Source organism: Salmo salar, unplaced genomic scaffold, assembly GCF_905237065.1.
Source record: "Salmo salar unplaced genomic scaffold, Ssal_v3.1, whole genome shotgun sequence".
Lineage (NCBI taxonomy): Eukaryota > Metazoa > Chordata > Actinopteri > Salmoniformes > Salmonidae > Salmo > Salmo salar.
Genome location: NW_025548330.1, coordinates 432,826 through 504,914, shown reverse-complemented (window position 1 = coordinate 504,914; position 72,089 = coordinate 432,826). Strand labels below are relative to the sequence as shown.

Genomic DNA, 72,089 nt, shown 5'->3' with positions numbered 1-72,089 from the left:
CGTCCGGTGAACAGGTCAGGGTTCCATAGCCGCAGGCAGAACAGTTGAAACTGGAGCAGCAGCATGGCCAGGTGGACTGGGGACAGCAAGGAGTCATCATGCCAGGTAGTCCTGAGGCATGGTCCTAGGGCTCAGGTCCTCCGAGAGAAAGAAAGAAAGAGAGAAAGAGAGAATTAGAGAGAGCATATTTAAATTCACACAGGACACCGGATAAGACAAGAGAATACTCCAGATGTAACAGACTGACCCTAGCCCCCCGACACATAAACTACTGCAGCATAAATACTGGAGGCTGAGACAGGAGGGATCAGAAGACACTGTGGCCCCATCCGATGATACCCCCGGACAGGGCAAAACAGGCAGGATATAACCCCACCCACTTTGCCAAAGCACAGCCCCCACACCACTAGAGGGATTTCTACAACCACCAACTTACCGTCCGAAGACAAGGCCGAGTATAGCCCACAAAAATCTCCGCCATGGCACAACCCAAGGGGGGGGCGCCAACCCAGACAGGAAGATCACGTCAGTGACTCAACCCACTCAATTGACGCACCCCTCCCATGGACGGCATGGAAGAACACAAGTAAGTCAGTGACTCAGCCCCTGTAATAGGGTTAGAGGCAGAGAATCCCAGTGGAAAGAGGGGAACCGGCAAGGCAGAGACAGCAAGGGCGGTTCGTTGCTCCAACCTTTCCGTTCACCTTCACACTCCTGGGCCAGACTATACTTAATCATAAGACCCACTGAAGAGATAAGTCTTCAGTAAAGACTTAAAGGTTGAGACTGAGTCTGCGTCTCTCACATGGGTAGGCAGACCATTCCATAAAAATGGAGCACTATAGGAGAAAGCCCTACCTCCAGCCGTTTGCTTAGAAATTCTAGGGACAATTAGGAGGCCTGCGTCTTGTGACCATAGCGTACGTGTAGGTATGTACGGCAGGACCAAATCAGAAAGATAGGTAGGAGCAAGCCCATGTAATGCTTTGTAGGTTAGCAGTAAAACCTTGAAATCAGCCCTTGCCTTAACAGGAAGCCAGTGTAGGGAGGCTAGCACTGGAGTAATATGATCACATTTTTTGGTTCTAGTCAGGATTCTAGCAGCCGTATTTAGCACTAACTGAAATTTGTTTAGTGCTTTACCCGGGTAGCCGGAAAGTAGAGCATTGCAGTAGTCCAGCCTAGAAGTAACAAAAGCATGGATTCATTTTTCTGCGTCATTTTTGGACAGAAAGTTTCTGATTTTTGCAATGTTACGTAGATGGAAAAAATCTGTCCTTGAAACAGTCTTGATATGTTCTTCAAAAGAGAGATCAGTGTTCAGAGTAACGCCGAGGTCCTTCACAGTTTTATTTGAGACGACTGTACAACCATCCAGATTAATTGTCAGATTGAACAGAATATCTCTTTGTTTCTTGGGACCTAGAACAAGCATCTCTGTTTTGTCCGAGTTTAAAAGTAGAAAGTTTGCAGCCATCCACTTCCTTATGTCTGAAACACAGGCTTCTAGCGAGGGCAATTTTGGGGCTTCACCATGTTTCATTGAAATGTACAGCTGTGTGTCATCCGCATAGCAGTGAAATTTAACATTATGTTTTCGAATGACATCCCCAAGAGGTAAAATATATAGTGAAAACAATAGTGGTCCTAAAACGGAACCTTGAGGAACACCGAAATTTACAATTGATTTGTCAGAGGACAAACCATTCACAGAGACAAACTGATATCTTTCCGACAGATAAGATCTAAACCAGGCCAGAACTTGTCCATGTAGACCAATTTGGGTTTCCAATCTCTCCAAAAGAATGTGGTGATCGATGGTATCAAAAGCGACACTAAGATCTAGGAGCACGAGGACAGATGCAGAGCCTCGGTCTGACGTCATTAAAAGGTCATTTACCACCTTCACAAGTGCAGTCTCAGTGCTATGATGGGGTCTAAAACCAGACTGAAGCGTTTCGTATACATTGTTTGTCTTCAGGAAGGCAGTGAGTTGCTGTGCAACAGCTTTTTCTAAAATTTTTGAGAGGAATGGAAGATTCGATATAGGCCGATAGTTTTTTTTATAATTTCTGGGTCAAGATTCGGCTTTTTCAAGAGAGGCTTTATTACTGCGACTTTTAGTGAGCTTGGTACACATCCGGTGGATAGAGCCGTTTATTATGTTCAACATAGGAGGGCCAAGTACAGGAAGCAGCTCTTTCAGTAGTTTAGTTGGAATAGGATCCAGTATGCAGCTTGAGGGTTTGGAGGCCATGATTATTTTCATCATTGTGTCAAGAGATATAGTACTAAAACACTTTAGTATCTCCCTTGATCCTAGGTCCTGGCAGAGTTGTGTAGACTCAGGACAATGGAGCTTTGGAGGAATACCCAGATTTAAAGAGGAGTCCGTAATTTGCCTTCTAATGATCATGATCTTTTCCTCAAAGAAGTTCATACATTTATTACTGCTGAAGTGAAGGCCATCCTCCATTTGCGAATGCTGCTTTTTAGTTAGCTTTGCGACAGTATCAAAAAGAAATTTCGGATTGTTCTTATTTTCCTCAATTAAGTTGGAAAAATAGGATGATCGAGCAGCAGTGAGGGCTCTTCGATACTGCACGGTACTGTCTTTCCAAGCTAGTCGGAAGACTTCCCGTTTGGTGTGGCGCCATTTCCGTTCCAATTTTCTGGAAGCTTGCTTCAGAACTCGTGTATTTTCTGTATACCAGGGAGCTAGTTTCTTATGACAGATGTTTTAAATTTTTAGGGGTGCAACTGCATCTAGGGTATTGCGCAAGGTTAAATTGAGTTCCTCGGTTAGGTGGTTAACTGATTTTTGTCCTCTGACGTCCTTGGGTAGGCAGAGACGAGTCTGGAAGGGCATCAAGGAATCTTTGGGTTGTCTGGGAATTTATAGCACGACTTTTAATGCTCCTTGGTTGGGGTCTGAGCAGATTATTTGTTGCAATTGTAAACGCAATAAAATGTTTTACAATTGCCGGCTGCCTGTATTTCTTGTGGACCGATGGAGCTCCCCGGTTGTTTTTTCCACCTGTTAAATCCTGTGTAGGGCTTCTCCGTCTCTCGTTGACGGATGCTGGATACCTCTGTCAGGGTCTCCTCTGTTTACTAGATGGACAGTAACTTTAGTATTTAACCCCTCTATGTCCAAGGACCGAACTTTTGAATATTATTTTTGTGGTGCCTCAAGTAGGCTGGACACATTCCATTTTTAACAATGTTTTTTTTTCTGATAAAAACGACTTAATTTCATCCGCCATGGAGCCCAGTTTCATAACACTAACTTATGTCTCTAGTTGTGAAGTAATCGCGAAACAACATGCCATATTTTAGGTCATTTTTCACCCTGCCATCTCCTATTAGTTCTATTGAGCATCGTGGCACCAACTCACCTTCTGAACGTTCTATTCCCAGCCCATTGTTCTGCATCACAATGGCAGCATCGCTATTGGTATCAATGAGTCCTGCCTGCATTCACATTGTAGATTTACCTCAGGTAACTTATTATTAACAGGGTTACGGCTACTTTGTGAGAATGCTCACTGTTCTCCTCAGTACATGTTTTTATGACCTACAGTGCTAGGGATGGCTGGCACATAGCCATCAAACATTAAACATTTTCTGGTCATGGTTAACCATATTTGTTTTCAGAAAAAGGTATACAACCTAAACAAAACCCATGCCCCTGTCCTCTTTTTCAAGATGTGGCCGTTTTAAACAGCCAAGAATACCTTTTTTTATTAAGAAATAACACTTTGTTTGACAACTTGTTGTTTCTAAATGGCTGCTGGGTGATTTGATATCCATCAAAATCTTTGTTCGTAGACAGCGAATTGAGTGAATGCTGAAAAAAAAATGAAAAACTGTTCACAATTAATAAAATGTTCTAGTTCATTTTACCACTTACAACCATAAAATAACAATTTATTGCATAACAAACAATGAAACTGACATAAATCAAAAACATCATACATTTAGTTAATTATATAAAAAAATAGATATTTAGATGGGTGACATTATCTGCCAAAGTAACAGCCCTGTAGACAAATAAGAGCTCTCCAGTAGGTACCAATTATTCAAAGGCCATTTTCTCAAAAGTGAGGTTACAAGTTCATCAACGTTTATTAAAGCAGAATTACTTGCCCATTGATCCTCAACTGTAATGTATGCTACACGATTTCTAGCCCTGAGTCTCTGCATATATCCAAAGTGAAAACACCATTTAGAATTTTGCTACATAAGACCGAATCGAGCCGGTCGATCACATTTGACTGTATAAAACCTAGCAGTACTACTGATTTCTCTGAGAGTGAGGCAGATATATATTATTACTGTATAAAACATAGCAGTACTACTGATTTCTCTGAGAGTAAGGCAGATATATAGCATTTAGCAAGAAAACATGATTATTTGTCTCTCTGATGTGAAACCATCAAGTGATAGATTTTAAACAAATACATGTCTGTCATTGAACAACCCCATGCCATGATTAGATAGTGAAAAAACACCAATCTCTTTCAAAATGTCTTTAAGAAATAAAAGCTTATTAACAAACATTTCTGAAAAGTGATATATAGCGTTTTGGAATGAAACTCTTGTTTCCCCATCTGAGCTCAGAGTAGATGAGAGATGTAATGTTTGTCTCTGTTGTGTTAAAGTCTAATCAAGCGGAAGAGACCAGCCTCCCCTGTACCCAGCTGTGTGTCCATGAAGAGTGACTGCTCTATGGAACCCCCTATATTCTTTAGAGAGGGAGACTTTTCTACTGAACAAAGGTAAGAAGAACTCATGGGTCATGGTCAGTGAGTTAAACAACACTGTCTCTAGTCATTTCTCCTCTCCCATTTTCCCATTTCTTTTGGTTGTTTTCATAATCCATAGGCTAATCCTTTTTCCCATTTTCATAGTCCTAAAACAATGTTAAAGAAACACAACATTTCCTCCCTGTGTGTGTGTGTGTGTGTGTGTGTGTGTGTGTGTGTGTGTGTGTGTGTGTGTGTGTGTGTGTGTGTGTGTGTGTGTGTGTGTGTGTGTGTGTGTGTGTGTGTGTGTGTGTGTGTGTGTGTGTGTGTGTGTGTGTGTGTGTGTGTGTGTGTTTTGTCCACAGAAACCAACAGGAGAGATCCGAGTCAGATATTGTCAGTGGTCAGTCTCCCCCGAGTCATCACGCAGACCTGGCCTCCATATTCAGTGTATGTGGTCGTTACGTACATTTGTTTTTGTTTACCTCAAGTTGATCTGTCAATCATTCATTAATGTGTTAATGAGAAATCAAATCAAATGTATTTATATAGCCCTTCTTACATCAGCTGATATCTCAAAGTGCTGTACAGAAACCCAATCTAAAACCCCAAACAGCAAGCAATGCATGTGAAAGAAGCACGGTGGCTAGGAAAAACTCCCTAGGAAAAACTCCCTAGAAAGGCCAAAACCTAGGAAGAAACCTAGAGAGGAACCAGGCTATGAGGGGTGGCAAGTCCTCTTCTGGCTGTGCCAGGTGGAGAGTATAACAGAACATGGCCAAGATGTTCAAATGTTCATAAATGACCAGCATGGTCAAATAATAATAATCATAGTAGTTGTCGAGGGTGCAACAAGTCAGCAACTCAAGAGTAAGTGTCAGTTGGCTTTTTCATAGCCGATCTTTGAGAGTATCTCTACCGCTCCTGCTGTCTCTAGAGAGTTGAAAACAGCAGATCTGGGACAGGTAGCATGTCCGGTGAACAGGTCAGGGTTCCATAGCCACAGGCAGAACAGTTGAAACTGGAGCAGCAGCACGGCCAGGTGGACTGGGGACAGCAAGGAGTCATCATGCCAGGTAGTCCTGAGGCATGGTCCTAGGGCTCAGGTCCTCCGAGAGAGAGAAAGAAAGAAAGAAAGAAAGAAAGAAAGAAAGAAAGAAAGAAAGAAAGAGAGAAAGAGAGAATTAGAGAGAGCATATTTAAATTCACACAGGACACTGGATAAGACAGGAGAAATACTCCAGATATAACAGACTGACCCTAGGCCCCCGACACATAAACTACTGCAGCATAAATACTGGAGGCTGAGACAGGAGGAGTCAGGAGACACTTTAGCCCCATCCGATGATACCCCTGGATAGGGCCAAACAGGCAGGATGTAACCCCACCCACTTTGCCAAAGCACAGCCCCCACACCACTAGAGGGATATCTCCAACCACCAACTTACCATCCTGAGACAAGGCCGAGTATAGCCCACAAAGATCTCCGCCACGGCACAACCCAGACAGGAAGACCACGTCAGTGACTCAACCCACTCAAGTGACGCACCCCTCCTAGGGACGGCATGGATGAACACCAGTAAGCCAGTGACTCAGCCCCTGTAATAGGGTTAGAGGCAGAGAATCCCAGTGGAGAGAGGGGAACTGGCCAGGCAGAGACAGCAAGGGCGGTTCGTTGCTCCAGTGCCTTTCCGTTCACCTTCACACTCCTGGGCCAGACTATACTCAATCATAGGACCTACTGAAAAGATGAGTCTTCAGTAAAGACTTAAAGGTTGAGACTGAGTCTGCGTCTCTCACATGGGTAGGCAGACCATTCCATAAAAATGGAGCTCTATAGGAGAAAGCCCTGCCTCCAGCTGTTTGCTTAGAAATTCTAGGGACAATTAGGAGGCCTGCGTTTTGTGACCATAGCGTACGTGTAGGTATGTACGTCAGGACAAAATCGGAAAGATAGGTAGGAGCAAGCCCATTTAATGCTTTGTAGGTTAGCAGTAAAACCTTGAAATCAGCCCTTGCCTTAACAGGAAGCCAGTGTAGGGAGGCTAGCACTGGAGTAATATGATCGCATCTTTTGGTTCTAGTCAGGATTCTAGCAGCCGTATTTAGCACTAACTGAAGTTTATTTAGTGCTTTATCTGGGTAGCCGGAAAGTAGAGCATTGCAGTAGTCCAACCTAGAAGTAACAAAAGCATGGATACATTTTTCAGCATCATTTTTGGACAGAAAGTTTCTGATTTTTGTAATGTTACGGAGATGGAAAAATCTGTCCTTGAAACAGTCTTGATATGTTCTTCAAAAGAGAGATCAGGGTCCAGAGTAACGCCGAGGTCCTTCACAGTTTTATTTGAGACGACTGTACAACCATCCAGATTAATTGTCAGATTCAACAGAAGATCTCTTTGTTTCTTGGGACCTAGAACAAGCATTTCTGTTTGGTCCGAGTTTAAAAGTAGAAAGTTTGCAGCCATCCACTTCCTTATGTCTGAAACAAAGGCTTCTAGCAAGGGCAATTTTGGGGCTTTACCAAGTTTCATTGAAATGTACAGCTGTGTGTCATCCGCATAGCAGTGAAATTTAACATTATGTTTTCGAATGACATCCCCAAGAGGTAAACTATATAGTGAAAACAATAGTGGTCCTAAAACGGAACCTTGAGGAACACCGAAATGTACAGTTGATTTGTCAGAGGACAAACCATTCACAGAGACAAACTGATATCTTTCCGACAGATAAGATCTAAACCAGGCCAGAATTTGTCCATGTAGACCAATTTGGGTTTCCAATCTCTCCAAAAGAATGTGGTGATCGATGGTATCAAATGCAGCACTAAGATCTAGGAGCACGAGGACAGATGCAGAGCCTCGGTCTGACGTCATTAACCTCTTACATCTAGATGTTCCGCTAGCGGAACACCTGCTCCAATATCCAATGATGGGCGTGGCCTCGAAATACAAACTCCTCTAAAACATTTTTGTGAACGTTTATCGTGAGTAATTTAGTAAAATGTTAGCGAATTCCCCGGAAGTTTGCGGGGGTATGCTAGTTCTGAACGTCACATGCTAATGTAAAAAGCTGGTTTTTGATATAAATATGAACTTGATTGAACAAAACATGCATGTATTGTATAACATAATGTCCTAGGATTGTCATCTGATGAAGATCATCAAAGGTGAGTGCTGCATTTAGCTGTCTTCTGGGTTTTGGTGACATTATATGCTGGCTTGAAAAATGGGTGTCTGATTATTTCTGGCTTGGTACTCTGCTGACATAATCTAATGTTTTGCTTTCGTTGTAAAGCCTTTTTGAAATCGGACAGTGTGGTTAGATTAACGAGAGTCGTGTCTTTAAATGGCTGTAAAATAGTCATATGTTTGAGAAATTGAAGTAATAGGATTTTTAAGGTTTTGAAAATCGCGCCACAGGCAAGCGTCCCACCTAGCCCATAGAGGCTAATGATCATGATCTTTTCCTCAAAGAAGTTCATGAATTTATTACTGCTGAAGTGAAAGCCATCCTCTCTTGGGGAATGCTGCTTTTTAGTTAGCTTTGCGACAGTATCAAAAAGAAATTTCGGATTGTTCTTATTTTCCTCAATTAAGTTGGAAAAATAGGATGATCGAGCAGCAGTGAGGGCTCTTCGATACTGCACGGTACTGTCTTTCCAAGCTAGTCGGAAGACTTTCAGTCTAGTGTAGCACCATTTCTGTTCCAATTTTCTGGAAGCTTGCTTCAGAACTCGTGTATTTTCTGTATACCAGGGAGCTAGTTTCTTATGACAGATGTGTTTAGTTTTTAGGGGTGCAACTGCATCTAGGGTATTGCGCAAGGTTAAATTGAGTTCCTCAGTTAGGTGGTTAACTGATTTTTGTCCTCTGACGTCCTTGGGCAGGCAGAGGGAGTCTGGAAGGGCATCAAGGAATCTTTGGGTTGTCTGAGAATTTATAGCATGACTTTTAATGCTCCTTGGTTGGGGTCAGAGCAGATTATTTGTTGCGATTGCAAACGTAATAAAATGGTGGTCCGATAGTCCAGGATTATGAGGAAAAACATTAAGATCCACAACATTTATTCCATGGGACAAAACTAGGTCCAGAGTATGACTGTGGCAGTGAGTAGGTCCAGAGACATGTTGGACAAAACCCACTGAGTCGATGATGGCTCCGAAAGCCTTTTGGAGTGGGTCTGTGGACTTTTCCAGGTGAATATTAAAGTCACCAAAAATTACAATATTATCTGCTATGACTACAAGGTCCGATAGGAATTCAGGGAACTCAGTGAGGAACGCTGCATATGGCCCAGGAGGCCTGTAAACAGTAGCTATAAAAAGTGATTGAGTAGGCTGCATAGATTTCATGACTAGAAGCTCAAAAGACGAAAACGTCGTTGTTTTTTTGTTGTAAATTGACATTTGCTATCGTAAATGTTAGCAACACATCCGCCTTTGCGGGATGCGCGGGGGATATGGTCACTAGTGTAACCAGGGGGTGAGGCCTCATTTAACACAGTAAATTCATCAGGCTTAAGCCATGTTTCAGTCAGGCCAATCACATCAAGATTATGATCAGTGATTAGTTCATTGACTATAACTGCCTTGGAAGTGAGGGATCTAACATTAAGTAGTCCTATTTTGAGATGTGAGGTATCACAATCTCTTTCAGTAATGGCAGGGATGGAGGAGGTCTTTATACTAGTGAGATTGCCAAGGCGAACACCGCCATCTTTAATTTTGCCCAACCTGGGTCGAGGCACAGACACGATCTCAATGGGGATAGCTGAGCTGACTTCACTGACTGTGCTAGTGGCAGACTCCACTAAGCTGGCAGGCTGGCTAACAGCCTGCTGCCTGGCCTGCACCCTATTTCATTTTGGAGCTAGAGGAGTTAGAGCCCTGTCTATGTTCGTAGATAAGATGAGAGCACCCCTCCAGCTAGGATGGAGTCTGTCACTCCTCAACAGGCCAGGCTTGGTCCTGTTTGTGGGTGGGTCCCAGAAAGAGGGCCAATTATCTACAAATTCTATCTTTTGGGAGGGGCAGAAAACAGTTTTCAACCAGCGATTGAGTTGTGAGACTCTGCTGTAGAGCTCATCACTCCCCCTAAACTGGGAGGGGGCCAGAGACAATTACTCAATGCCGACACATCTTTCTAGCTGATTTACACGCTGAAGCTATGTTGCGCTTGGTGACCTCTGACTGTTTCATCCTAACATCGTTGGTGCCGACGTGGATAAAAATATCTCTATACTCTCTACACTCGGCAGTTTTAGCTTTAGCCAGCACCGTCTTTAGATTAGCCTTAACCGCTTACATCTAGATGTTCCGCTAGCGGAACACCTGCTCCAATATCCAATGATGGGCGTGGCGCGAAATACAAATTCCTCTAAAATCCGAAAACTTCCATTTTTCAAACATATGACTATTTTATAGCATTTTAAAGACAAGACTCTCGTTAATCTAACCACACTGTCCGATTTCAAAAAGGCTTTACAACGAAAGCAAAACATTAGATTATGTCAGCAGAGTACCCAGCCAGAAATTATCAGACACCCATTTTTCAAGCTAGCATATAATGTCACAAAAACCCAGAAGACAGCTAAATGCAGCACTAACCTTTGATGATCTTCATCAGATGACACACCTAGGACATTATGTTATACAATACATGCATGTTTTGTTCAATCAAGTTCATATTTATATCAAAAAACAGCTTTTTACATTCGCATGTGACGTTCAGAACTAGCATACCCCCCGCAAACTTCCGGGGAATTTACTAACAATTTACTAAATTACTCACGATAAACGTTCACAAAAAGCATAACAATTATTTTAAGAATTATAGATACAGAACTCTGTGCACTCGGTATGTCCGATTTTAAAATAGCTTTTTGGTGAAAGCACATTTTGCAAAATTCTAAGTACATAGCCCAGCCATCACGGGCTAGCTATTTAGACACCCGGCAAGTTTAGCCTTCACCAAAATCAGATTTACTATAAGAAAAATGGTCTTACCTTTCCTGTTCTTCGTCAGAATGCACTCCCAGGACTTCTACTTCAATAACAAATGTTGGTTTGGTCCCAAATAATCCATCGTTATATCCAAACAGCGGCGTTTTGTTCGTGCGTTCTAGACACTATCCGAAATGGTAAATCAGGGTCGTGCGCATGGCGCATTTCGTGACAAAAAAATTCTAAATATTCCATTACCGTACTTCGAAGCATGTCAACCGCTGTTTAAAATCTATTTTTATGCAATTTATCTCGTAAAAAAGCGATAATATTCCGACCGGGAATCTGCGTGTCTGTAAATAGAGGGGAAAACAGAAAGGCGGGGGCGGCCAGTGCTCGCGCCTAAGCCCTTTGTCCTCTGATAGACCACTTAGCAAAAGCGCTCGTGTGTTTCAGCCAGGGCTTTGAATTACGTCATTCAGGTTTTTCCCGGGCTCTGAGAGCCCATTGGAGCCGTAGGAAGTGTCACGTAACAGCAGAGATCCTTTGTAATGAATAGAGATGACAAAGAAGGGGAAGAAATGGTCAGACAGGGTACTTCCTGTACAGAATCTTCTCACGTTTTGGCCTGCCAAATGAGTTCTGTTATACTCACAGACACCATTCAAACAGTTTTAGAAACTTTGGCGTGTTTTCTATCCAAAGCTAATAATTATATGCATATTCTAGTTTCTGGGCAGGACTAATAATCAGATTAAATCGGGTACATTTTTTATCCAGCCGTGAAAATACTGCCCCCTAGCCATAAGAGGTTAACGTCGGTAGCCCTGCCCCCTGGTAAACAGTGTATGATCGCTGGATGATTTGTTTTAAGTCTAATACTGCGAGTAATGGAGTCGCCAATGACTAGGGTTTTCAATTTGTCAGAACTAATGGTGGGAGAACCGATTGAAAGTTTCTGTTGGCTGAATGAGCGACACCGGTTGAGCATTCCTACAGCGTTTCCCTCCAGAAGCCATGAGAAAGTTGTCCGGCTGCGGGGACCGTGCGAGGGGGTTTATACTAACGTTACTATCTGTACTTACTGGTGGCACAGACGCTGTTTCATCCTTTCCTACGCTGAAATTACCCTTGCCTAACGATTGCGTCTGAAGCTGGGCTTGCAGCACAGCTATCCTCGCCGTAAGGTGACCGTTCTCCTGTATATTATGAGTACAGCGACTGCAATTAGAAGGCATCATGTTAACCTCTATGGGCTAGGTGGGACGCTTGCGTCCCACCTACGTAACAGCCACTGCCAGCCTGTGGCGCGATTTTCAAAACCTTAAAAATCCTATTACTTCAATTTCTCAAACATATGACTATTTTACAGCCATTTAAAGACAAGACTCTCGTTAATCTAACCACACTGTCCGATTTCAAAAAGGCTTTACAACGAAAGCAAAACATTAGATTATGTCAGCAGAGTACCAAGCCAGAAATAATCAGACACCCATTTTTCAACCCAGCATATAATGTCACCAAAACCCAGAAGACAGCTAAATGCAGCACTCACCTTTGATGATCTTCATCAGATGACAACCCTAGGACATTATGTTATACAATACATGCATGTTTTGTTCAATCAAGTTCATATTTATATCAAAAACCAGCTTTTTACATTAGCATGTGACGTTCAGAACTAGCATACCCCCGCAAACTTCCGGGGAATTCGCTAACATTTTACTAAATTACTCACGATAAACGTTCACAAAAAGCATAACAATTATTTTAAGAATTATAGATACAGACCTCCTCTATGCACTCGATATGTCCGATTTTAAAATAGCTTTTTGGTGAAAGCACATTTTGCAATATTCTAAGTACATAGCCCAGGCATCACGGGCTCGCTATTTAGACACCCGGCAAGTTTAGCACTCACCATAATCATATTTACTATTATAAAAGTTTGATTACCTTTTGTTGTCTTCGTCAGAATGCACACCCAGGACTGCTACTTCAATAACAAATGTTGGTTTGGTCCAAAATAATCCATCGTTATATCCGAATAGCGGCGTTTTGTTCGTATGCGTTCCAGACACTATCCGAAATAGTAAAGAAGTGTCACGCGCATGGCGCAATTCGTGACAATAAAATTCTAAATATTCCATTACCGTACTTCGAAGCATGTCAACCGCTGTTTAAAATCAATTTTTACGACATTTTTCTCGTAGAAAAGCGATAATATTCCGACAGGGAATCTCCTTTTCAGCAAACAGAGGAAAAAATCCCAAAGGCGGGGGCGGTCGGGGTCAAGCGCATAAGCCCAGTGTCCCTTGATCGGCCACTTGAGAAAGGCGATAATGTGTTTCAGCCTGGGGCTGGAATGACGACATTCTGTTTTTTCCCGGGCTCTGAGCGCCTATGGACGACGTGGGAAGTGTCACGTTAGAGCAGAGATCCTTAGTAAATGATAGAGATGGAAAAGAAGTTCAAGAAATGGTCAGACAGGCCACTTCCTGTAAAGGAATCTCTCAGGTTTTGACCTGCCATTTGAGTTCTGTTATACTCACAGACACCATTCAAACAGTTTTAGAAAATGTTGGGTGTTTTCTATCCATATGTAATAAGTATATGCATATTCTAGTTACTGGGTAGGAGTGGTAACCAGATTAAATCGGGTATGTTTTTTATCCAGCCGTGTCAATACTGCCCCCTAGCCCTAACAGGTTAATGTTACTACTTAGCTTCGGCTGTTGGAACTCCTGACGAACCATGTCCAGATAAATCCTCTGGAGTGAAAAAGTTGAATGAAAAAAGTTGAGTGAGGGAAAAACTAAAAATATAAACGGTAATCAAAAAGTAAAAACTGTAAAGTTGTCAGGTAGCAAAGTAGATTGGCAACAAAACGCACAGCAGCACATAAACAAGTCTGCAAGTTGTGACCGGAAACAGGAAATTAGAAAGCATTTCTTCTCTTGCTTATCTTATTTACTTGATTTTTTTCAGTTGCTTGAAGAGAATATTATGACATTTGTGAAGAACGAGCTGAAGATGTTCAAGAGGATTCTTAGTCCTGAACTCCCAGAAGGCTTTGAGAGTCAGAAGCAGGATAAGGAAGTAGTAGATGCTGAAGATGAGAAGCAGGAGAGCAGTGCCAGAGAGGGGGCTCTGAAGATCACACTGCACGTCCTGAGGAAAATGAACCAGAAGGAGCTTGCTGACACACTGGAGAAAAGTAAGAGCTTTCTGCCTCATGTTGAATGCTGTTTTATAAAATGTAAAAGCTGTAGCTAAAGTACAGCTAAAGTAGCTGTGTAACTCAATGATATTGTAGCAGCCTTAACACAACACCTAGTGACCTCATCAAGTAGTAGCAGCGATGTGTTGTGGTGATACATTTTTTGAGACAGAGAGAGAGGGAGAGGGAGAGAGAGGCAACATTAATAATACCATCAGTAATACCAATAATAATATAATCAGTCACACCAGTCTGGAATGCTTTATGAAAACATTTACACATTTATACAGTCAGTTAATAGAATAAATTATTATAATTTAAACTTCATAACAGTCCTACAATACTGTAGACATTAAAACAGACCTAATATTATTAATATCCTCTGTGTTATTTCTAGAGTCAGATGATCCTGCTGTGATTTGCCAACGTGAACTCAAATCTAATCTAAAGAAGAAGTTTCAATGTGCATTTGAGGGGATCGCTAAACAAGGAAACCCAACACTTCTCAATCAGATCTACACAGAGCTCTACATCACAGAGGGTGGAACAGGAGAGGTCAATAATGAACATGAGCTGAGACAGATTGAGACAACAACCAGGAAACAAGCAAGACCAGAGACTGCAATCAAATGTAACGACATCTTCAAACCCTTAACTGGACAAGACAAGCATATCAGAACTGTGCTGACAAAGGGAGTCGCTGGCATTGGAAAAACAGTCTCTGTGCAGAAGTTCATTCTGGACTGGGCTGAAGGAAAAGCAAATCAGGATGTCCAATTTGTATTTTCATTCCCTTTCCGGGAGCTGAATTTGATGAAAGGGGAACAACATACTTTGATTAATCTTCTCAATCACTTCTCAATGGAAACAAAACAATCAAGAATCTCCAACTATGACAAGTACAAAGTTGTGTTCATCTTTGATGGTCTGGATGAGTGCCGACTGCCCCTAGACTTCCAGAAGAACAAGATCTGTTGGGACGTCTCAGAATCAACCTCAGTGGATGTTCTGCTGACAAATCTCATCAAGGGAAATCTGCTTCCCTCTGCTCTCATCTGGATAACTACCCGACCTGCAGCAGCCAATAAGATCCCTTCATGGTGTGTTGACCAGGAAACAGAGGTACGAGGATTCAATGACCCACAGAAGGAGGAGTACTTCAGGAAGAGATTCAGTGATGAGGATCTGGCCAGCAGAATCATCTCACACATAAAGACATCAAGGAGCCTCCACATCATGTGCCACATTCCAGTCTTCTGTTGGATTTCTGCAACAGTCCTCGAACACATGCTGAAACATAAGAGAGAAGAGATGCCCAAGACTCTGACTGAGATGTACACACACCTTGTGGTGTTTCATACCAAACAGAAGAATGAAAAGTATCTTGGGAAAGAAGAGACAGGTCCACACTGGAATAAAGAGAGCATTCTGTCAATGGGAAAACTGGCTTTTCAACAGCTTGTCAAGGGCAATCTGATTTTCTATGAAGAAGACCTTAGTGAAGCTGGCATTGATGTCAATGAAGCCTCAGTGTACTCAGGATTGTGCACACAGCTCTTTAAAGAGGAATGTGGGCTGTACCAGGTCAAGGTGTATTGCTTCGTGCATCTGAGCATTCAGGAGTTTCTGGCTGCTGTATATGTGTTCCTCTCATTCATCAACAACAATGAGAATCTAATGGCCGAACCGCAATCAACATCCAGGAACCTATCTGTGATGTTCAGAGACAAATCTGAAGTTTCTTTCTACAAGAGTGCTGTGGATAAAGCCTTACACAGTGAGATGGGAAACCTGGACCTGTTCCTCCGCTTCCTTCTGGGCCTCTCTCTGGAGTCCAATCAGAAGCACTTACGAGGTCTACTGACAAAGACAAGAAGCAGCTCAAAGACCCATGAAAAAACAGTCAAGTACATCAAGGAGAAGATCAGGGAGAATCCCTCTCCAGAGAGGAGCATCAATCTGTTCCACTGTCTGAATGAACTGAATGACCATTCTCTAGTGGAGGAGATCCAAAGCTACCTGAGCTCAGGAAGTCTCTCAAAACCCAACCTGTCACCTGCACAGTGGTCAGCTCTGGTCTTTGTGTTGCTGACTTCAGAAAAGGAGCTGGATGTGTTTGACCTGAAGAAATACTCCAGATCAGAGGAAGGTCTTCTGAGGCTGCTGCCAGTGGTCAAAGCCTCCAGAGCTGTTCTGTGAGTAAATAAAATGCCATATAAGAAGTAATCATCAGGAAGAAATATTATATGTATTACAATATGTATATAATATTATATTGCATAACATATTGAATCAGATATTCAATCTAGTATTACAATATGACCATACAATTCCAGGAGACGGAAGGTAAATCTATATGTTGTTTGAGAATATGAACCAAATGCATCTACCGTTGTCCTTCTACTCTACTGGTGTTAAATAAACAGTGTGTTTGTGAAGTCATGATGATCTCTTTGCAGGCTGTCAGGCTGTCTAGTCACAGAGGAAGGCTGTGCTCCTCTGGTCTCAGCTCTGAAGTCAAACCCCTCACACCTGAGAGAGCTGGACCTGAATAACAATGACCTGAAGGATTCAGGAGTGGAGCTGCTCTCTGCTGGACTGGGGAATCCCCACTGCAGACTGGAGACTCTGAGGTCAGTATTCCTGTAGTTGGTCAACAAGTGATAACTGTTCACCAGATCCACATGTGTTCACCAGGCACACAGTATAGTCCACACCATATGTGTTTGGACAGTGAATGTTTCTGAACACCTCTACATTCATGTGGATGCTACTATTAATATGAATAATCAGGAATGAATTGTGAATAATGAGGAATGAGCCTCTGTTATTAGTAATGGTGAGAGGTTAGCATGTTTTGTTGTAGCCTCTGTTATTGGTAATGGTGAGAGGTTAGCATGTTTTGTTGTAGCCTCTGTTATTGGTAATGGTGAGAGGTTAGCATGTTTTGTTGTAGCCTCTGTTATTGGTAATGGTGAGAGGTTAGCATGTTTTGTTGTAGCCTCTGTTATTGGTAATGGTGAGAGGGTAGCATGTTTTGTTGTAGCCTCTGTTATTGGTAATGGTGAGAGGTTAGCATGTTTTGTTGTAGCCTCTGTTATTGGTAATGGTGAGAGGTTAGCATGTTTTGTTGTAGCCTCTGTTATTGGTAATGGTGAGAAGTTAGCATGAGGTTAGCATGTTTTGTTGTAGCCTCTGTTATTGGTAATGGTGAGAGGTTAGCATGTTTTGTTGCATCATCTGTTATTGGTAATGGTGAGAGGTTAGCATGTTTTGTTGTATCCTCTGTTATTGGTAATGGTGAGAGGTTAGCATGTTTTGTTGTAGCCTCTGTTATTGGTAATGGTGAGAGGTTAGCATGTTTTGTTGTAGCCTCTGTTATTGGTAATGGTGAGAGGTTAGCATGTTTTGTTTTAGCCTCTGTTATTGGTAATGGTGAGAGGTTAGCATGTTTTGTTGTATCCTCTGTCATTGGTAATGGTGAGAGGTTAGCATGTTTTGTTGTAGCTTCTGTTATTGGTAATGGTGAGAGGTTAGCATGTTTTGTTGTATCCTCTGTTATTGGTAATGGTGAGAGGTTAGCATGTTTTGTTGTATCCTCTGTTATTGGTAATGGTGAGAGGTTAGCATGTTTTGTTGTAGCCTCTGTTATTGGTAATGGTGAGAGGTTAGCATGTTTTGTTTTAGCCTCTGTTATTGGTAATGGTGAGAGGTTAGCATGTTTTGTTGTATCCTCTGTCATTGGTAATGGTGAGAGGTTAGCATGTTTTGTTGTAGCTTCTGTTATTGGTAATGGTGAGAGGTTAGCATGTTTTGTTGTATCCTCTGTTATTGGTAATGGTGAGAGGTTAGCATGTTTTGTTGTATCCTCTGTTATTGGTAATGGTGAGAGGTTAGCATGTTTTGTTGTAGCCTCTGTTATTAGTAATGGTGAGAGGTTAGCATGTTTTGTTGTAGCCTCTGTAACTTTCTCACTCATTATTATTCATGATTCATTCATGATTTGTATTAATCATGTTATCATCAGGATTCATTTAGTAGTGTTTAGAAACATGTTATCTACTCACTTAGACAGAAGATTAATCCAGTCATCATCCACCATTTTATTATTGGGCAAAACACAACCAAAACAAACTGCAAATGCAACCAAGTAGTTTACAACCAAACACTAATCTATTGACTACTTTAATACACTATAAATGAATTGGTCAGAATACTTATGACTTCTTCAAATAGGGGGACTAGATACATAAAGTGCTTTCATTTTTCTAAATGGTGAAACAGATATGTATGAAAATATCCTCAAATAAAAGTTGACATTATATACTGTCACCTCATATGAAACATTTGATCTGAAATCCAAAATGTTGTAGTTTAGAGCCACATTTAAAATGTTATCTTCACTGTCAAAATAGATATGGTGTGGACTGTATACTCAATACAATTTAAATCTGATACCTCACTGTCTGTCTTTTGACTGATACTGCTTTTAAACTGGTCTGGTCAGTCTACTCAAATATTTGTATCATACATGTTTCTATCTGCAGGCAAAACTTTGATAATTTGTCATTTATAATATGATACATTAATTTCTGAATAGATATGGCAGGTTTCATGACTGATATATCTGAATATGTTGAAAAAATATACTGCCGCTATTTTCACCACCAAAGAATAGCAGTGTGGTTTTAATATGATTTGACTCTTTGCAGGCTGTCAGGCTGTCTAGTCACAGAGGAAGGCTGTGCTTCTCTGGTCTCAGCTCTGGAGTCAAACCCCTCACACCTGAGAGAGCTGGATCTGAGTAACAATGACCTGAAGCATTCAGGAGTGAAGCTGCTCTCTGCTGGACTGGAGGATCCCCACTGTAAACTGGAGACTCTGAGGTCAGTATTCTTGTAGTTGGTCAACAAGTGATAACTGTTCACTAGATCCACATGTGTTTACCAGGCACACATAGTCCACACCATATGTGTTTGGAGAGTGAAGCTTACAGTTTTAAATGTGGTGCTGTGCTCCAGCATGTATCTTCTCACTTAGAAAACATCCACCATTTTAATATTGTGCAAAACACAACCAAAACAAACTGCAAATGCAACCAACGAGTTTGAGTCACAGGCTTGATGTAGTCGTTGCTTTCATGGAATATCGGATCAAATACAAAACTTTTGACTATTTTAATACACTATGATTTAATTGGTCAGAATACTTATGACTTCTTTAAATAGGGGGACTAGATACATAAAGTGCTTTCATTTTTCTATATGGTGAAACAGATATGTATGAAAATATCCTCAAATAAAAGGTGACATTATATACTGTTACCTCATGAAACATTTGATCTGAAATCCAAAATGTTGGAGTTTAGAGCCACATTTAAAATGTTATCTTCACTGTCAAAATAGATATGGTGTGGACTGTATACTCAATACAATCTAAATCTGATACCTCACTGTCTGTCTTTTGACTGATACTGCTTTTAAACTGGTCTGGTCAGTCTACTCAAATATTTGTAGTATACATGTTTCTATCTGCAGGCAAAACTTTGATCATTTGTAATTTATCATATGATACATTAATTTATGAATAGATATGGAAGGTTTCAAGACACTGATATATCTAAATATGTTGAAAAAATATACTGCCACTATTTTCACCACCAAAGAATAGCAGTGTGATTTTAATATGATTTGACTCTTTGCAGGCTGTCAGGCTGTCTAGTCACAGAGGAAGGCTGTGCTTCTCTGGTCTCAGCTCTGAGGTCAAACCCCTCACACCTGAGAGAGCTGGACCTGAGCTACAATCACCCAGGAGACTCAGGAGTCAGACTGCTCTCTGCTGGACTGGAGGATCCACACTGCAGACTGGAGAAACTCAAGTATGTAGAGGGTTTATGTCAATGTTCATATCAGACATGTTTGACTTTTCAGGCTAGTTAAGACAAACATTCTGACCACCACTTGGACAAAGTTGTGTGTGTGTGTGTGTGTGTGTGTGTGTGTGTGTGTGTGTGTGTGTGTGTGTGTGTGTGTGTGTGTGTGTGTGTGTGTGTGTGTGTGTGTGTGTGTGTGTGTGTGTGTGTGTGTGTGTGTGTGTGTGTGTGTGTGTGTGTGTGTGTGTGTGTGTGTGTTCAGGTGTGTCCCTCAATGACTGTCTGTTCTTCTGCTTACCGCTACAGTGTGGAACATGGTGGAGAGAACAGAATGAAACCTGGACTTAGAAAATGTGAGTGTTGACTGCTGCTAAGAATAAGTCTTAAGTTAAGTCAAAGACCACCATCATTACTTACTTGGTCATATTAAATATCATCTGTAGTTCTACAGAAGCAGAAATCAGGGACACCAAAGTTTACAAAGAGTTGATTTGACAATGTGTGTGTGTGTGTGTGTGGCGAGTTTGTGTTACATAAGAAATGTGTGTGTGTGTGTAATTATTGGTAATAAGTGTGTATTATATTACCATACAGTATAACATATGATCATTCAACAAGTCTAAAGTTACCTTAACTACTCCTTTTGATACCTAGAAACATCTACATTAAATGAATTAGTGAAAAGTGAGTTAACATTCTAATGTGAATGATGATGATTTCTAATATTGTGTCTGGTTTCATCCATCAGATGTCTGTGATCTCACACTGGACCCAAACACAGTATTCAGACTCCTCTCTCTGTCTGAGGAGAACAGAAAGGTGACATGTAGGAGAGAGGAGCAGCCGTATCCTGATCACCCAGAGAGATTTGAGCACTGTGGAGAGGTGCTGTGTAGAGAGGGTCTGACTGGGCGCTGTTACTGGGAGGCAGAGTGGAATGGGGGAGAGGTTGATATAGGAGTGGCATATAAAGGAATCAGCAGGAGAGAAGGGGGTGAGGACTGTTGGCTTGGATTCAATGACAAGTCCTGGAGTGTGGTCTGCTCTGAAAACAGTTACAGAGCCAGGCACAATAAGAAGTCCACCTTCATAGACGTCCCCTCCTCCAGCTCCCACAGAGTAGGAGTGTATCTGGACTGGTCAGCCGGCACTCTGTCCTTCTATAGAGCCTCCTCTGACACACTGACCCACCTGATCACATTCACCTCCACATTCACTGAGCCCCTCTATCCAGGGTTTCATCTTTGGGGTTGTGGTGCCTCAGCGTCCCTGTGTCAGGTGGTCCCTGTGTCAAACACAACATGATGTTTCACTCTAATCATGGTCATGTTCAGTAAGACACACTGGAGCAGCAATGTAGAATATCTCTCTAGTCATGTTCAGTAAGACACACTGGAGCAACAATGTAGAATATCTCTCTAATCATGTTCAGTAAGACACTGGAGCAACAATGTAGAATATCTCTCTAGTCATGTTCAATAAGACACACTGGAGTAACAATGTAGAATATCTCTCTAGTCATGAGATATAATATTATTATTATATCTAAATATTCATGACAATACACCACCTAAGTTAATAGTCATTAATATAATGAATCACCACACTGTGTTGTTAAAACTGGTTTCATTTACACATCATTGATATGGTTGTTATTTGGCTTCTTGGGCGACCCTGCTGATGTGAGTAACTACAGGTCCATTAGTACACTACCTGTAGTGTCGAAGGTTGTTGAAAAGTGTGTAGCAGAACAACTGATTTCCCACCTCAACAACAGCCCCTTCACATTACACTCCATGCAGTTTGGCTTCAGAGCGAAACACTCCACAGAAACGGCCAACTTCTTTCTTCTGGAAAATGTGAAGTCCAAGATGGACAAAGGGGGCGTTGTTGGGGCTGTGTTTCTGGACCTAAGGAAGGCTTTCGATACTGTTAACCATGAGATTCTCATCACAAAATTGTCCAAGTTCTACTTTTCCCCCGATGCCTTGAGATGGATGAAATCATACCTTGAAGGCAGAACTCAGTGTGTCAGAGTGAGCAATGAGCTGTCGCCCACTCTTAGCTATGATGTGGGCGTGCCCCAAGGGTCAATACTGGGGCCCCTCCTGTTCAGCCTGTACATTAATGATCTGCCTTCCGTCTGCACTGGGTCTGAAGTTCAAATGTATGCAGATGATACAGTGATATATGTGCATGCAAAGAGCAAACAACAAGCTGCACAAGAACTCACTACTGTAATGGTCCAGGTTACAAAGTGGCTCAGTGACTCGTGTTTGCATCTCAATGTGAAAAAAGCAGTTTGCATGTTCTTCACAAAGAGGGCAACAGATGCTACTGAGCCAGATGTCTATGTGTCAGGGGAGAAGCTCCAGGTGGTATCTGATTTTAAGTACCTTGGAATCATACTTGATTCCAACCTCTCTTTTAAAAAGCATGTGAAAAAGGTCATTCAAATAACCAAATTCAACCTAGCTAATTTCCGATTTATACGAAATTGTTTGACCACAGAGGTAGCAAAACTGTATTTCAAATCAATGATACTCCCCCACTTAACATACTGCTTGACTAGTTGGACCCAAGCTTGCTATACAACATTACAACCTATTCAGTCTGTCTACAAACAGGCTCTCAAAGTGCTCGATAGAAAGCCCAATAGCCATCATCACTGTTACATCCTCAGAAAGCATGAGCTCCTGAGTTGGGAAAATCTTGTGCAATACAACGACGCATGTCTTGTATTCAAGATCCTAAATGGCCTGGCTCCCCCTCCACTCAGTATTTTTGTAAAACAGAAAACCCAAACATATGGCAGCAGATCCACAAGGTCTGCCATGAGAGGTGACTGTATAGTTCCCTTAAGGAAAAGCACCTTTAGTAAATCCGCTTTCTCTGTGAGAGCGTCCCATGTCTGGAATACACTGCCATCAGACACACTTAACTGCACCACATATCACACTTTCACAAATTGCATGAAGACATGGCTAAAGGTCAATCAGACTTGTGAACATAATCCCTAGCTGTGTATTACCACTTTCCATGTTGTCTGGTGTCTGGAGCTTGTGAGGTGTGGAAACACTGTTGTTTTTATGGATTTTGTCTTGTTGCTTTTTGTCCTATGTTGCTCTGTCTGTATGCTACATCTTGCTTGTCCTATGTTGCTCTGTCTGTATGCTACATCTATGTTGCTCTGTCTGTATGCTACATCTATGTTGCTCTGTCTGTATGCTACATCTTGCTTGTCCTATGTTGCTCTGTCTGTATGCTATGTCTTGCTTGTTCTATGTTGCTCTGCGTGTGCTCACTGCTCAATGATTGTCTATATTGTAATTGTTTTTAATAACCTGCCCAGGGACTGCGGTTGAAAATTAGCCGGCTGGCTAAAACCGTCACTTTTACTGAAACGTTGATTAATGTGCACTGTCCCTGTAAAAATAAAATAAACTCAAACTCTTGGTGTTTGTAAATATTGTAGAATGTTTATTTGTCAAATTCTTGACACAACAATCTGGTTTGTGTATAAACTCAATTCAACTGAATGAAATGATGTGCCAGATGTGACTAATAAAGGATCATCAACCAGATGGAAGAAGAGAGGTGGACATTTTTTAATATTGATCACAATATGACAGTACAAATCAATCAAATCAAATTGTATTGGTCACATTCACATGGGTAGCAGATGTTAATGGTGTGATTGTTGTCTAATCGGGTGCACAGATCCTATCAATAGGCTTTTCTCCTTCCTTCCATTTACCATAGGGGTCAGGTGACCTGCACTGACCACTCCTGGGATTTTCTGACTAAGGTACTCGTCAACTATATCCAACAAGACTCCAGCGATAACTTCTTTGGCAGGCGCCCTGCTCCGATGATCAATACATGTTGCTTCTGACGTGGACAATTTAGCCAGATCCAGTGCTTCTTCTGTTCATCATCAACACAATTAAGTTATACAATACATGCATGTTTTGTTCAATCAAGTTCATATTTATATCAAAAAACAGCTTTTTACATTAGCATGTGACGTTCAGAACTAGCATACCCCCGCAAACTTCCGGGGAATTTGCTAACAATTTACTAAATTACTCACGATAAACGTTCACAAAAAGCATAACAATTATTTTAAGAATTATAGATACAGAACTCCTCTATGCACTCGATATGTCCGATTTTAAAATAGCTTTTTGGTGAAAGCACATTTTGCAATATTCTAAGTACATAGCCCAGGCATCACGGGCTAGCTATTTAGACACCCGGCAAGTTTAGCACTCACCAATATCAGATTTACTATTATAAAAGTTTGATTATCTTTTGTTGTCTTCGTCAGAATGCACTCCCAGGACTGCTACTTCAATAACAAATGTTGGTTTGGTCCAAAATAATCCATCGTTATATCCGAATAGCGGCGTTTTGTTCGTGCGTCCCAGACACTATCCGAATGGTAAAGAAGGGTCACGCGCATGGCGCAATTCGTGACAAAAAAAATCTAAATATTCCATTACCGTACTTCGAAGCATGTCAACCGCTGTTTAAAATCCATTTTTATGCCATTTTTCTCGTAAAAAAGCGATAATATTCCGACCGAGAATGTCCATTTAGCTAAACAGAGGAAAGAAAACAAAGCTTTCGGTCGACGCGGGCACGAGCCTGAGTCTCACAGTACTGTAACCAGCCACTACCCAAACGCGCTACTTTGTTTCAGCCAGAGCCTGCAAAGCCACGATTCAGCGTTTTGCCGCCTTCTGAGACCCTATGGCAGCCGTAGGAAGTGTCACGGGACAGCTAAGATCCTCACTCTTCAATAAACAGAGACAAGAAGAACGACACCTTGTCAGACAGGCCACTTCCTGCATGAAATCTTCTCAGGTTTTTGCCTGCCATATGAGTTCTGTTATACTCACAGACACCATTCAAACAGTTTTAGAAACTTTAGGGTGTTTTCTATCCAAAGCCAATAATTATATGCATATTCTAGTTACTGGGCAGGAGTAGTAACCAGATTAAATCGGGTACGTTTTTTATCCATCCGTGAAAATACTGCCCCCTAGCCATAACAGGTTAATCTAACCACGTTGTCCGATTTCAAAAAGGCTTTACGGCGAAAGCATAAAATTAGATTATGTTAGGACAGTACATTGACAAAACATTACACACAGCCATTTTCAATACAAGGACAAGCGTCACCAAAAGCAGAAAACCAGCTAAAATGCAGCACTAACCTTTGACAATCTTCATCAGATGACACTCCTAGGACATTATGTTAGACAATACATGCATTTTGTGTTCTATCAAGTTCATATTTATATCAAAAAACAGCATTTTACATCGGGCGCGTGATGTTCAGAAAATATTTTGCCTCCAAAAATGCCGGTGAATCAGCACAACAAATTAAAAAATACTCGTCATAAACCTTGATAAAATATTAAACTGTTATTCAAAGAATTATAGATTAACATCTCCTGAATGCAACCGCGTTGACAGATTTCAAAATAACTTTACTGGGAGAGCACACTTTGCAATAATCTGAGTACTGTGGTCAGAAAAAAAACAGCAGGCAATTATAGACACTGGCCATCTTGGAGTCATCTATTTTCATAAATAGCATTAGAAATATTCACTTACCTTTAATAATCTTCATCAGAAGGCACTTCCAGGAATCCTAGGTCCACAACAAATGTTGTTTTGTTCGATAAAGTTAATGATTTATGTCCAAATAACTCCATGTTGTCTGCGCGTTCTGTAGGCTACTCAAAATGTAGGGCGCGCGAGGGAAATGTGACGACGGAAAGTCAAGAAAAAGTTATATTTACGTTCGTTCAAACATGTCAAACGTTGTATAGCATCAATCTTTAGGGCCTTGAGAACGTGAAACTTCAGTAATATTCCAACCAGACGTTTGCATTGCCTTGAAAAACGTTTTGGAACGCAAAGGGATTTCTCACATGAACGCGCCCTATGAATTGATGTGATATTCAGGGCACCTGATTACCAGCGTTCTCCTTCGGTCTGTGTTTACCGCAAAAGGCTCAAACTACTTTCTAAGACTGTTGACATCTAGTGGAAGCCTTAGGAAGTGCTATTTGAGTCCTAACTCACTGTGTGTCAGAAAGGCAAGGACTTGAGAAAACTACAGGAACCAGATGTTCATTTCCTTGTTGGATTTCTCTCAGGGTTTTGCCTGTCATATGAGTTCTGTTATACTCACAGACATCATTCAAACAGTTTTGGAAACTTTAGAGTGTTTTCTATCCAAATCTACTAATAATATGCATATCCTAGCTTCTGGGTTGGTGTAGGAGGCAGTTAAAAACGGGCACATATTTTTTTCAAAATTCTCAAAACTGCCCCCTAGCCCCAACGTATTTTTCATGTTTTGTTCACCTACAAACTAAACACAAATCTAGCCAACTGTTCTCCTCCCTCCTGGCTGCCCTCCCTCTTCCCTTCTCAGTTCAAGTTTGTTTATTATATACACATGATAGACACTGTGTGTACATAACATTAGGAATATCTGTTTATTCCATTACATAGACTGACCAGGTGAATCCAGGTGAAAGCTCTGATCCCTTATTGATGTCACCTAGGGCTGTGTCGGTCATGACATAGACTGACCAGGTGAATCCAGGTGAAAGCTATGATCCCTTATTGATGTCACCTAGGGCTGTGTCGGTCATGACATAGACTGACCAGGTGAATCCAGGTGAAAGCTATGATCCCTTATTGATGTCACCTAGGGCTGTGTCGGTCATGACATAGACTGACCAGGTGAATCCAGGTGAAAGCTATGATCCCTTATTGATGTCACCTAGGGCTGTGTCGGTCATGACATTTTGTCAGCCAGTGATTGTCATGCAAATAACTGACAATCTCATGGTAATTTACCCTTAATTAACATCAACACATTTAGCATCTACTGGATTCCAAACATAGCCTACAAGCCACTGATACAGACCTATGGAACACCTACATTTTAAAAAGTCTAATAAATCCATGTAATAAAGCCGACACCATCACAATAACTCCAGTATTTATCTGAGACAGGTCTAAACAAACATGGCATGAAGAAAATCTAGCCTATTTCAGAAGAACACACTAAGAATGCAGAATGTATCCCAACCGGCCGTGATTGGGAGTCCCATAGGGCAGTACACAATTGGCCCAGCTTCGTCCAGGTTTGGCCGGTTTAGGCCGTCATTGTAAAGAAGAATGTGTTCTTAACTGACTTGCCTAGTTCAATAAAGGTTAAACAAAAAATGTAATTAAAAAATTAAAATAATTAGGGGTTCAATTAGGAAAGTTGAAATGTAAAGAATATTCTTACAAGAACCTTTTCATCTTTAGAGTTCCTCTGGGAACCTTTCCTAATCAATGGGTTCATATTTTAACCTTTCCTAATCAATGGGTTCATATTTTAACCTTTCCTAATCAATGGGTTCATATTTTAACCTTTCCTAATCAATGGGTTCATATTTTAACCTTTCCTAATCAATGGGTTCATATTTTCACCTTTCCTAATCAATGGGTTCATATTTTAACCTTTCCTAATCAATGGGTTCATATTTTAACCTTTCCTAATCAATGGGTTCATATTTTCACCTTTCCTAATCAATGGGTTCATATTTTAACCTTTCCTAATCAATGGGTTCATATTTTAACCTTTCCTAATCAATGGTTTCATATTTTCACCTTTCTTATCATAAATGATTCTTGGAGGAACCTGAAGGTGAAAATATGCTTGCGCCCTCTTATTATCAATAGCTTCTGCATGACTACTACCACCCACATCAACATTCCATTCCAGGACAGACTGGTAGCTACACAACAACACTTACTGGAAAACAACTAAATTTACACAACAACTCCTGCTAAGTGGTATTCCCTGTTCTGCATTCTTTCGGGAGAAAAACATCAAGGAAGATTTTGCTAGCTAGCTGGCTAATTTTAGCTAGCTAATGTCAATTACCTCTGGTCAATTTTTACATGTTGTAGCTAGCTAACGTTTTGACCCCATTGGTTCCTGCATACCAATGACCCATTGGTTCCAAGCCCAAACCAGAGTTTAAACCAGCACTCAGTTTTTTGTTGGCTGTATGGGGACAGGACTCCCACCTGCTAAATGGGCGCAGCCCCCTCACCTGCTGTATGGGGACAGGCCCCCCACCTGCTGTAAGGGTGCAGGCCCCCCACCTTCCCAGCCCCTGACCGGGTTTGATTTAATTAAAAGACAGTGTCCTTCGATCCCGCCTACCTGCTCTCACTTTCATTAACAGAAAAGTGGGAGAACAATGCCCGACAGGTGGGCACAAAGGACACTGTTTACCGGTGTACGGCTAACTAGCTACTGTTGTTGCCCCAGCCCCTTCTTCTGTGTGGTGTACAGCTAACTAGCTACTGTTGTTGCCCCAGCCCCTTCTTCTGTGTGGTGTACGGCTAACTAGCTACTGTTGTCGCCCCAGTCCCTTCTTCTGTGTGGTGTACGGCTAACTAGCTACTGTTGTCGCCCCAGTCCCTTCTTCTGTGTGGTTTACGGCTAGCTAGCTACTGTTGTTGCCCCAGCCCCTTCTTCTGTGTGGTGTACGGCTAACTAGCTACTGTTGTTGCCCCAGCCCCTTCTTCTGTGTGGTGTACGGCTAGCTAGCTACTGTTGTTGCCCCAGTCCCTTCTTCTGTGTGGTGTACGGCTAACTAGCTACTGTTGTTGCCCCAGCCCCTTCTTCTGTGTGGTGTACGGCTAGCTAGCTACTGTTGTTGCCCCAGCCCCTTCTTCTGTGTGGTGTACGGCTAACTAGCTACTGTTGTCGCCCCAGACCCTTCTTCTGTGTGGTGTACGGCTAACTAGCTACCGTTGTCGCCCCAGCCCCTTCTTCTGTGTGGTGTACGGCTAACTAGCTACTGTTGTCGCCCCAGACCCTTCTTCTGTGTGGTGTACGGCTAACTAGCTACTGTTGTCGCCCCAGACCCTTCTTCTGTGTGGTTTATCGGTGGCGGCTGCTATCCATAGTTATTGTGAGTTGAGAAACCGGTACGGTGTTCAGTACATTGTTTGTGTCACATTGTCAAGGTGAAGGTACTCAGTATAAAGTGAAATTACATTCTGTGTACATCTATGTTCATCCTATTTTTTACCCCCAATTTTGTGATATCCAACTGATAGTTACAGTCTTGTCCCATCACTGCACTCCCATCATTCCCATACGGACTCGGGAGAGGCGAATGTCGAGAGCCATGCATCCCTCGAAACACAACAAGAGGGTGATGCGGTCTGTCCAACGCATCACTGGGGGCACCCTGCCACAGTGTCTATCATGTGTATATAATAAACAAACTTGAACTGAGAAGGGAAGGGGGAGGGCAGTCAGGAAGGGAGGAGAAAAGATGGCCAGATTTGTGGTTAGATTGTAGGAGAACAAAACATGAAAAACACATAGGCCCTTAAAGTATGTGTCCTCAAATATGATGTAATCTAAACATCTCAGATGAGCAAAGGGGGACAGATGACAACAGCAGGCCAGTGGAACACTTAGAACAGCAGCAGCCAGGAGGACATGGAGGGAAGAGGATGATTTAGGAAACCCAGATTCAGACCTAGAGCTGTGGAGTCATGATGTAGGAGACGCAGACACAGACCTAGAGCTGTGGAGTCATGATGTAGGAGACCCAGACACAGACCTAGAGCTGTTGAGTCATGATGTAGGAGACGCAGACACAGACCTAGAGCTGTTGAGTCATGATGTAGGAGACCCAGACACAGGCCTAGAGCTGTGGAGTCATGATGTAGGAGACCTGGACACAGACCTAGAGCTGTCATGATGTAGGAGACCCAGACACAGACCTAGAGCTGTGGAGTCATGATGTAGGAGACCCAGACACAGACCTAGAGCTGTGGAGTCATGATGTAGGAGACCCAGACACAGACCTAGAGCTGTGGAGTCATGATGTAGGAGACCCAGACACAGACCTAGAGCTGTGGAGTCATGATGTAGGAGACCCAGACACAGACCTAGAGCTGTGGAGTCATGATGTAGGAGACCCAGACACAGACCTAGAGCTGTTGCGTCATGATGTAGGACAACCAGATTCAGACCTAGAGCTGTGGAGTCATGATGTAGGAGACCTGGACACAGACCTAGAGCTGTGGAGTCATGATGTAGGAGACCCAGACACAGACCTAGAGCTGTGGAGTCATGATGTAGGAGACCTGGACACAGACCTAGAGCTGTGGAGTCATGATGTAGGAGACCCAGACACAGACCTAGAGCTGTGGAGTCATGATGTAGGAGACCCAGACACAGACCTAGAGCTGTGGAGTCATGATGTAGGAGACCTGGACACAGACCTAGAGCTGTGGAGTCATGATGTAGGAGACCCAGACACAGACCTAGAGCTGTGGAGTCATGATGTAGGAGACCCAGACACAGACCTAGAGCTGTGGAGTCATGATGTAGGAGACCTGGACACACACCTAGAGCTGTCATGATGTAGGAGACCCAGACACACACCTAGAGCTTGATTTTTTTTGTCTGACGGTTATTGTCATGCAAAAGACTGCTGACCTGAAGGTAAATTACTGTTAATTAACATTGACACGTATAGCAACTACAGGCCTCCACTGTCTACAAGCCTCATACAAACCACTGTCTACCAGCCTCATACAAACCATTGTCTACAAGCCTCATACAAACCACTGTCTACCAGCCTCATACAAACCACTGTCTACAAGCCTCATATAAACCACTGTCTACAAGCCTCATACAAACCACTGTCTACAAGCCTCATACAAACCCCTGTCTACAAGCCTCATACAAACCACTGTCTACAAGCCTCATACAAACCACTGTCTACAAGCCTCATACAAACCACTGTCTACAAGCCTCATACAAACCACTGTCTACCAGCCTCATACAAACCACTGTCTACAAGCCTCATATAAACCACTGTCTACAAGCCTCATACAAACCACTGTCTACAAGCCTCATACAAACCCCTGTCTACAAGCCTCATACAAACCACTGTCTACAAGCCTCATACAAACCCCTGTCTACAAGCCTCATACAAACCACTGTCTACAAGCCTCATACAAACCACTGTCTACAAGCCTCATACAAACCACTGTCTACAAGCCTCATACAAACCACTGTCTACCAGCCTCATACAAACCACTGTCTACAAGCCTCATACAAACCCCTGTCTACAAGCCTCATACAAACCCCTGTCTACAAGCCTCATACAAACCACTGTCTACAAGCCTCATACAAACCACTGTCTACAAGCCTCATACAAACCACTGTCTACAAGCCTCATACAAACCACTGTCTACAAGCCTCATACAAACCCCTGTCTACCAGCCTCATAAAAACCACTGTCTACAAGCCTCATACAAACCACTGTCTACAAGCCTCATACAAACCACTGTCTACCAGCCTCATACAAACCACTGTCTACAAGCCTCATACAAACCCCTGTCTACAAGCCTCATACAAACCACTGTCTACAAGCCTCATACAAACCACTGTCTACAAGCCTCATACAAACCCCTGTCTACAAGCCTCATACAAACCACTGTCTACCAGCCTCATACAAACCCCTGTCTACAAGCCTCATACAAACCACTGTCTACAAGCCTCATACAAACCACTGTCTACCAGCCTCATACAAACCACTGTCTACCAGCCTCATACAAACTACTGTCTACAAGCCTCATACAAACCACTGTCTACAAGCCTCATACAAACCACTGTCTACCAGCCTCATACAAACCACTGTCTACAAGCCTCATACAAACCACTGTCTACAAGCCTCATACAAACCACTGTCTACAACCCTCATACAAACCACTGTCTACAAGCCTCATACAAACCACTGTCTACAAGCCTCATACAAACCACTGTCTACAACCCTCATACAAACCACTGTCTACCAGCCTCATACAAACCACTGTCTACAAGCCTCATACAAACCACTGTCTACCAGCCTCATACAAACCACTGTCTACCAGCCTCATACAAACCACTGATGAGCACCTTTGGAACATCTACATAAAAAAATGATGAATCAATTTAATACACACCATCACAATGAATCCATTATTTATTTTAGGCAGATCTAAATAAACATGTATTATAGAAGAACGGAATATGAGTTGGCCTACTGACTGTTATCTGGCTATGCTCCATGCCATAGGATGTAGGCTTGTTCATTTAGTAGACTAGATACTGTATGTTATCTGGCTATGATATAGGCTGTAGACTTGTTCATTTAGTAGACTAGATACTGTATGTTATCTGGCTATGATATAGACTGTAGGCTTGTTCATTTAGTAGACTAGATACTGTATGTTATCTGGCTATGATATAGACTGTAGGCTTGTTCATTTAGTAGACTAGATACTGTATGTTATCTGGCTATGATATAGACTGTAGGCTTGTTCATTTAGTAGACTAGATACTGTATGTTATCTGGCTATGATATAGACTGTAGACGTGTTAATTTAGTAGACTAGATACTGTATGTTATCTGGCTATGATATAGGATGTAAACTTGTTCATTTAGTAGACTAGATACTGTATGTTATCTGGCTATGATATAGACTGTAGGCTTGTTCATTTAGTAGACTAGATACTGTATGTTATCTGGCTATGCTCCTTGTTATAGGATGTAGGCTTGTTCATTTAGTAGACTAGATGGGTCTATACATATAAGTCATGTGCCATTATTTTATATTATATGATTTTATAGTAATAATAATATAACTGTATTTTGCTTGAATGAAATAAAAAGGATATTTGTATCATTCCAGAGTGAGTGTTCATATGAAGTGTCTATGTTGAGTATAAAAGTGTTAATTTTAAACTGTTATTTGGCAACGTTAGTTGTGAATGATACAAACTTTAGTAAATCCAATTCTAAAGGGTAGTTTCACCAGGACATCTAACTGAGGCATTTCAACAGTGGTACAGCAACAGGTAGTCAGGAAGACATGCACTTATTTAACACATCCCCTACATTCATCTAGAAATAAAACAGACTTTATTATAGTCTCACCAGGACATCTAACTGAGGCATTTCAACAGTGGTACAGCAACAGGTAGTCAGGGAGACATGCACTTATTAAACACATCCCCTACATTCATCTAGAAATATAACAGACTTTATTATAGTTTCACCAGGACATCTAACTGAGGCATTTCAACAGTGGTACAGCAACAGGTAGTCAGGGAGACATGCACTTATTAAACACATCCCCTACATTCATCTAGAAATATAACAGACTTTATTATAGTTTCACCAGGACATCTAACTGAGGCATTTCAACAGTGGTACAGCAACAGGTAGTCAGGGAGACATGCACTTATTAAACACATCCCCTACATTCATAACAGACTTCATTCTAAAAATATAATGTTGAGTATATTATCAAAATATTGCCACTTTATTCTCGAAATATTGCCACTTTTAAAAGTACTATCAAAAAAGTGTGACTTTAGAGAGAGAGAAAAAAAGAAAGAAGGGATTGAGGGGTAATTTAATCAGATTGGCTTTTTGGACAGGTCAGAGTCAATGTTTGAAGCTGTTGGCAATACACTGTAGATGTATGTGTTCAAAAGTAGCTCCTAATGTCTTCAAATCCCTGGGGAGAGAGGAGCTGCTACCCCTGGGGAGAGAGGAGCTGCTACCCCTGGGGAGAGAGGAGCTGCTACCCCTGGAGAGAGAGGAGCTGCTACCCCTGGGGAGAGATGAGCTGCTACCCCTGGGGAGAGAGGAGCTGCTACCCCTGGAGAGAGAGGAGCTGCTACCCCTGGGGAGAGAGGAGCTGCTACCCCTGGGGAGAGAGGAGCTGCTACCCCTGGAGAGAGAGGAGCTGCTACCCCTGGGGAGAGAGGAGCTGCTACCCCTGGGGAGAGAGGAGCTGCTACCCCTGGGGAGAGAGGAGCTGCTACCCCTGGAGAGAGAGGAGCTGCTACCCCTGGGGAGAGAGGAGCTGCTACCCCTGGGGAGAGAGGAGCTGCTACCCCTGGGGAGAGAGGAGCTGCTACCCCTGGAGAGAGAGGAGCTGCTACCCCTGGGGAGAGAGGAGCTGCTACCCCTGGGGAGAGAGGAGCTGCTACCCCTGGGGAGAGAGGAGCTGCTACCCCTGGGGAGAGAGGAGCTACTACCCCTGGGGAGAGAGGAGCTGCTACCCCTGGGGAGAGAGAGGAGCTGCACATTGTAAGAGCTGTAAAGAGAGAGGGAGTGGAGAGAGAACAGGCAGAACCTGATATGTAAATGAGCAGAGCAAACGAAAGTAACTTTCAACGACCGAATGATCATTACAGACTCTGTTTCTATTGAGAGATAAAAGGTAAGACGACGATTGTTATGTGTATTCATATAGTTGATGATATTGTTGTGTGTATTAATATAGTTGGTGATATTGTCATGTGTATTAATATAGTTGATGGTATTGTTGTGTGTATTCATATAGTTGATGATATTGTTATGTGTATTCATATAGTTGATGATATTGTTATGTGTATTAATATAGTTGATGATATTGTTATGTGTATTAATATAGTTAATGATATTGTTATGTGTATTAATATAGTTGATGATATTGTTATGTGTATTAATATAGTTGATGATATTGTTATGTGTATTAATATAGTTGAGGATATTGTTGTGTGTATTAATATAGTTGATGATATTGTTATGTGTATTCATATAGTTGATGGTATTATTATGTGTATTCATATAGTTGATGATATTGTTATGTGTATTCATATAGTTGATGATATTGTTATGTGTATTAATATAGTTGAGGATATTGTTGTGTGTATTAATATAGTTGATGATATTGTTATGTGTATTAATATAGTTGATGATATTGTTGTGTGTATTAATATAGTTGATGGTATTGTTGTGTGTATTCATATAGTTGATGATATTGTTATGTGTATTAATATAGTTGATGATATTGTTGTGTGTATTCATATAGTTGATGATATTGTTATGTGTATTAATATAGTTGATGATATTTTTGGTGGACAGTGTTATAATAGTCCTACTCTCCTTAAAATGTTTTTGATATAAATTAGATGCGTGGGGTGAATTCGTTCTGTGCCCATCTGTGTGCCCCAGGGTGATCGCTCCTACACTATCTACAATCTAAAAGGGTTCTTTGGCTGTCCCCATAGGAGAACCCTTTGTAGAACCCTTTTTGGTACTAGGTAGAACACTTTTGGGTTCCGTGGAGAACCCTTTCCACAGACGGTTCTACATGGAAGCCAGAAGGGTTCTACCTGGAACCCAAAAGCGTTCTCCTACGGGGACGGCCGGAGGACCCGTTTGGAACCCTTTATTCTAAGAGTGTACTGTATCATAGGTCTATAAACTTTTCTTCTCAAAACAGGCTTAAAACACAACAAGCAACAAACAAACATTTTCTCTTTATAATCTACAGTTAACTCCTTTCACTCAGGAAGGTATGTTGTGTGAAAGAGAGACTAATAAATATTGTTCGAGAGACTAACAACAACTTACACTTCCTCAAAACAGTTTGTGTGTATTCATTAGTGCCCACCGTAGCAAAACGTTTGGCAACAGAAACCGTTTAGGTCACATTGTACAGGTTATAGAGTAAACGGTTTATGTTTTATTTAACATCTTAAAACTGTTGGCTGTGGAGTAAACTAATGAATACAACCCAGGTTGTTGCCTAAGACTCGGCATGTTGATACCTGCCTCTTGCTGAAACCTGAACGTAGCCTGAGGGGTATACTATGATACAGGCTTGATATACTGGTTTTCTAAAGCTAGCCAGCTTCAGTTAGCTTCACATTCCAGCTCAGGCCTCACCCATCAGAATATACACAACAGAACAGAAAATAATCGCAATGAAGTTTCAAGGTGAGAATCCTGCCAGGGATTATTGTAAAGTGTGTAGATAAATTAAATGTAATGTTAGTATAGTGAATGACAGTAAAACACTCCTGACAGTCTACTACTACTGAGACAGGTTGGTGTAATGTTAGTATAGTGAATGACAGTAAAACACTCCTAACAGTCTACTACTACTGAGACAGGTTGGTGTAATGTTAGTATAGTGAATGACAGTAAAACACTCCTAACAGTCTACTACTACTGAGACAGGTTGGTGTAATGTTAGTATAGTGAATGACAGTAAAACACTCCTAACAGTCTACTACTACTGAGACAGGTTGGTGTAATGTTAGTATAGTGAATGACAGTAAAACACTCCTAACAGTCTACTACTACTGAGACAGAAAACTCAAGTCTGAAATTTCTAAGTGGAAATTACAAACTTCAGAAGCCTTTTTAAACCTGAAATACACTACAAGTTTTACATTTCCTGCATTGCTGGAAAGTTATTCTGCAATGGGGGGTGATCAAATTAAGATCCTCCATCTGTACACATAATTGTACATGGGGATATGTATGGGGGGCTATAACATCCAATCACAGAGGTTTACATCAGCTGACAGTTGCAATGTTATTGCTAATAACTCAAACTGCCCTTTACAGATAAAGACATAAACTCTGTACAGATGTAGGATCTTAATTTGATCACCCTGTTGCAGAAAAACTAAACTTGTAGTGCATTTGAGTGTAATTAAACTTTAGAAAAGGTTTCTGAAGATGATAAATTCCACTTTTCCATTTTAAAACTGTTCATTAATTATAATCCACACAATAATTCAAATGTCCTGTTTCTGCAGGATTATTTTCCTGGTGTAGCAAACTGGCTCAAATTAAGATCCAACATCTGCAGCAATATACCCCTCTCTAGTGTATATGGCTCTATTGAGATTCACTTTTGACCATTTGACATCTTGTATTTCCTGTTGTTTAGGCTGGTTGAATGAGTTGCCTGTGAAAGCTACTTCATCTGCAAGAAAACAGGCGGCTGCACCAGTGACTGTCAGAAGTTTTGTGATTTCCTCATATGAACGAGAAAGTAAGTGTGTAGTCTACGCAGTTACAAAAATGGTTGTTGAAACTGTGGCACATATTTCTCGGTAACATTGAATAAATGTGTTGGTATGTAGGAAAGACGGGCAGACTCTCGTACTGTTGGTCTAGACTACCTACAAACTATTATAAGGCTATGATCACTTATCATGCCGACAAACCTGATGTTCTCTGTGAACTGATCTGAACAGGTTTAGGCTGGTCATCTATGATATGTAGGTTATATACAGTACATTCTCTGTCCTGCTACTGGTAGGAATATAACATTATGTTGATCTGAACAGGTTTAGACTGGTCATCTATGATATGTAGGTTATATACAGTACATTCTCTGTCCTGCTACTGGTAGGACTATAACATTATGTTGATCTGAACAGGTTTAGACTGGTCATCTATGATATGTAGGTTATATACAGTACATTCTCTGTCCTGCTACTGGTAGGACTATAACATTATGTTGATCTGAACAGGTTTAGGCTGGTCATCTATGATATGTAGGTTATATACAGTACATTCTCTGTCCTGCTACTGGTAGGACTATAACATTATGTTGATCTGAACAGGTTTAGACTGGTCATCTATGATATGTAGGTTATATACAGTACATTCTCTGTCCTGCTACTGGTAGGACTATAACATTATGTTGATCTGAACAGGTTTAGACTGGTCATCTATGATATGTAGGTTATATACAGTACATTCTCTGTCCTGCTACTGGTAGGACTATAACATTATGTTGATCTGAACAGGTTTAGACTGGTCATCTATGATATGTAGGTTATATACAGTACATTCTCTGTCCTGCTACTGGTAGGACTATAACATTATGTTGATCTGAACAGGTTTAGACTGGTCATCTATGATATGTAGGTTATATACAGTACATTCTCTGCCCTGCTACTGGTAGGACTATAACATTATGTTGATCTGAACAGGTTTAGACTGGTCATCTATGATATGTAGGTTATATACAGTACATTCTCTGTCCTGCTACTGGTAGGACTATAACATTATGTTGATCTGAACAGGTTTAGACTGGTCATCTATGATATGTAGGTTATATACAGTACATTATCTGTCCTGCTACTGGTAGGACTATAACATTATGTTGATCTGAACAGGTTTAGACTGGTCATCTATGATATGTAAGCTATAGCCGAGGTATAGACCTTGATCTGCATATCACTAACAAACTGCTATTATACATTATAACCTAGTCTACTTTACATAATATAACATCTCTCACTTGATGCATACAACCTTTCTGAATGGATCAACAATTTCCTCCTCGGATCAATCATGTCCGTTTTAGCCCTTCTGTCTACATTCTCAGATAGTTAGAAAAGAACAGATTGAAAGACAATACATAGTCTACTGTTAGTGAATACAAATACGTGTGAGACATGGCCTTGTGTTGCTGTACTGTCTATAACTACCTTAACAAACAGTGACTTATTATTATTATTATTATTATTATTATTATTATTATTATTATTATTGTTGTTCTGTCTATAACTTCCTTAACAAACAGAGATGTATTATTATTATTACTATTATTATTATTATTATTATTATTATTATTATTATTATTGTTATTGTTGCTGTTCTGTCTATAACTACCTTAACAAACAGAGACTAATTATTATTATTATTATTATTATTATTGTTATTATTATTGTTGTTGTTCTGTCTATAACTACCTTAACAAACAGAGACTAATTATTATTATTATTATTATTATTATTGTTATTATTATTGTTGCTGTACTGTCTATAACTACCTTAACAAACAGTGACTTATTATTACTATTATTATTATTATTATTGTTGTTGTTGTTCTGTCTATAACTACCTTAACAAACAGTGACTTATTATTATTATTATTGACAGTTACCATGGAGATGAAATGTCACAACAACATGTTCATGTGATGCTTTAAATCACCTGACTGCTTCTATGTCTGTTAGTAAATGTTTTATTTCAAAGAGAGATAATGAATAAATGAGAACAATTGACAATCAAGAATTAGTTGTCACTGTGTTAACCACAACCAACATGCTGGATCTCTGTTTAGTTGTCACTGTGTTAACCACAACCAATATGCTGGATCTCTGTTTAGTTGTTACTGTGTTAACCACAACCAACATACTGGATCTCTGTTTAGTTGTCACTGTGTTGACCACAACCAACATGCTGGATCTCTGTTTAGTTGTCACTGTGTTAACCACAACCAATATGCTGGATCTCTGTTTAGTTGTCACTGTGTTAACCACAATCAACATGCTGGATCTCTGTTTAGTTGTTACTGTGTTAACCACAACCAACATGTTGGATCTCTGTTTAGTTGTCACTGTGTTAACCACAACCAACATGCTGGATCTCTGTTTAGTTGTCACTGTGTTAACCACAACCAACATGCTGGATCTCTGTTTAGTTGTCACTGTGTTAACCACAATCAACATGCTGGATCTCTGTTTAGTTGTCACTGTGGTAACCACAACCAACATGCTGGATCTCTGTTTAGTTGTCACTGTGTTAACCACAACCAACATGCTGGATCTCTGTTTAGTTGTTACTGTGTTAACCACAACCAACATGCTGGATCTCTGTTTAGTTGTCACTGTGTTAACCACAACCAACATGCTGGATCTCTGTTTAGGGGTCAGTTCTCTAAAATGAGTCTCTCTGGGGAGAGAGAGGAGGGGGGCCCTGCCTCTAAAATGAGTCTATCTGGGGAACATGACACCAAATCTAAGAGGTGAGATGACAATTTTGTTTAAGAATTATTCATAGTTAATTTAAAAAATGATATTTCCAAAAATGTTCACATATGTTTTTTAATCAGAAATGGTTGCTTATGGGTACCTTCAATATTACTGTTCTCAGATTTTTAATTAATAGCTTTAGATTGTGTATAATTTTTATTTTTATTGCAAAACGCTATACATCCATTGTTTAGCTGGAACACCCTAGATGCCTTCAATTGCCCATTTTAAAGCCACGCCCAATTTAGGATAATTTTTTAACAACGTGATGTTGCGCTCCAAATGGATATCTTGAAATAACATGATGTAGATAATTAAATAGTCAAATGAAAAACGTGTTTATTTTACACTCTTAGAAAAGAAGGTTCCTTATAGAACCAAAAAGGCTTCTATCACTTCCATAATATATGGAATCACTAAAAGTTATATATATTTTTGGGTTCAGTGAAGAAGAACCTCTAGAGTTCTGATCAACGAATGGTGATTGTTTTGAGGATGTGAACCCAGCAGCCCTCCAGTGGTCAGATCAATTCCACCTGTTTATTTCAGCACTCGGCCCAGGATTCGAACCAGCCACCTTTCAAACACAGGTTCAAATCCCGCCACAGCTCCAACTCCTTAGCCTCTGGGTGAAAACCAGAGATAATCTTCAGAAATAAGCATGAGTTAATCTGCCAAAATGAAGACAAAATGCTATGCAGACATACATGGTATCACTTGTGATACATAAATATTATACATACATATTATACATAAATATTACACATAAATATCATACATAAATATAATACATAAATATTATACATAAATATTACACATACATATTATTCATAAATAATTTCCAAAAGCACAAGACATACTGTTGCATGTAGGTCTATATTATTAATGGATTGATCATATAGAAATAGAAAACAATATTTTTACTACCCCAAAGTATTTACATGTGGTGCAGGAACCACTGACTCGCTGCATTATTCTATAGTATTATCAAGACACCTGCTGTTAACTCTTAACTACTTAGGACAGCTCACGAGGTGTCCTAAATATCTGCTGACTAGGTGGGAGTAGAGACTTCATGCATAGCTTTAATTTATACCCAGAAGTGTAAAATGTCTGTATTCTCAGCACTTATACGACCAATTTTCTACTCTGAGACGCTTTGTGGATATGGGCCCAGATCTCAAAATATTGTTGCAATAAATGTTTGTTTAACATAGAGAAAAATGAATATTACTAATGTAACCCACTGTAAAGACTGGGTTTAGTTGATTGTGTGGCACTGCTCTTGTCCGCGTTCTGGAACTGTCCCCGTCCCCGTACAGAACTGTCCACGTCCCCATACTGTGTGGCGCCAAACATATTGTCAGGTTACGTGCAGAGTGGGCTGAGGTGATCTTGGGGAATAATGACAGAGTTTGTTACAGTGTTGAGACACCGAAGTTTATTGTTCAATTTGCTTTTGGGTTACGGTCAGGGACAGTATGAGTGTAGCCAGATCCTTTTCACTCTCTATCCTTGTTTCATTTTGTGGTTCACCGGATTCGTCATCATCATCGAGACAAACGACAGATGAACGTCCTGCTAGCTAGCCAAGCTAGTCGGTACAGCTAGGTATGCTAGCTACCTACTCTACCAGCAGCATCATAGTTATCCTAGCTAGTCGGTACAGCTAGGTAAGCTAGCTAGCTACTCTACCAGCAGCATCCTAGTTATCCTCGCTAGTCGGTACAGCTAGGTAAGCTAGCTAGCTACTCTACCAGCAGCATCCTAGTTATCCAAGCTAGTCGGTACAGCTGGGTAAGCTAGCTAGCTACTCTACCAGCAGCATCCTAGTTATCCTAGCTAGTCGGTACAGCTAGGTAAGCTAGCTAGCTACTATACCAGCAGCATCCTAGTTATCCTAGCTAGCCGGTACAGCTAGGTAAGCTAGCTAGCTACTCTACCAGCAGCATCCTAGTTATCCTCGCTAGTCGGTACAGCTAGGTAAGCTAGCTAGCTACTCTACCAGCAGCATCCTAGTTATCCTAGCTAGTCGGTACAGCTAGGTAAGCTAGCTAGCTACTCTACCATCAGCATCCTAGTTATCCTAGCTAGTCGGTACAGCTGGGTAAGCTAGCTACTCTACCAGCAGCATCCTAGTTATCCTATCCTCCCTCTCTCGTTGACGGATGCTGGCTACCTCTGTCCGGTTCTCCTCTCTTCACTAGATGGACGGTAACTTTAGTGTTTAACCCCTCTGTATCCAAGGACTAAACTTTTGAATATTATTTTCGGGGCGCCTCAAGTAGGCTGGACACATTCCATTTTTTTTTTTAATTCTCAGCTGCCTCACCAACGTCTGAATGTGCATTAATAACTTTTAATTGCTAAATATTTCCAATAGATGGCAGCATAAGACCACAAAGCATCAGTTATAGGCTACAAGCAGCTGTATGATTGACATAAAATAGCATGCAACCACAGACTATATGTCCCATGATTTTCTAAAATGGTCACTCATTAAACCTCTTGGGGCTAGGTGGGACGCTAGCGTGCCACCCGTGGTGCACTCCATCAACAGCAGGTGCATTGCAAGAGCGGCAAATTTGAATCCAAATAAATGTCAAAATTCAAATTTTTCAAACATACAACTATTTTACACCATTTGAAAGATAAACATCTCCTTAATCTAACCACGTTTTACGATTTCAAAAAGGTTTTACGGCGAAAGCATAAATTTAGAGTATGTTAGGACAGTACATTTACAAGAGTTGTGTGTGATGTTTTGTCAAGTCAAAGACAGGGTCACCAAAACCATAAAACCAGCTAAAATGATGCACTAACCTTTTACAATCTCCATCAGATGACACTCCTAGGACATTATGTTAGACAATGCATGCATTTTTAGTTCTATCAAGTTCATATTTATATCCAAAAACAGCGTTTTACTATGGCATTGATGTTGAGGAAATCGTTTCCCTCCAATAACCGGCAGTCAAGTCAGCGTCACAAATTAAATAATTAAAATTAGAAAACATTGGTAAAATATTATATTGTCATTTAAAGAATTATAGATTTACATCTCTTGAACGCAATCAACTTGCCAGATTTAAAAATAACCTTACTGGGAAATCACACTTTGCAATAATCTGAGCACTGCGCCCAGAAAAATACGCGTTGCGATACAGACTAGACGTCATGTTGGGGAGATCTAAAATCGAAAATACTATGTAAATAATCCATTACCTTTGATTCTCTTCATCAGATGTCACTTCCAGGTATCACAGGTCCATAACGAATGTAGTTTTGTTCAAAAAAGCTCATCATTTATGTCCAAAAATCTCCGTCTCGTTAGCACATGATGTAAGCCAGCCGGACTTCTCGTCATGAACGAGGGGAAAAAATATATTTCCGTTCGTTCAAACATGTCAAACGTTGTATAGCATAAATCATTAGGGCCTTTTTAACCAGAACATGAATAATATTCAAGGTGGACGAATGCATACTCTTTTATAACGTATTGGAACGAGGGTACCCAACATGAACTCGCGCGCCAGGTGTCTAATGGGACATCATCGTTCCATGGCTCTTGTTCGGTCAGATCTCCCTCCAGAAGACTCAAAACACTTTGTAAAGGCTGGTGACATCTAGTGGAAGCAATAGGAAGTGCCAAAATATTCCTAAGCCCCTGTGTTTTTCAATGGGATAGGTTTAAAGTCAATACAACACATCAGGTATCCACTTCCTGTCAGAAAATGTCTCAGGGTTTTGCCTGCCAAATGAGTTCTGTTATACTCACAGACACCATTCAAACAGTTTTAGAAACTTTAGAGTGTTTTCTATCCATATATAATAAGTATATGCATATTCTAGTTACTGGGTAGGATTAGTAACCAGATTAAATCGGGTACATTTTTTTTATCCAGACGTGCAAATGCTGCCCCCTAGCCCCAACAGGTTAACATGACTTTAGTTAGCTATATATCTCGTTTTAGGGCTGTGTTGCTTTTGGGAGAGCAAAATAATAGTGACTATAGCAGGTATTGAACCCCGGGTAAATTATCACTAGTCAGAACCTCAACCTCAGTATACATGCATTATAAAAAGTCATCTTAATATCTGATATTGCGAGTAAACAACCTCGGAATAGAAAAGACAAGAGTGCGCCTTCCAGCCCACCAATAAATTACATAATTCAACCCTCTCGGTTAGTAAATTTACCTCAACATGCCCCTGGAGAAGGCAGAGCGACGACACCAGCTTTTTACCGGGGCTGAGTTGACTACTAGAGAGAGAAGGCAGAGTGACGACACCAGCTTTTTACCGGGGCTGAGTTGACTACTAGAGAGAGAAGGCAGAGTGAAGACACCAGCTTTTTACCGGGGCTGAGTTGACTACTAGAGAGAGAAGGCAGAGTGAAGACACCAGCTTTTTACTGGGGCTGAGTTGACTACTAGAGAGAGAAGACAGAGTGGCTCGATGGTGGTTGATGAATTTGACAATGAATGTACCAGGAAAATACGTTTTTCTCAACCAGAGGTGTCTGAATTAATGTTCAGGCTTATTGATAATCGTTATAGTAATGAAGTATAATTTCAAACATGAGCATAAAAACAGGTAATAATAAACATGAATCATCATTATATTACTTCACAGTAATCTGTTAAATGCTTTTTCAGTCCTTCCTCTTGCATTAGCAGTGTGTAAAGGGACAGAAAGAAGCTCACACAGGAGTTTTCCTGTGAGGGGGAGTGGTGGTGCATCCAGGGAGAAAACTAAACTAATATTCTGAAATATCATTTGTGGTCTTATGCTGCCATCTATTGGAATTATGTAGCAACTGCAGTAGTACTGAATAAATCAAATCAAAATCAAATCAAATCAAATCAAATTTATTTTTATATAGCCCTTCGTACATCAGCTGATATTCTCAAAGTGCTGTACAGAAACCCAGCCTAAAACCCCAAACAGCAAGCAAAGCATGTGAAAGAAGCACGGTGGCTAGGAAAAACTCCCTAGGAAAAACTCCCTAGAAAGGCCAAAAACCTAGGAAGAAACCTAGAGAGGAACCAGGCTATGAGGGGTGGCCAGTCCTCTTCTGGCTGTGCAGGGTGGATATTAAAACAGAACATGGTCAAAATGTTAAAATGTTAAAATGTTCATAAATGACCAGCATGGTCAAATAATAATAATCATAGTAGTTGTCGAGGGTGCAACAAGCACGTCCGGTGAACAGGTCAGGGTTCCATAGCCGCAGGCAGAACAGTTGAAACTGGAGCAGCAGCACGGCCAGGTGGACTGGGGACAGCAAGGAGTCATCATACCAGGTAGTCCTGAGGCATGGTCCTAGGGCTCAGGTCCTCCGAGAGAAAGACAGAAAGAGAGAAAGAGAGAATTAGAGAGAGCATATTTAAATACACACAGGACACCGGATAAGACAAGAGAAATACTCCAGATGTAACAGACTGACCCTAGCCCCCGACACATAAACTACTGCAGCATAAATACTGGAGGCTGAGACAGGAGGGATCAGAAGACACTGTGGCCCCATCCGATGATACCCCGGACAGGGCCAAACAGGCAGGATATAACCCCACCCACTTTGCCAAAGCACAGCCCCCACACCACTAGAGGGATGTCTCCAACCACCAACTTACCGTCCTAAGACAAGGCCGAGTATAGCCCACAACGATCTCCGCCATGGCACAACCCAAGGGGGGGGGCGCCAACCCAGACAGGAAGACCACGTCAGTGACTCAACCCACTCAAGTGACGCACCCCTCCCATGGACGGCATGGAAGAACACCAGTAGGCCAGTGACTCAGCCTCTGTAAAAGGGTTAGAGGCAGAGAATCCCAGTGGAAAGAGGGGAACCGGCAAGGCAGAGACAGCAAGGGCGGTTCGTTGCTCCAGCCTTTCCGTTCACCTTCACACTCCTGGGCCAGACTATACTTAATCATAGGACCTACTGAAGAGATAAGTCTTCAGTAAAGACTTAAAGGTTGAGACTGAGTCTGCGTCTCTCACATTGGTAGGCAGACCATTCCATAAAAATGGAGCTCTATAGGAGAAAGCCCTACCTCCAGCCGTTTGCTTAGAAATTCTAGGGACAATTAGGAGGCCTGCGTCTTGTGACCGTAGCGTACGTGTAGGTATGTACGGCAGGACCAAATCGGAAAGATAGGTAGGAGCAAGCCCATGTAATGCTTTGTAGGTTAGCAGTAAAACCTTGAAATCAGCCCTTGCCTTAACAGGAAGCCAGTGTAGGGAGGCTAACACTGGAGTAATATGATCAAATTTTTTGGTTCTAGTCAGGATTCTAGCAGCCGTATTTAGCACTAACTGAAGTTTATTTAGTGCTTTATCCGGGTAGCCGGAAAGTAGAGCATTGCAGTAGTCCAGCCTAGAAGTAACAAAAGCATGGATTAATTTTTCTGCGTCATTTTTGGACAGAAAATTTCTGATTTTTGCAATGTTACGTAGATGGAAAAAAGCTGTCCTTGAAACAGTCTTGATATGTTCTTCAAAAGAGAGATCAGGGTCCAGAGTAACGCCGAGGTCCTTCACAGTTTTATTTGAGACGACTGTACAACCATCCAGATTAATTGTCAGATTCAACAGAAGATCTCTTTGTTTCTTGGGACCTAGAACAAGCATCTCTGTTTTGTCCGAGTTTAAAAGTAGAAAGTTTGCAGCCATCCACTTCTTTATGTCTGAAACACAGGCTTCTAGCGAGGGCAATTTTGGGGCTTCACCATGTTTCATTGAAATGTACAGCTGTGTGTCGTCTGCATAGCAGTGAAATTTAACATTATGTTTTCGAATGACATCCCCAAGAGGTAAAATATATAGTGAAAACAATAGTGGTCCTAAAACGGAACCTTGAGGAACACCGAAATTTACAATTGATTTGTCAGAGGACAAACCATTCACAGAGACAAACTGATATCTTTCCGACAGATAAGATCTAAAACAGGCCAGAACTTGTCCTTGTAGACCAATTTGGGTTTCCAATCTCTCCAAAAGAATGTGGTGATCGATGGTATCAAACATTACATAATGTGTAATTCTTTACTAAAGTAGTAATTACTGAGAATTGCAAAATATAACATTTTCTAGTTCCTTTTACCACTTATAATAAAATAAAATGTTTATAGCATAACAAAATTAAACTGACATAAAACAAAAACACCATACATTTAGTTAATTATATATATACCAACTATTTATTTAGATGGGTGACATTATCTGCCAAAGTAACAGCCCTGTAGACAAAGAAGAGCTCTCCAGTAGGTACCAAAACATTCAAAGGACATTCTCTCAAAAGTGATGTTACAAGTTGATCAACTTTCAAAGCAGAATTACTTTCCCATTGTTCCTCAACTGTAGTGTCTGATATACCATTTTCTAGCTCTGAGTCTCTACTTTTATCCAACATAAAAACACAATTAATATTTGTCTCTCTGAAATGAAATCATTAAGTGATAGATTTTAAACAAATACATGTCTGTCATTGATCAACCCCATGTCATGATTAGATAGTGAAAAACACACCAATCTCATTAATAATTTCTTTAAACAATAAAAGCTAATTTACCAACATTTCTGAAAATGGATATGTAGCGTTTTGGAATTAAACTCTTCTTATGTTTCCCATCTGAGATCAGAGTAGATGAGAGATGTAATGTTTGTCTCTGTTGTGTTGAAGACCAATCAAGCAAGAGAGACCAGCCTCCCCCTCGTCCATTTTCATAGTCCTAAAACAATATTAAACAAACACAATATTCCCTCCTTGTGTGTGTGTCTCTCTGTCTGTCTCTTTGCCTGTCTCTCTGTCTGTGTGTATTTTGCTGTCTGTCTGTCTGTCTGTCTGTCTGTCTGTCTGTCTGTCTGTCTGTCTGTCTGTCTGTCTGTCTGTCTGTCTGTCTGTCTGTCTGTCTGTCTGTCTGTCTGTCTGTCTGTCTGTCTGTCTGTCTGATCCAGAGCTCTTCTTATGTTTCCCAACTGAGATCAGAGTAGATGAGAGATGTAATGTTTGTCTCTGTTGTGTTGAAGTCCAATCAAGCAGGAGAGACCAGCCTCCCCTGTACCCAGCTGTGTGTCCATGAAGAGTGACCGGTCTTTGCGTCAACCTATAGAGTTTAGAGAGGGAGACTTTCCTACTGAACAAAGGTAAGAAGAACTCATGGGTCATGGTCAGTGAGTTAAACAACACTGTCTCTAGTCATTTCTCCTCTCCCATTTTCACATTTCTTTTGGTTGTTTTCATAATCCATAGGCTAAAACTTTTGTCCATTTTCATAGTCCTAAAACAATATTAAACAAACACAATATTCCCTCCGTGTGTGTGTGTGTCTCTCTGTCTGTCTATCTATCTGTCTGTCTCTTTGCCTGTCTCTCTGTCTGTGTGTATTTTGCTGTCTGTCTGTCTGTCTGTCTGTCTGTCTGTCTGTCTGTCTGTCTGTCTGTCTGTCTGTCTGTCTGTCTGTCTGTCTGTCTGTCTGTCTGTCTGTCTGTCTGTCTGTCTGTCTGTCTGTCTGTCTGTCTGTCTGTGTATCTATCTCCGTCTGTCTGTGTATCTATCTCCGTCTGTCTGTGTATCTATCTCCGTCTGTCTGTGTATCTATCTCTGTCTGTCTGTCTGTCTGTCTGTCTGTGTATCTATCTCCGTCTGTCTGTGTATCTGTCTGTCTGTCTGTCTGTCTGTCTGTCTGTCTGTCTGTCTGTCTGTCTGTCTGTCTGTCTGTCTGTCTGTCTGTCTGTCTGTCTGTCTGTCTGTGTATCTATCTCCGTCTGTCTGTGTATCTGTCTGTCTGTCTGTCTGTCTGTCTGTCTGTCTGTCTGTCTGTCTGTCTGTCTGTCTGATCCAGAGCTCTTCTTATGTTTCCCATCTGAGATCAGAGTAGATGAGAGATGTAATGTTTGTCTCTGTTGTGTTGAAGTCCAATCAAGCAGGAGAGACCAGCCTCCCCTGTTCCCAGCTGTGTGTCCATGAAGAGTGACCAGTCTATGGGTCAACCTATACACTTTAGAGAGGGAGACTTCTCTACTGAACAAAGGTAAGAAGAACTCATGGGTCATGGTCAGTGAGTTAAACAACACCGTCTCTAGTCATTTCTCCTCTCCCATTTTCCCATTTCTTTTTGTTGTTTTCATAATCCATAGGCTAATCCTTTTTCCCATTTTCATAGTCCTAAAACAATATTAAACAAACACAACGTTCCCTCCCTGTGTGTGTGTGTGTGTGTGTGTGTGTGTGTGTGTGTGTGTGTGTGTGTGTGTGTGTGTGTGTGTGTGTGTGTGTGTGTGTGTGTGTGTGTGTGTGTGTGTGTGTGTGTGTGTGTGTACTCCCTGGTTGAGGAGATGTAATCTCATGTTTTGTCCACAGAAACCAACAGGAGAGATCAGAGTCAGAGATTCTCAGTGGTCAGTCTTCCCAGAGTCATCAAACAGACCTGGACTCTATATTCAGTGTATGTGGTCCTGTTATGTACATTTGTTTTTGTTTACCTCAAGTAAAGTTGATCTGTCAATTATTCATTAATGTGTTAATGAGAAAGCATTTCTTCTCTTGCTTAACTTATTTACTTGATTTATTTTAGTTGCTTGAAGAGAAAATGATGACATTTGTGAAGAACGAGCTGAAGATGTTCAAGAGGATTCTTAGTCCAGAACTCCCAGAAGGCTTTGAGAGTCAGAAGCAGGATGAGGAAGTGGTGGATGCTGAAGATGAGAAGCAGGAGAGCAGTGCCAGAGAGGGGGCTCTGAAGATCACACTGCACGTCCTGAGGAAAATGAACCAGAAGGAGCTTGCTGACACACTGGAGAAATGTAAGATCTGTCTGCCTCATGTTGAATGCTGTTTTATAACATTTAAAAGCTGTAGCTAAAGTACAGCTAAAGTAGCTGTGTAACTCAATGATATTGTCGCAGCCTTAACACAACACCTAGTGACCTCATCAAGTAGCAGCAGGGATGTGTTGTGTTGATTAATTTAGAGAGAGAGAGAGAGAGAGACAACATTAATAATACCATCAATAACACCAATAATAATATAATCAGTCACACCAGTCTGTAATGCATTATGAAAACGTTTACACATTTATACAGTCAGTTAAGATAATAAATTATTATACTTTAAAACTTTATAACAGTCCTACAATACTGTAGCCATTAAAACAGACGTAATATTAATATCCTCTGTGTTATTTCTTCATTCAGATGAGCTTGCTGTGATTTGCCAACATGAACTCAAATCTAATCTAAAGAAGAAGTTTCAATGTGTATTTGAGGGGATCGCTAAACAAGGAAACCCAACACTTCTCAATAAGATCTACACAGAGCTCTACATCACAGAGGGTGGAACAGGAGAGGTTAATAATGAACATGAACTGAGACAGATTGAGACAACAACCAGGAAACAATCAAGACCAGAGACTGCAGTCAAATGTAACGACATCTTCAAACCCTTAACCGGACAAGACAAGCGTATCAGAACTGTGCTGACAAAGGGAGTCGCTGGCATTGGAAAAACAGTCTCTGTGCAGAAGTTCATTCTGGACTGGGCTGAAGGAAAAGCAAATCAGGATGTCCAATTTGTATTTTCATTCCCTTTCCGGGAGCTGAATTTGATGAAAGAGGACAAACACACTTTCATTGAACTTCTTAATCACTTCTCAATGGAAACCAAACAATCAAGAATCTCCAACTACAACAAGTACAAAGTTCTGTTCATCTTTGATGGTCTGGATGAGTGCCGACTGCCCTTAGACTTCCAGAATAACAAGATCTGTTGTGACGTCACAGAGTCAACCTCAGTGGATGTTCTGCTGACAAATCTCATCAAGGGAAATCTGCTTCCCTCTGCTCTCCTCTGGATAACTACCCGACCTGCAGCAGCCAATAAGATCCCTTCAGGGTGTGTTGACCAGGTGACAGAGGTACGAGGGTTCAATGACCCACAGAAGGAGGAGTACTTCAGGAAGAGATTCAGTGATGAGGACCTGGCCAGCAGAATCATCTCACACATAAAGACATCAAGGAGCCTCCACATCATGTGCCACATTCCAGTCTTCTGTTGGATTTCTGCAACAGTCCTCGAACACATGCTGAAACATAAGACAGAAGAGATGCCCAAGACTCTGACTGAGATGTACACACACCTTGTGGTGTTTCATACCAAACAGAAGAATGAAAAGTATCTTGGGAAAGAAGAGACAGGTCCACACTGGAATAAAGAGAGCATTCTGTCACTGGGAAAACTGGCTTTTCAACAGCTAGTGAAGGGCAATCTGATTTTCTATGAAAAAGACCTGAAAGAGGCTGGCATTGATGTCAATGAAGCCTCGGTGTACTCAGGATTGTGCACACAGATCTTTAAAGAGGAATGTGGGCTGTACCAGGACAAGGTGTACTGCTTTGTTCATCTGAGCATTCAGGAGTTTCTGGCTGCTGTATATGTGTTCCTCTCATTCATCAACAACAATGAGAATCTCATGGACAAACAGCAAACAAATTCCAGTATATTTTCTCTGCTGTACAGAGACAAGTCTGAAGTTTCTTTCTACAAGAGTGCTGTGGATAAAGCCTTACACAGTGAGACGGGAAACTTGGACCTTTTCCTCCGCTTCCTTCTGGGCCTCTCACTGGAGTCCAATCAGAAGCACTTACGAGGTCTACTGACAAAGACAAGAAGCAGCTCACAGAGCAATGAAGAGACAGTAAAGTACATTAAAGAGAAGATCAGGGAGAATCCCTCTCCAGAGAGGAGCATCAATCTGTTCCACTGTCTGAATGAACTGAATGACCATTCTCTAGTGGAGGAGATCCAAAGCTACCTGAGATCAGGAAGTCTCTCAGAAGACAACCTGTCACCTGCACAGTGGTCAGCTCTGGTCTTTGTGTTGCTGACTTCAGAAAAGGAGCTGGATGTGTTTGACCTGAAGAAATACTCCAGATCAGAGGAAGGTCTTCTGAGGCTGCTGCCAGTGGTCAAAGCCTCCAGAGCTGCTCTGTGAGTACATAAAATGACATATAAGAACTAATCATCAGGCAGAAATATTCAGTTTAGGAAAAATGTGTATTATAATATGTATATAATATTATATTGAAAAACATATAGAAAAAATGCATTGATTTTGACAATAGTATAACAATATGACCATACAATTCAAGGAGATGGGAGATGAATCTATATGTTGTTTGGGAATATGAAGCAAATGCATCTACCATTGTCCTTCTACACTACTGGTGTTAAATTAACAGTGTGTTTGTGAAGTCATGATGATCTCGTTGCAGGCTGTCAGGCTGTGGAGTCACAGAGAAAGGCTGTTCTTCTCTGGTCTCAGCTCTGATGTCAAACCCCTCACACCTGAGAGAGCTGGACCTGAGTAACAATGACCTGAAGGATTCAGGAGTGAAGCTGCTCTCTGCTGTACTGGGGAATCCCCACAGTAAACTGGAGACTCTGAGGTCAGTATTCCTGTAGTTGGTCAACAAGTGATAACTGTTCACCAAATCCACATGTGTTTACCAGACACACATAGTCCACACCATATGTGTTTGGACAGTGAAGCTTACAGTTTTACATTTGGTGCTATGCTCCAGCATTTTGGATTTGAGATCAAATGTTTCATATTAGTTGACAGTACAGAATGTCACCTTTTATTTGAGACTATTCGTATCTGTTTTACCATTTAGAAATGAAAGCATTTTATGTATCTAGTTGTCCCATTTTATGTATGTACAGTGGCTTGCAAAAGTATTCACCCCCATGGCAGTTTTCCTTTTTGTTTGCCTTACAACCTGGAATTAAAATTGATTTTTGGGGGTTTGTATCATTTGATTTACAAAACATGCCTACCACTTTGAAGATACAAAATATTTTAATTGTGAAACAAACAAGAAATAAGAAAAAAAAGAGAACTTGACCGTGCTTAACTATTCACTCCCCCAAAGACAATACTTTGTAGAGCCACCTTTTGCAGGTATTACAGCTGCTACTCTCTTGGGGAATGTCTCCATAAGCTTGGCACATCTAGCCACTGGGATTTTCGCCCATTTTTCAAGGCAAAACTGCTCCAGCTCCTTCAAGTTGGATGGGTTCCGCTGGTGTACAGCAATCTGTAAGTCATACCACAGATTCTCAATTGGATTGAGGTCTGGGCTTTGACTAGGCCATTACAAAACAGTTACATTTGTCCCCTTAAACCACTCGAGTGTTGCTTTAGCAGTCTTAGATCTCTGGAAGACTGAAACAGCTTTCCCTCAAGGATTTCCCTGTATCTAGCACCATCCATCATTCCTTCAATTCTGACCAGTTTCCCAGTCCCTGCCGATGAAAAACAAACCCACAGCATGATGCTGCCACCACCATGCTTCACTGTGGGGATGCGGTTCTCGGGGTGATGAGAGGTGTTGGGTTTGCACCAGACATAGCGTTTTCCTTGATGGCCAAAAAACTCAATTTTAGTCTCATCTAACCAGAGTACCTTCTTCCATATGTTTGGGGAGTCTGCCACATGCCTTTTGGTGAACACCAAATGTGTTTGCTTATTTCTTTTCTTCAAGCAATGGCTTTTTTTCTGGCCACTCTTCCGTAAAGCCCAGCTCTGTGGAGTGTACGGCTTAAAGTGGTCCTATGGACAGATACTCCAATCTCCGCTGTGGAGCTTTGCAGCTCCTTCAGGGTTATCTTTGGCCTCTTTGTTGCCTCTGATTAATGCCCTCCTTGCCTGGTCTGTGAGTTTTGGTGGGCGGCCCTCTCTTGGCAGGTTTGTTTTGGTGCCATATTCTTTCCATTTTTTAATAACGGATTTAATGGTGCTCCGTGGGATGTTAAGAGTTTCATACATTTTTTTATAGCCCAACCCTGATCTGTACTTATCCACAACTCTGTCCCTGACCTGTTTGGAGAGCTCCTTGGTCTTCATGGTACCGCTTGCTTGGTGGTGCCCCTTGCTTAGTGGTGTTGTAGACTCTGGGGCCTTTCAGAACAGGTGTATATATACTGAGATCATATGACAGATCATGTGACACTTAGATTGCACACATGTGGAGTTTATTTAACTAATGATGTGACTTCTGAAGGTAATTGGTTGCACCAGATATTATTTATGGGCTTCATAGCAAAGGGGGTGAATACATATGCACGCACCACTTTTCTGTTTTTAACTTTATTTTTTAAACAAGTCATTTTTTTTTTCTCTCTTGACGAATTTGGACTATTTTGTGTTTGTCCATTACATGAAATCCAAATAAAATCAATTTCAATTACAGGTTGTAACAAAATGGGAAAAACGCCAAGGGGGATGAATACTTTTGCAAGGCACTGTAGTTCTACCATTTGAAGAAGTCTTAATTATTTGGACAAATTCACTTATATTGTATTAAAGTAGCCATAAATTTAGTATTTGGTCCCATGTCCCATGCCTGCAGTGATTACATCAAGCTTGTGATTCTACAAACTTGTTGAATTCATTTGCAGTTTGTTTTGATTGTATTTTGGATTATGTTTTTCCTAATAGAAACTGATTGGTGAATAATGTCCTGTCATTTTGGAGTCACTTCACTTGTATTGTCAGTAAGAATAAGAATGAATCGAGAATGATGATGAATGAGAAAGTTACAGAGGCACAATGATCAGACCCCCTCTGTTATTGGTAATGGTGAGAGGTTAGCATGTTTTGTTGTAGCCTCTGTTATTGGTAATGGTGAGAGGTTAGCATGTTTTGTTGTAGCCTCTGTTATTGGTAATGGTGAGAGGTTAGCATGTTTTGTTGTAGCCTCTGTTATTGGTAATGGTGAGAGGTTAGCATGTTTTGCTGTAGCCTCTGTAATTGGTAATGGTGAGAGGTTAGCTGTTTTGTTGTAGCCTCTGTTATTGATAATGGTGAGAGGTTAGCATGTTTTGTTGTAGCCTCTGTTATTGGTAATGGTGAGAGGTTAGCATGTTTTGTTGTAGCCTCTGTTATTGGTAGTGGTGAGAGGTTAGCATGTTTTGTTGTAGCCTCTGTTATTGGTAATGGTGAGAGGTTAGCATGTTTTGTTGTAGCCTCTATTATTGGTAATGGTGAGAGGTTAGCATGTTTTGTTGTAGTCTCTGTTATTGGTAATGGTGAGAGGTTAGCATGTTTTGTTGTATCCTCTGTTATTGGTAATGGTGAGAGGTTAGCATGTTTTGTTGTGGCCTCTGTAACTTTCTCACTCATTCTGATTCATGATTTATTCATGATTTTTCTTAATCATGGCATCATCAGAATTTAATTTTTAATCGTGAAACACATACAGTTGAAGTCGGAAGTTAACATACACTTAGGTTGGAGTCATTAAAACGTGTTTTTGAACCTCTCCACAAATTTCTTGTTAACAAAATATAGTTTTGGCAAGTCGGTTAGGACATCTACTTTGTGCATGACACAAGTAATTTTTGAAACAATTATTTCACTTATAATTCATTGTATCACAATTCCAGTGGGTCAGAAGTTTACATACACTAAGTTGACTGTGCCTTTAAACAGCATGGAAAATTCCAGAAAATTATGTTATGGCTTTAGAAGCATCTGGTAGGCTAATTGACATAATTTGGATGTATTTCAAGGTCTACCTTCAAACTCAGTGCCTCTTTGCTTGACATCATGGGAAAATGAAAAGAAATCAGCCAAGATCTCAGAAAAAAAAATGTAGACCTCCACAAGTCTGGTTCATCCTTGGGAACAATTTCCAAACGCCTGAAGGTAACACGTTCATCTGTTCAAACAATAGTACGCAAGTCTAAACACCATGGGACCACACAGCTGCCATTCCGCTCAGGAAGGAGACGCGTTCTGTCTCCTAGAGATTAATTTACTTTGGTGCAAATCAATCCCAGAACAACAGCAACGGACCTTGTGAAGATGTTGGAGGAAACAGGTACAAAAGTATCTATATCCACAGTAAAACGAGTCCTCTATCGACATAATCTGAAAGGTTGCTCAGCAAGGAAAAAGCCACTGCTCCAAAACCACCATTAAAAAAAGCCAGACTACGGTTTGCAACTGCACATGGGGACAAAGATGGTACTTTTTGGAGAAATGTCCTCTGGTCAGATGAAACAATACAAGAACTGTTTGTCCATATTGACCATCGTTATGTTTGGAGGAAAAAGGGGGAGGCTTGCAAGCCAAAGAACACCATCCCAACCGTGAAGCCCGGGGGTGGCAGCATCATGTTGTGGGGGTGTTTTGCTGCAGGAGGGACTGGTGCACTTCTCAAAATAGATGGCATCATGAGGGAGGAAAATTACGTGGATATATTAATGCAACATCTCAAGACATCAGTCAGGAAGTTAAAACTTGGTCACAAATGGGTCTTCCAAATGGACAATGACCCCAACGATACTTCCAAAGTTGCGGCAAAATGGATTAAGGACAACAAAGTCAAGGTATTGGAGTGGCCATCACAAAGCCCTGACCTCAATCCTATAGAAAATTTGTGGGCAGAACTGAAAAAGCGTGTGCGAGCAAGAGGCCTACAAACCTGACTCAGTTAAACCAGCTCTGTCAGGAGGAATGGGCCAAAATTCACCCAACTTATTGTGGGAAGCTTGTGGAAGGATACCCGAAACATTTAACCCAAGTTAAACAATTTAAAGGCAATGCTACCAAATACTTATTGAGTGTATGTAAACTTCTGACCCACTGGGAATGTGATGAAAGAAATAAAAGCTGAAATGAATCATACTCTCTACTATTATTCTGACATTTCACATTCTTAAAATAATTTCGTGATCCTAACTGACCTAAGACAGGGGATTTTTACTAGGATTAAATGTCAGGAATTGTAAAAATTGAGTTTAAATGTATTTGGCTAAGGTGTATGTAAACTTCTGACTTCAACTGTATGTATTAAAATACCCTCAAATATCTACTGTCACCTCATATGAAACATTTGATCTGAAATCCAAAATGTTGGAGTATAGAGCCACATTTAAAATGTTAGCTTCACTGTCAAAATAGCTATAGTGTGGACTGTATACTCAATACAATCTAAATATGATACCTCACTGTCTGTCTTTTGACTGATACTGCTTTTAAACTGGTCTGGTCAGTCTACTCAAATATTTGTACTATACATTGTTCTATCTGCAGGCAATACTTTGATCATTTGTCATTTTTAATGATGATACATTAATTTACGAATAGATATGGAAGGTTTCAGGACACTGATATCTGAATATGTTGAAAAATTATACTGCCACTGTTTTCACCACCAAAGAATAGCAGTGTGATTTTAATATGATTTGACTCTTTGCAGGCTGTCAGGCTGTGGAGTCACAGAGGAAGGCTGTGATTCTCTGGTCTCAGCTCTGAGGTCAAACCCCTCACACCTGAGAGAGCTGGACCTGAGTAACAATGACCTGAAGGATTCAGGAGTGAAGCTGCTCTCTGCTGGACTGGAGGATCCACACTGCAGACTGGAGACTCTGAGGTGAGTATTCCTGTAGTTGGTCAACAAGTGATAACTGTTCACCAGATCCACATGTGTTTACCAGACACACATAGTCCAAACCATACATGTTTGGACAGTGAAGCTTACAGTTTTAAAGTTGGTGCTATGCTCCAACATTTAGGATTTGAGATGTTTCATATTAGGTGACCTTACAGAATGTCACCTTTTATTTGAGGGTATTTTCATACATATCTGTTTTACCATTTAGAAATTAAAGCACTTTCTGTACGTAGTTCTCCCATTTGAAGAAGTCTTCATTATTTGGACAAATTCACTTATATTGTATTAAAGTAGTCATAAGTTTAGTAGTTGTACCATATTCCATGCCTGCAGTGATTACATCAAGCTTGTGATTCTACTAACTTGTTGAATTCATTTTCAGTTTGTTTTGGTTGTGTTTTGGATGATGTTTTTCCTAATAGAAACTGAATGGTGAATAATGTCCTGTCATTTTGGAGTCACTTTACTTGTATTGTCAGTAAGAATAGAAGATGTTTCTGAACACTTCTACATTCACATGGATGCTACCATGATTATGAATAATCATGAATGAATCGTGAATAATGATAAATGAGAAAGTTACAGAGGCACAAAGATCAGACCCCCTCTGTTATTGGTGTTATTCTGTATACTTCTGGCCCTTCTTTGGACACTGTGTTAACTAACCTCCAGACGAGCTTCAATGCCATACAGCTCTCCTTCCGTGGCCTCCAACTGCTCTTAAATACAAGTAAAACTATATGCATGCTCTTCAACCGATCGCTGCCTGCACCTGCCCGCCTGTCCAGCATCACTACTCTGGACGGTTCTGACTTAGAATATGTGGACAACTACAAATACCTAGGTGTCTGGTTAGACTGTAAACTCTCCTTCCAGACTCACTATAAGCATCTGTAAGGGCTGTCGTGAGAGAGAGACCAAGGTGCAGCGGAGTTAGCGATCATCTTGGAATTTAATAGAACAAAAGAGAACACTACAAAAATGAACAAAACCACGACAGCAAAACAGTCCTGTTAGGAAAATATCTAAACAGAAACAATTACCCACAAAACCCAAAGGAAAAACATGCTCCTTATGTGTGACTCCCAATCAACAGCAACGAACTTCAGCTGTGCCTGATGGGAGCCACACACGGCCCAAAACAAAGAAATACAAAAAACCTAGAAAAAGAACATAGAACGCCCACCCAATGTAACACCCTGGCCTAACCAAAATAAAGAACAAAAAAACCCTCTCTATGGCCAGGGCGTTACAGAATCTCCAATCCAAAGTTAAATCTAGAATTGGCTTCCTATTTCGGAACATAGCATCCTTCACTCATGCTGCCAAACATACCCTTATAAAACTGACCATCCTACCGATCCTCGACTTCGGCGATGTCATTTACAAAATAGCCTCCAATACCCTACTCAATAAATTGGATGCAGTCTATCACAGTGCCATCCGTTTTGACACCAAAGCCCCATATACAGTGGGGGAAAAAAGTATTTCATCCCCTGCTGATTTTGTACGTTTGTCCACTGACAAAGAAAGGATCAGTCTATAATTTTAATGGTAGGTTTATTTGAACAGTGAGAGACAGAATAACAACAAAAACATCCAGAAAAACTAATGTCAGAAATGTTATAAATTGATTTGCATTTTAATGAGGGAAATAAGTATTTGACCCCCTCTCAATCAGAAAGATTTCTGGCTCCCAGGTGTCTTTTATACAGGTAACGAGCTGAGATTAGGAGCACACTCTTAAAGGGAGTGCTCCTAACCGCAACTTGTTACCTGTAAAAAAGACACCTGTCCACAGAAGCAATCAATCAATCAGATTCCAAACTCTCCACCATGGCCAAAACCAAAGAGCTCTCCGAGGATGTCAGGGACAAGATTGTAGACCTAAACAAGGCTGGAATGGGCTGCACGACCATCGCCAAGCAGCTTGGTGAGAAGGTGACAACATTTGGTGCGATTATTCGCAAATGGAAGAAACACAAAAGAACTGTCAATATCCCTCGGCCTGGGGCTCCATGCAAGATCTCACCTCGTGGAGTTGCAATGATCATGAGAACGGTGAGGAATCAGCCCAGAACTACACGGGAGGATCTTGTCAATGATCTTAAGGCAGCTGGGACCATAGTCACCAAGAAAACAATTGGTAACACACTACGCCGTGAAGGACTGAAATCCTGCAGCGCCCGCAAGGTCCCCCTGCTCAAGAATACATATACATGCCCATCTGAAGTTTGCCAATGAACATCTGAATGACTCAGAGGACAACTGGTGAAAGTGTTGTGGTCAGATGAGACCAAAATAGAGCTCTTTGACATCAACTCAACTCGCCGTGTTTGGAGGAAGAGGAATGCTGCCTATGACCCCAAGAACACCATCCCCACCGTCGAACATGAAGGTGGAAACATTATGCTTTGGAGGTGTTTTTCTGCTAAGGGGACAGGACAACTTCACTGCATCAAAGGGACGATGGACGGGGCCATGTATCGTCAAATCTTGGGTGAGAACCTCCTTCCCTCAGCCAGGGCATTGAAAATGGGTTGTGGATGGGTATTCCAGCATGACAATGACCCAAAACACACGGCCAAGGCAACAAAGGAGTGGCTCAAGAAGAAGCACATTAAGGTCCTGGAGTGGCCTAGCCAGTCTCCAGACCTTAATCCCATAGAAAATCTGTGGAGGAAGATGTAGGTTCAAGTTGCCAAACGTCAGCCTTGAAACCTTAATGACTTGGAGAAGATCTGCAAAGAGGAGTGGGACAAAATCCCTCCTGAGATGTGTGCAAACCTGGTGGCCAACTACAAGAAACGTCTGACCTCTGTGATTGCCAACAAGGGTTTTGCCACCAAGTACTAAGTCATGTTTTGCAGAGGGATTAAATACTTATTTCCCTCATTAAAATGCAAATAATTGTATATCATTTTTGACATGCGTTTTTTTCTGGATTTTTTTTGCTGTTATTCTGTCTCTCACTGTTCAAATAAACCTACCATTAAAATTATAGACTGATCATTTCTTTGTCAGTGGGCAAACGTACAAAATCAGCAGGGGATCAAATACTTTTTCCACCCACTGTACTATCCACCACTGCAACCTGTACGCTCTCGTTGTCTGGCCCTCGCTTCATACTCGTCGCCAAACCCACTGGCTCCAGGTCATCTACAAGACCCTGCTAGGTAAAGTCCCCCCTTATCTCCGCTCGCTGGTCACATTTAACATTTAAGTCATTTAGCAGACGCTCTTATCCAGACCGACTTACAAATTGGTGCATTCACCTTATGATATCCAGTGGAACAACCACTTTACAATAGTGCATCTAAATCTTTTAGGGGGGGGGGAGGTTAGAAGGATTACTTTATCCTATCCCAGGTATTCCTTAAAGAGGTGGGGTTTCAGGTGTCTCCGGAAGGTGGTGATTGACTCCGCTGTCCTGGCGTCGTGAGGGAGCTTGTTCCACCATTGGGGTGCCAGAGCAGCGAACAGTTTTGACTGGGCTGAGCGGGAACTGTGCTTCCTCAGAGGTAGGGAGGCGAGCAGGCCAGAGGTGGATGAACGCAGTGTCCTTGTTTGGGTGTAGGGCCTGATCAGAGCCTGAAGGTACGGAGGTGCCGTTCCCCTCACAGCTCCGTAGGCAAGCATCATGGACCTGTAGCGGATGCGAGCTTCAACTGGAAGCCAGTGGAGAGAGCGGAGGAGCGGGGTGACGTGAGAGAACTTGGGAAGGTTGAACACCAGACGGGCTGCGGCGTTCTGGATGAGTTGTAGGGGTTTAATGGCACAGGCAGGGAGCCCAGCCAACAGCGAGTTGCAGTAATCCAGACGGGAGATGACAAGTGCCTGGACTAGGACCTGCGCCGCTTCCTGTGTGAGGCAGGGTCGTACTCTGCGAATGTTGTAGAGCATGAACCTACAGATTCGGGTCACCGCCTTGATGTTAGTGGAGAACGACAGGGTGTTGTCCAGGGTCACGCCAAGGTTCTTAGCACTCTGGGAGGAGGACACAAGGGAGTTGTCAACCGTGATGGTGAGATCATGGAACGGGCAGTCCTTCCCCGGGAGGAAGAGCAGCTCTGTCTTGCCGAGGTTCAGCTTGAGGTGGTGATCTGTCATCCACACTGATATGTCTGCCAGACATGCAGAGATGCGATTCGCCACCTGGTTATCAGAATGGGGAAAGGAGAAGATTAATTGTGTGTCGTCTGCGTAGCAATGATAGGAGAGACCATGTGAGGATATGACAGAGCCAAGTGACTTGGTGTATAGTGAGAATAGGAGAGGGCCTAGAACAGAGCCCTGGGGGACACCAGTGGTGAGAGCACGTGGTGCGGAGACAGATTCTCGCCACGCCACCTGGTAGGAGCGACCTGTCAGGTAGGACGCAATCTAAGCGTGGGCCGCGCCGGAGATGCCCAGCTCGGAGAGGGTGGAGAGGAGGATCTGATGGTTCACAGTATCAAAGGCAGCAGATAGGTCTAGAAGGATGAGAGCAGAGGAGAGAGAGTTAGCTTTAGCAGTGCGGAGAGCCTCCGTGACACAGAGAAGAGCAGTCTCAGTTGAATGCCCAGTCTTGAAACCTGACTGATTAGGTTCAAGAAGGTCATTCTGAGAGAGATAGCAGGAGAGCTGGCCAAGGACGGCACGTTCAAGAGAAAAGAAAGAAGGGATACTGGCACGTTCAAGAGAAAAGAAAGAAGGGATACTGGTCTGTAGTTGGTGACATCGGAGGGATGGAGTGTAGGTTTTTTCAGAAGGGGTGCAACTCTCGCTCTCTTGAAGACGGAAGGGACGTAGCCAGCGGTCAAGGATGAGTTGATGAGCGAGGTGAGGTAGGGGAGAAGGTCTCCAGAAATGGTCTGGAGAAGAGAGGAGGGGATAGGGTCAAGTGGGCAGGTTGTTGGGCGGCCGGCCGTCACAAGACGCGAGATTTCATCTGGAGAGAGAGGGGAGAAAGAGGTCAAAGCACAGGGTAGGGCAGTGTGAGCAGGACCAGCGGTGTCGTTTGACTTAGCAAACGAGGATCGGATGTCATCAACCTTCTTTTCAAAATGGTTGACGAAGTCATCCGCAGAGAGTGAGGAGGGGGGGGAGGGGGAGGAGGATTCAGGAGGGAGGAGAAGGTAGCAAAGAGCTTCCTAGGGTTAGAGGCAGATGCTTGGAATTTAGAGTGGTAGAAAGTGGCTTTAGCAGCAGAGACAGAGGAGGAAAATGTAGAGAGGAGGGAGTGAAAGGATGCCAGGTCCGCAGGGAGGCGAGTTTTCCTCCATTTCCGCTCGGCTGCCCGGAGCCCTGTTCTGTGAGCTCGCAGTGAGTCGTCGAGCCACGGAGCAGGAGGGGAGGACCGAGCCGGCCTGGAGGATAGGGGACAGAGAAAATCAAGGATTTTGGATGCAGAAAGGGAGGAGAGGAGGGTTGAGGAGGCAGAATCAGGAGATAGGTTGGAGAAGGTTTGAGCAGAGGGAAGAGATGATAGGATGGAAGAGGAGAGAGTAGCGGGAGAGAGAGAGCGAAGGTTGGGACGGCGCTATACCATCCGAGTAGGGGCAGAGTGAGAAGTGTTGGATGAGAGCAGAGGGAAAAGGATACAAGGTAGTGGTCGGAGACTTGGAGGGGAGTTGCAATGAGATTAGTGGAAGAACAGCATCTAGTAAAGATGAGGTCAAGCGTATTGCCTGCATTGTGAGTAGGGGGGGAAGGTGAGAGGGTGAGGTCAAAAGAGGAGAGGAGTGGAAAGAAGGAGGCAGAGAGGAATGAGTCAAAGGTAGACGTGGGGAGGTTGAAGTCACCCAGAACTGTGAGAGGTGAGCCATCCTCAGGAAAGGAACTTGTCAAGCTCATTGATGAACTCTCCAAGGGAACCTGGAGGGCGATAAATGATAAGGATGTTAAGCTTGAAAGGGCTGGTAACTGTGACAGCATGGAATTCAAATGAGGAGATAGACAGATGGGTCAGGGGAGAAAGAGAGAATGTCCACTTGGGAGAGATGAGGATTCCAGCTCGATGCTCTAGGGGTATGCGAGAACACGTGGGCAGACGAGGAGAGAGCAGTAGGAGTAGCAGTGTTATCTGTGGTAATCCATGTTTCCGTCAGCGCCAGGAAGTCTAGGGACTGGAGGGTAGCATAGGCTGAGATGAACTCAGCCTTGTTGGCCGCAGACCGGCAGTTCCAGAGGCTGCCGGAGACCTGGAACTCCACGTGGGTCGTGCGCGCTGGGACCACCAGGTTAGAGTGGCAGCGGCCACGTGGTGTGAAGCGTTTGTATGGCCTGTGCAGAGGGGAGAGAACAGGGATAGACAGACACATAGTTGACAAGCTACAGAAGAGGCTACGCTAATGCAAAGGAGATTGGTATGACAAGTGGACTACACGTCTCGAATGTTCAGAAAGTTAAGCTTACGTTGCGAAAATCTTATTGACTAAAATGACGAAAATGCTAGCTAACTAACACTAACACTACACTAATCAAGTCGTTCCGTTGTAATGTAATAGTTTCTACAGTGCTGCTAGTCGGTAGAGGTTGGCTGTCACCATAGCAGCACCCAACTGTAGCACGCGCTCCAGCAGGTATATCTCCCTGGTCACCCCCAAAGCCAATTCCTCCTTCGGCCGCCTCTTCTTCCAGTTTTCTGCTGCCAATGACTGGAACGAACTACAAAAATCTCTAAAACTGGAAACAAATATCTCCCTCACTAGCTTTAAGCACCAGCTGTCAGAGCAGCTCACAGATTACTCCACCTGTACATAGCCCATTTATAATTTAGCCCAACTACTTCTTCCCCTACTGTATTTATTTATTTAGCTCCTTTGCACCCCATTATTTATATTTGTACTTTGCACTTTCTTCCACTGCATATCTACCATTCCAGTGTTTTACTTGCTATATTGTATTTACTTTGCCACCATGGCCTTTTTTTGCCTTTACCTCCCTTATTTAACTTCATTTGCTCACATTGTATGTAGACTTCTTTTTCTACTGTATTATTGACTGTATGTTTGTGTAATACCCTTGTTTGAACCAAGTATTGAGTTTATTTGTTATAATTAATTGGTATTATATTTAAAAGATGATTGAATTGCTCCTAAACTGTAATGTTGTTAATGCATTATGCTTTTTGAAGAAAGATTTATTTCATGTATAAACTGTTGGGGATAGGGGGCAGTATTGACACGGCTGGATAAAAAACGTACCCGATTTAATCTGGTTACTACTCCTGCCCAGTAACTAGAATATGCATATAATTATTGGCTTTGGATAGAAAACACCCTAAAGTTTCTAAAACTGTTTGAATGGTGTCTGTGAGTATAACAGAACTCATATGGCAGGCAAACACCTGAGAAGATTTCATGCAGGAAGTGGCCTGTCTGACAAGGTGTCGTTCTTCTTGTCTCTGTTTATTGAAGAGTGAGGATCTTAGCTGTACCGTGACACTTCCTACGGCTGCCATAGGCTCTCAGAAGGCGGCAAAATGCTGAATCGTGGCTTTGCAGGCTCTGGCTGAAACAAAGTAGCGCGTTTGGGTAGTGGCTGGTTACAGTACTGTGAGACTCAGGCTCGTGCCCGCGTCGACCGAAAGCTTTCTTTTCCTTTGTCTGTTTACCTAAAAGGATATTCCCGGTCGGAATATTATCGCTTTTTACGAGAAAAATGGCATAAAAATGGATTTTAAACTGCGGTTGACATGCTTCGAAGTACGGTAATGGAATATTTCGATTTTTTTTGTCACGAATTGCGCCATGCGCGCGACCCTGATTTACCATTTCGGATAGTTTCTGGAACGCACGAACAAAACGCCGCTATTCGGATATAACGATGGATTATTTTGGACCAAACCAACATTTGTTATTGAAGTAGCAGTCCTGGGAGTGCATTCTGACGAAGACAACAAAAGGTAATCAAACTTTTGTAATAGTAAATCTGATATTGGTGAGTGCTAAACTTGCCAGGTGTCTAAATAGCTAGTCCGTGATGGCTGGGCTATGTACTTAGAATATTGCAAAATGTGCTTTCACCAAAAAGCTATTTTAAAATCGGACATATCGAGTGCATAGAGGAGTTCTGTATCTATAATTCTTAAAATAATTGTTATGCTTTTTGTGAATGTTTATCGTGAGTAATTTAGTAAATTGTTAGTAAATTCCCCGGAAGTATGCTAGTTCTGAACGTCACATGCCAATGTAAAAAGCTGTTTTTTGATATAAATATGAACTTGATTGAACAAAATATGCATGTATTGTATAACATAATGTCCTAGGGTTGTCATCTGATGAAGATCATCAAAGGTTAGTGCTGCATTTAGCTGTCTTCTGGGTTTTTGTGACATTATATGCTAGCTTGAAAAATGGGTGTCTGATTATTTCTGGCTTGGTACTCTGCTGACATAATCTAATGTTTTGCTTTCGTTGTAAAGCCTTTTTGAAATCGGACAGTGTGGTTAGATTAACGAGAGTCTTGTCTTTAAATAGCTGTAAAAGTTTGAGAAATTGAAGTAATAGCATTTCTAAGGTATTTGAAAATCGCGCCACTGGATTAGACTGGCTGTTGCGTAGGTGGGACGAATTCGTCCCACCTAGCCCAGAGAGGATAAGTGAATTGTTTGTTTTACTTTGAAGTTTAAGTTTTGACCAATAAGGTCGCTTGTTAAGTTGTGGCCAATGGGAGTTGACCTGGTTAACGGGAGGGAAAAGAGCGTTGATGAAAGGATGGACGTTTTACCTCAGGACGGTTGGTGAAGAAAAATTATAAAAGAAGACGACAGAACTACAACAAAACCCATAGCTACTAAGACATGAAGGGAAATACATGTTTTATTTAATAAAATAGTTGTTATAATTTAGTTAAAACTTAGTAAAGACTGAAGCTACCGTCTCGTCGTGGAGGTATTAGCCAGCCTAGAGGTTAGCCTAGCATCGTGTGACACCGGGAGATAATTGCTTGGGAAGCTTAACGAGTTCGTGTTGCCATGGGGATTTCGGTTACGGCTAAGGAGTACTGTCTGCATGGGTAGCTGTGCTTGCCTTGGACTTTGTGAGGAAACCTGCATGGAACTGCCATACTTCGCTGAGGGAATATCTACCAAGTAGTGAGTAACCACAATGTGAGGTGCTTATTGTTAGGGTTGAACTGGCTATTTGTTTGCATAACTTATATAATATACTGGTGAAGCTATGCTACAATATTAAGTATATAAACTACGGATAAATCAACTGCTGAAGACAAGAAGAACTACAACCGGCGACAGGAAGTGCGTCACGAGGCTGGGACCAGCATGCACGCCGACGATAGGAGGAGCAAGTTTAAACCACGCTCCTCCTCCCTCTGACAGGCATTGAGCGGGAACTATCACTGTCAGAGTATAAAAGGGAGAACAATGGAGGGGTCGTTCTCTTCTCTGTTTGCCCTGCGAGGTAAAACAGCGAGACCGTATATTCGAACCACCCTTTTACCGCACACGTGTTTGCATTAATTAAAGTACAGCTAAATCAGAAGTTACTCTGTGCTGACTATTATGTTCTGATACCAGAAACGAACTGTCGCAACTTTAACATTAATTTGGACACGTGTTGTTTACGACTCATTGGGGTTTATTATTTTTTTATTTCTTTTGATGTTGTGTCTGAACATGTATTTGTGTTTGAAAATGTTTTAATACACATATGGAACATTATGTATGTTGCCTTGGTGGAGTCATTAATTGTTTTAATTTAATGCATGGGATGGTTTATCCTGATTCAATAACAGAATCCTAGAATCATTTCATCTGAAGTTAATACCCTATTGTCATAACCCTAGATAGTTTACAATAGGAATTCTTATTGGAGATGTCCTTCTCACCTAACTTCCCATGCTGCTGAGATACTCTACATATGTTAATATTGTGAGAGTCATATTCAACCCTGGTGAGAGGGTTACATTTGTTTAACTCCATGTATAACTCTGTGTTGTTATATGTGTCGAACTGCTTTGCTTTATCTTGGCCAGGTCGCAATTGTAAATGAGAACTTGTTCTCAACTTGCCTACCTGGTTAAATAATGGTGAAATAAATAAATAAATTGGTAATGGTGAGAGGTTAGCATGTTTTGTTGTAGCCTCTGTTATTGGTAATGGTGAGAGGTTAGCATGTTTTGTTGTAGTCTCTGTTATTGGTAAGGGTGTGAGGTTAGCATGTTTTGTTGTAGCCTCTGTTATTGGTAATGGTGAGAGGTTAGCATGTTTTGTTGTAACCTCTGTTATTGGTAATGGTGAGAGGTTAGCATGTTTTGTTGTAGTCTCTGTTATTGGTAGTGGTGAGAGGTTAGCATGTTTTGTTGTAGCCTCTGTTATTAGTAATGGTGAGAGGTTAGCATGTTTTGTTGTAGCCTCTGTTATTGGTAATGGTGAGAGGATAGCATATTTTGTTGTGTCCTCTGTTATTGGTAATGGTGAGAGGTTAGCATGTTTTGTTGTATCCTCTGTTATTGGTAATGGTGAGAGGTTAGCATGTTTTGTTGTAGCCTCTGTTATTGGTAATGGTGAGAGGTTAGCATGTTTTGTTGTAGTCGCTGTTATTGGTAATGGTGAGAGGTTAGCATGTTTTGTTGTAGCCTCTGTAACTCTCTCACTCATTATTATTCATGATCTTTCTCAATCATGGCAGTCATGCTTGATGTAGTCATTGCAGTCAAAGAATATGGGACCAAATACTCAACTTGTGACTACTATAATATACTGCCACTATTTTCACCACCAAAGAATAGCAGTGTGATTTTAATATGATTTGACTCTTTGCAGGCTGTCAGGCTGTCTAGTCACAGAGGAAGGCTGTGCTTCTCTGGTCTCAGCTCTGAGGTCAAACCCCTCACACCTGAGAGAGCTGGACCTGAGCTACAATCACCCAGGAGACTCAGGAGTCAGACTGCTCTCTGCTGGACTGGAGGATCCACACTGCAGACTGGAGAAACTCAAGTATGTAGAGGGTTTATGTCAATGCTCATATCAGACATGTTTGACTTTTCAGGCTAGTTTAGACAAACATTCTGACCACCACTTGGACAAAGTTATATGCTGTGTGTGTGTGTGTGTGTGTGTGTGTGTGTGTGTGTGTGTGTGTGTGTGTGTGTGTGTGTGTGTGTGTGTGTGTGTGTGTGTGTGTGTGTGTGTGTGTGTGTGTGTGTGTGTGTTCAGGTGTATCCCTCATTGACTGTCTGTTTTTCTGCTTACCGCTACAGTGTGGAACATGGTGGGGAGAACAGAATGAAACCTGGACTTAGAAAATGTGAGTGTTGACTGCTGTGAAGAATATGACTAAGAATAAGTCTTAATTCAAGTTAAGTCAAAGTCAAAGACCCCCATCATTACTGACTTGGTCATATTAAATATCATCTGTAGTTCTACAGAAACAGAAATCAGGACACAAACGTTTACAAAGAGTTGATATGACTGTGTGTGTGTGTGTGTGTGTGTGTGTGTGTGTGTGTGTGTGTGTGTGTGTGTGTGTGTGTGTGTGTGTGTGTGTGTGTGTGTGTGTGTGTAATTATTGTGAATAAGTGTGTGTGTGTAAAATTATTGTGAATAAGTGTGTGTGTGTGTGTGTGTGTGTGTGTGTAATTATTGTGAATAAGTGTGTATTATATTACCATACAGTATAACATGTGATCATTCAACAAGTCTCAAGTTACCTTAACTTCTCCTTTTGATACCTAGAAACATCTACATTAAATGAATTAGTGAAAAGTGAGTTAACATTCTAATGTGAATGATGATGATTTCTAATATTGTGTCTGGTTTCATCCATCAGATGTCTGTGATCTCACACTGGACCCAAACACAGTAAACAGACACCTCTCTCTGTCTGAGGAGAACAGAAAGGTGACATGGAGGACAGAGGAGCAGCCGTATCCTGATCACCCAGAGAGATTTGAGGACTGGGAACAGGTGCTGTGTAGAGAGGGTCTGACTGGGCGCTGTTACTGGGAGGTAGAGAGGAGTGGGATAATGGGGGCTGGTATAGGAGTGACATATAAAGGAATCAGCAGGAGAGGATGGGGTGACTGTTGGCTTGGATACAATGACAAGTCCTGGAATCTGTTCTGCTCTGACAACAGATACTCTGCCAGGCATAATAATAAACCCACGACCATAGACGTCCCCTCCTCCAGCCCCCACAGAGTAGGAGTGTATCTGGACTGGCCAGCCGGCACTCTGTCCTTCTATAGAGCCTCCTCTGACACACTGACCCACCTGATCACATTCACCTCCACATTCACTGAGCCCCTCTATCCAGGGTTTAGAGTTTATGATGACTCCTCAGTGTCCCTGAAATAATAACTGGACACACACACACACACACACACACACACTGGACACACACACACACACACACACACACACTGGACACACACACACACACACACACACACACACTGGACACACACACACACTGGACACACACACACTGGACACACACACACTGAACACACACACACTGAACACACACACACTGGACACACACACACTGGACACACACACACACACACTGAAACAGACACACACTGAACACACACACACACACACACACTCACTGGACACACACAATCACACACACTCACTGGACACACACACACACACACACACACACACACACACTGAACACACACACATTCTGGACATACACATACACACACACACACTGAACACACACACACACTGGACACACACACTGGACACACACACACACACACACACACACACACACACACACACACACACACACACACACACACACACACACACACACACTCACTGGACACACACACACACACACTGGACACACACACACACACACACACTCTGGACATACACATACACACACACTGGCCACCCACTCAAACTGGACAAACACACATACTCACAAACACTGGGCAAACACACTGGACACACACACACACACTCACTGGACACACACACACAAACACTGACACACACACACAAAACACACTCACTGAACACACACACACTGAACACACACACACACACACTGACACACATAAACACTGAACACACACACATTGACACACATAAACACTGACACACACACACACACATTGAACACACACACACACACTGAACACACACACACACACTGAACACACACACACACACTGAACACACACACACACTGAACACACACACACACTGAACACACACACACAATGGACAAACACACACAATGGACAAACACACACACACTGAACACACACACACACTGAACACACACACACACACTGAACACACACACTCACAATGGACAAACACACACTGGACACTCACACATGACAGGCTTGTAATATTTTCTGATCTTTTACCACTTTGCATTTTTTATGATATATTTTACTGTTTGTGTTTGTACCACAGGAGGTTGGTGGGACCTTATTTAGGGAGGACAGGCTTGTAATGGCTGGAGTGGAATAAGTGGAATGGTATTAAACACGTGGTTTCCATGTGTTCCATTTCATTCACTCTGTTCCAGACATTATTATGAGCCATCCTCCCCTCAGCAGCCTCCTCTGGTATGTACTGTCCTGTATGTGAGAGAGATCCAACAAGGAATTACAATGCATGTATTACTTTTAATACCTGCAAATGGCAAATAAACTACTGGAACTCCTTATGAATGTCTGCAGCCGACAAGAGGTGAAAATAATACCGGAATATTCTGCAAAATGTTGATGAAGACGTCACTCAATCCACCCAAAACAACATGCAGTCTTTCCACAAGACTCCCATGAAGTTATAGTGTGACGTTATGAGTCGACGTTAAAGTAACATTCTCACAACATACTGCACTTGTTTTATCCTGTTTTAGATGTATCCTCTGTTTAAACATTTAAACTCTTACAATAACACCGTTAAAATACCAATGTGATCATTTCTTGTCTTTTATGTTGGAAAAACAAATTGTACAATTATATGTGGACATACGCTCCATAGTTGTACAAGTATACATGGATATATTGTACTTTTCATAATAAAACATACTTGAAACAAGAAAAAGCATGTTAATAGGGGAAACAATTTAGTTATTGATTTTACATTGCTTCTCCCTGTCTCATGTTGACGTTTGTCATGAATCTTGACCTGGAGGCAGAACTGTGCGATTTCCTCTAGATAGGTCAGCTGCAAAGTCAGAATTGGCTGTGGAAAATGTTGTTTTATGGTCTTAATTTAAGGGAAGGATTAGCAGTGTGGTTAGGGTTGAGGTTAACCTGTTAGGGCTAGGGGGCAGTATTGACACGGCCGGATAAAAATTGTACCCGATTTAATCTGGTTACTACTCCTGCCCAGTAACTAGAATATGCATATAATTATTGGCTTTGGATAGAAAACACCCTAAAGTTTCTAAAACTGTTTGAATGGTGTCTGTGAGTATAACAGAACTCAAATGGCAGGCCAAAACCTGAGAAGATTCCTTGCAGGAAGTGGCCTGTCTGACAAGTTGTGTTTCATCTGGGCTCTTTTTATTGAAGACTGAGGATCTTTGCTCTAACGTGACACTTCCTACGGCTCCCATACGCTCTCAGAGCCCGGGAAAAAGCTGAACGATATCGAGGCAGCCTCTGGCTGAAACACTTTATCGCGTTTGGCAAGTGGCCGATCAGTACTATGGGCTTAGGCGCGTGCCCGCGTCGACCGAATGCTTTATTTTCTTTCGTCTGTTTACCTAAACGCAGATTCCCGGTCGGAATATTATCGCTTTTTTATGAGAAAAATGGCATAAAAATTGATTTTAAACAGCGGTTGACATGCTTCGAAGTACGGTAATGGAATATTTAGAATTTTTTTGTCGCGAATTGCGCCATGCTCGTCACCCTTATTTACCCTTTCGGATAGTGTCTTGAACGCACGAACAAAACGCCACTGTTTGGATATAACTAGGGATTATTTTGAACCAAACCAACATTTGTTATTGAAGTAGAAGTCCTGGGAGTGCATTCTGACGAAGAACACCAAAGGTAATAACATTTTTCTTAAGGTAAAGCTGACTTTGGTGAGTGCTAAACTTGCTGGGTGTCTAAATAGCTAGCCCTGTGATGCCGGGCTACCTACTGAGAATATTGCAAAATGTGCTT

The 72,089-nt window shown here is 41.7% G+C and overlaps 1 protein-coding gene and 1 long non-coding RNA gene across 2 annotated transcripts; both read left to right on the top strand.

The window, feature by feature from the left end:
* The first annotated feature begins 19,745 nt into the window (after positions 1 to 19,745).
* LOC106599796 (stonustoxin subunit beta-like) lies at positions 19,746 to 21,536 on the top strand. The gene is made up of 3 exons (XM_045712229.1): positions 19,746 to 19,793; positions 20,094 to 20,140; positions 20,536 to 21,536. Exons 2-3 carry the CDS (start codon positions 20,119 to 20,121, stop codon positions 21,090 to 21,092), a joined length of 579 nt encoding a protein of 192 aa, XP_045568185.1. The 5' UTR covers positions 19,746 to 19,793; positions 20,094 to 20,118; the 3' UTR covers positions 21,093 to 21,536.
* Positions 21,537 to 34,067: 12,531 nt separating this feature from the next.
* On the top strand, positions 34,068 to 47,669 carry LOC123732900 (uncharacterized). The gene is made up of 4 exons (XR_006763477.1): positions 34,068 to 34,127; positions 36,636 to 36,740; positions 39,413 to 39,511; positions 47,553 to 47,669. It is a non-coding gene; the product is annotated as an uncharacterized lncRNA (long non-coding RNA).
* Positions 47,670 to 72,089: the final 24,420 nt, after the last annotated feature.

Coding starts and splice junctions, on each gene's coding strand:
- LOC106599796 (XM_045712229.1), top strand. CDS start 20,119: ATGAAACCTGGACTTAGAAAAT. Junction 20,141..20,535: donor GAAACCTGGACTTAGAAAAT/GTGAGTGTTGAC, acceptor TTCATCCATCAG/ATGTCTGTGATCTCACACTG.